The following is a 72089-nucleotide window of genomic DNA, read 5'->3' as shown; positions in this document are numbered from 1 at the left end:
TTTCTTTCTGTCTTATCCTTGCTCTCATTTTCCCGATGCTCATAATACTGAGCCATGCTCAGTATCGTGGAGGGCGTGGTGGTCGTCCAGGTACTCTCAGCTGCCTGTAACCGAGCCGATACCTCGGGTAGCAAATTTGTCACAAATCTATTAACAAATAAACGTACACCCCCTTCCGTTGCCAAGTCCTGTCCGCTGAAGTCAATGAACACTCCCTCAAACCTCGTGAAAAAATCAGAGACACTCTCGTCCTTCTTTTGCTTACAGGCCGTCAGCTTGTTCCAATCTACTTTCCTGGGTGGGATCAGCGAATGCATATAAGTTATTATTCTCTCAGGCAAGGCCAGTATCTCAGGTCGGGGCTTGTTCCCTGGTTTATGATCTCTATCCCAGTTTCTCAGTTGATCCCATGTCCCACCAAATTCCGTAACATGGTCCTGGTCATGTACCTGGCGCCAAATGTCCACCGGTACTAATAAAGCAAAGAATAATTCAATATCTGCCAACGTCATTACCGCTGACGAGGCGGCCTCGGTCAGTTCCTTGTAATACGCGGTGGGGTTCTTTCTAGGATCTGGCAACTGGCTTTTTAGGGATAGTACCTCACTCCGCTTCCAGGGGGTATGGACCCATTGTTCCTGGAACCGGGCGTCTACCCCGGGGCGGGTAACGACGCCGTGGGCATCTACCACTGCGGCAACTTCTGGATGAAAGATAGGGTGCACTTCCCGCATAGGGAACTGGGAGTATCCGGCGGGAGTGGTAGACTGCAAACGAGCTCTATAAGAGACCAAAGTCTGTACTTTCCCATACACCTCTTCCGGTGTCAACTGAGATTTATGGACCTGATCAAGAATATCATATAGTATAGCCGGAGCCTTCCCTTCCTGATGTACCTGTTCCCACACAGAAATAAGACGGGTGGCCATATGCTCCAGAGCATGCTGTTGCATTACCGGTTCATAGTCTCTCATAGTACTCCAAATATCAGCAAGCGTATAAATGGGATGTCGCATCCACTGGGATGCTTGTGTAGCTATAGTTTCCCTTTCTTCCGTTCCCAAGGCCGAACGAGTGAACAACTTCCTACCCTCAGTGAGACTGGCCGGACGTAGCGGAGTAGTTGCAGCTGTTACCGGCGTGGTACTGGCGGAGGAGGAGGGCAGAACAGAAGGGGAAGGCATTGACCCCAGCGACAGCTGAGGGGTCCCGGTTGCAGCTGCCGTCAATAAATTAGGCAGTATGGCCATAACTTCAGACACAGATGTCGGTAACCGGGAGAGGTTCGGCAGGGAGGGAGGGGTAGTGGTGGCCGGGGGAGCCGAAGCCGAGGCCCCCTGGGACATATCTGGAGCCGGGGCCGTGGCCCCTGATACCTCCGGATATATCCTCTGTGGCACATAAGGGGGTGGTGGTCTGGTGTCCAGTAAATCCTCTATCTCATCTTCTGCATTCGGGCGGATCACATAGCTCTTATCCACCTTCAGTCGAAATTCACGATTCATGCAATCCAATCCCTTTTCTACTCTGTCTCGGTCATAGGCCATAGCTTTCTGAGTAACATTCTGTCCTGCCTTGGCTCTGGCTACTTTCTCTTCCCTTATTCGCCGTTGTTTGGCCTCCTTCTGCCATGCAATGAGGGCGTCAAACATGGCCTGCCTACTTCGCCTAGAAAACAGCTGTTCCTGTCGGAACGCAATTTTCTTTTCATCAAATGAGCCTGTTTTGGGCCAGCGTAACTCCTCATTGCCCTTGGTATACTTATGCCACAGAGTGCAAAACAACAATGGAGAGATCCCATGTTTGACGTACATAAAATGGCTAGGACTGCCCTCCGGCGGGGCGGGTTGGCTCTCCGCTAGTCTAGAGTCACTTGCTCGACAGCAGCAGCCAAAACAATTCAATTTACTAAAACAGGACATTTTGGTTAGTTTTCAGACATGTATACACGAACAACAATCAACACAAATCATACACAACGTACAATCAGTATCAGAGAACCAAGCCCGTCGACTCTGGTTCACAGTCCAAACACCAAACTACACGCGGGATTCCGGCCACCCTCCTGGCTCACCACTAAGACCAGCCCCCAACAAGGACTTGCCCCGTCAGGAGTATGCCTTGTGGCTACCCAGTCTAGGTCGCGGGTCCTTCCACGTGCAATCCGTTTGTAATCCTTCGGCGCGCCGTTTTTACTCAAATCAAATGCAACCTGTACGTACTTCGAGTCAAACCACGGTAATGCTAACCTCGATCAAGCAAGACACCACCCTCCGGTGCGTGTCCTCAAATCAATGCACCGCTGTCCAGCGCGAGCTTCAAACAAATGCAATCCGTGTTCAAAATCAAAAACGCATCGTTCTCAACGAATGCTCTCAAATCAATCAAATAGCACACCGTCTTCAACGCGTGCCTTAACCAATAATGCACCGTTTACAACGCGTGCGTCAAAATCAAATCAATACTCACCGGGTGCACCCAGATACGAATGTTCGTTCTCCGCTGCCAACTCCTCCCGACCAAATCGATCCAGTTTCTGGGTTAAGCCCGTAGGACCCCGGTGAAGGGTAACTAGCAGCAGGGGACGTACCGAAAAGTCGTGCAGGGTGGGAGAAATCCTCAGGCTCCTCTCCTGCCAACCGGTCAGGACGCCCCCAACCCCACCACCCGAATACGGGGGGGGGAAGACCCTTTCACGGGGTCCCTTCGTGGTCGCCAACTGTTGTGTCCAAAATAATTATTCCAAGGGCCACACTTACCATTGGCCCGCAATGTTAGGTAAGAAGGAGCAGTTGGTAACGTGGAAGGTTCAAACGTTTATTAGCCATCACAGAACTCTATATAGAGGAGCCTCGTCGATCCTCACCCATCAGGTGCGCCGAGGAAGACTGCTGGCTCCTTGGCAGTAACACACTTTTATACATTATCAGTACAGCATACAAAACCATATATGTGGAAAAGTACCAGTTAGTCCTGGCGCCCCTAATGAGCTCATGCCCATTTCTAGTTTCAGTTGCACACACAAAGGGTTACTATCTTTACAGAGAAGGTCGAGAGGGTAACTCCCTTTTCGTCCCAGGCCTAGAGGAATTTGCCTGATACTCCCTTTTAGCAGATGTGACCTTGCTTCTCAGCAACTCAGCCTGTCTCCTAATTAAATGCAAGGAAAGGGGAAAGCAGAGGGTGTGCGGAAAGACCACGTGACTCCCAAGTGAGAGGGAGAACCATAATCCAAGATGGAGGCGGTTCGGTTTCTCGGCCCTTTTTGTCGTACTAAACATAATCGGGGATCTCGAGCCGTTTAATTCACCATAACGAGGTAAACTATCATTAGATATACTGCGCTAATCATATCGTAATATCTTGAATACCTCATACTGAACTAACACCTGACCTCGTAATGGCACTGCTAGACTTGACTCTCAACATACAAGCTCTAATTGCTGGCAGGTATTCTTGGCATTACTGCTGGGTAAGCGGGAGAGAGGCTACACTGGGGTAGCGCCCACCCACCTGCTGCCTCGGACTTGCTTGGGAGCATGAGCCATTGTGAGAGGGTGGGTGTTGATTATGCATGCCTCCAGACCCTCGCTTCGTGCCCTAAGGATATTTGGTTATCCTTTTGTGCCTGCCTATGGTTCTTGGAACCAGACATTGCTGAGTAAACGCTCGTTGTATATTCTAGCCTGCCCAATTCCTTATGTGAGGTGTTCACTTATGCTCATAGATTAATGCTTCTGTAGTCTTGAAACACACTTATACCTAGGATGATTAACTAATCATGGAATGTGTTCTATTTAACATGTTGGTGATGTGATTATGTTGTTTCCCCCCCTTCAGGATGATGTACAAACATCTTTGTTTGTTGTGAATTTGAAAAACTCAAAAAATAAATTTCTAAAAAAAGCGCTTAATTAAAAAAATGGCTCCATGATAGTTTCAATAATGTATTCCAAGAATCATTAGTAAAAAACAGACCGTGATCTTGTCTCTGGACACTATAGCATCAACTGACTCTTCAGTTCCACCATAGAATCTAGAAGCCAATGAAAAACCTAGCATTCTGATTGCAGCAGCAACCAACGATAGTAGGCATGACATAGGCATAACACATCTCCCTTTCATAACCACATAAACAGAGTTGGATAATAGTATGTTACATCAAAACTGAAACAATGGTTTACATAAAAAAGTAAAACAAACAGAATAACTTAAGTCAAGTGCATGAAGCTATCATAATCCTAATAATTATTTTACCACAAAATTGTTATGTAGTTACCTCATCACAAAGTCTTTGCCCCAAACCATTTTTCCCAGCGCACTCTCATAGATCTCCTAAAAGGAGAACCATCACAGTGAAAGAACTGTTTCCTTCCGGATTCTCCTTATGAGCTTCTACTGAATTGCTGTCACACTTTACCAATCATGATATTTTCCATACACCACCGAATCTAGAACTACTACATTTCTTTTTACCTTACTTATAATGAATGGGCCCATAAACCTGGATAACCCTTTCTTGATCATTCCTGGTTTTTCACTAACACAGCATCACCAGCCCTCCAAACTCTGCATTTCGCTGTGCTCTTATGATCATTTCTAGACTTGTACTTATTCTGATATGATTTCCATCAAAGAGCAGAAGTTCCCTCTTTATAATTGCCAAAATCACTCTTAATCTTTTACAAACGTAACCATGCAGGATTTAGTCTCATGCTTTTAGTGAAAAGAAATGAGAGTCTGAAGCAATGCACTTAGGCGTGCGGCAATGTGCCCATCAGTTTCCTCTCCGAGTTTCCTTAAGCAATGTTTTCGTGACACTTACCCTCTGGACACAAACCTTCACAATTCTATTCATCCACTCCGCATGACCATTGCTCATGGAATCTGATAGATAAACTTGCCAAAAACGTACACGTCATAGGAGACATATTGCACACCCCTGTTAATTGGGAAAATTGGAATACCTTAAAGAGAAAATTCTTCTTTAAGAAACTCATTCAAAGATCTCGTGTACACAGTGGCTACAAACTTGGTCACTTCCACTTTGGGGTATGATTAACTAACAAAAAAAATACTGTTCAATTTGTGAGAACAATTGTAATGGACCAGATGTTTCCAGCCCTAATTTAGCCCATGGCTCTGTAGAAGTATCTACTGGTGCAAGTAGAGCAGTATTAGGGGTGGGCGGAATTTGCGAAAGCGACTTTCGCAAATTATCGCGAAAATGTTTAAAATCTCCGCAAACACGCGGAAATATCGCGAAGATGCGGACGTTTTTTTCCCGCCCGTTCACGGTATTTTCTGCGTGTTCGCGGCCCGCCAACTTACCCATGCGGTTGCTTGCGGGCGCGGCCATCTTGTTTTCACTCTTCTCGCGGTGCATGATCGCGAGAAGAAAGACGTGATTGCGCGACGCATGACGTTACTGCGGGCGTGAACTGTCGCGAGACAGCGCAAATGGCTACCAACAATCCAACATCTCGTGGAGAACGCGACCGGATCGGGAAAACTTGTCGGCGAACGCGGGGACTCATGTAAGGTGATCGCGCGCGCGCGAGAATGTATTATTTTACAGCGAGAGCAAGAACCAAATTATCGCTAAGCTGCGGAATGCGGAAATTTTGACATTTTCGCTCTCTCCGCGGAACGCAAAAATGGCAAATTATCGCAATTTCCGCGAGCGGAACGGAAATTTAGCCCAGGCCTAAGCAGTATGTGTAGTTTTATTCTTATCAATATTTGCACATTGCCAACAATCTTTCACAACGTCATCAGTTTGGTAATCTATTCCAGCCCATCTGTACTAATCACAGCCTAAGCCTAGTCTAGCCTTAGTCAAATTCCTTCTCGTATGTTGTTTCAGCACAAAATTGATCATTTTGTCTCTCAAAATCAAATTATGAACAACAAAATTGCCCCATATTTCTTCCCTTCCATGATATAGAGCTCATCTCTTACATTTCAGCATCCTTTCACTACATCAGGAATTGTTATGGCATCCAGCCATCCATTGACCACCAAATCCTTCAAAATTGAATGACTCCTCATTAGCTATGGAATTGTGCCATTCTTCATCACCAACTGGCTCTCACACACTCACCCCACTATTGTAGGTTCTTCACTGTTACATTCTTTCTCAATAGAAAGATGTGGCAAACAATCCATCACACAATTTTTATAGTCTGGAATGTATTTAACACTAAAGTTGCATTCCATCAATCTTTCAACCCATCTCCTAATTCTAGGACATAAAATCTCATTGCTCGTACAAGTGAATCCCCTGTGAACAAGGGACAGTGATCAGATCTAATCTCAAATGGTATTTCCCACAAGAAACATTTTAAATTGAGAATTGCTTAATGCACAGCCAGTGCTTTTCATTCAATAACAGAATGTCGTTCTTCAGCTGCTCTCAATTGATGGGATATAAATGCAGTCACTCTTAGCTCACCATGAACAACTTGGGATAAAACTGCTCCCAAACCAGTAAGACTGGTATCTGTTGACAAATTAGTTTTCCTGCATGTATCAAAATGCCCAAGAGTTGGTAATGCCCGAGTACTTTTCATGATTGCACCAAATGCTGCACCACATTTGCTGGACCACTCAACTTTCACTGCTTTCTTGAGAAGAGACCTTAACGGTTAGAAACACACTGGAAAATTTTGCAATCAATTTAGAGTAAAACTCTGTAAAACATTGAAAAGAGTGCACTTGATCCCTGTTCGAAGAAGGTGCATCAATAATACTTTTGGCTAGGTCCAATTTGGGACACATTTCCCACTCAAAATGGTTTGCCCATGATACATGACAGACATCGCACAGATCTTGCACTTTCTCCGGTCTCCTTTTTTTGGTTGAGTACCAAACCCTGCAATCTCTTCAAAACAATCTTCAAAGTTCCATCATGTTGATCTCCATTCTTCCTATGTATCATGATCTCATCTTGAAAAAGTAAAACCCATTTCAAACCCTACAACACTTCAGCACCCTCTGAATGCATAGAGCGGCATCGCAAACCAGCAGGGCATGCATACAAAACTGTAAGCTCCCAGCAGTTTGACAAAGGACATCAAAAGCTTGGATTCAGATTGAAGGTGAAGTTGGTGATACGCTGAAGACATATCCGTCACGCTAAAAGGTTTAGCACAATTAGTCATTGCTGGAGTGTCCAAAATGTTTGATAAGGTTTGAAGATCAATCCAAATATGCGTTTTTATCCCCTTAAGTCGACACACATATTGACTTTCTTCCCTCCATCTTCAGGTGCCAAAACTATTGTGGACAACCACTCTGAGTTCTCTAGCTCCTCAATTTCCCCTAAGTTAAATAACTTCTGTAATGTTTCTTTGAGTGCATTCAGCCTCATATTAGAAACCCTCCTCACTTTGTTCACACACTGCACGACAGTCTTCTTTAAAATATTTTCTTTATTCAAAGTTCCTAAGCAAACATAAATCTGTCTCAAACAGTTTGGGAAACTCTAGTAAAATGTCAATTTCCAAATCAGCACTAGACAACAACAACACATGCTCAGATAAATTAGGATTGTGTTATGCCCATATCTCCTTGGTGTGGCCACACTAACAGATTGTCACTATGCTTAGCTGCATATACCTAACCCACTGATGAGGATAAAAAGTCTAGTTTGGAAAATTGATTCCTTAAAACTTACAGACAAAAAAACAATCATTAGAATACAATATTTTGAAATTGTTAAGACCATTTAATATCTCTTAAAATCCATCATAAAAACGCTTTAAAAATATAAAACACGTGCATGTGCAAAAGAAGCAACCAGCGCATGCAACCAGTTTTTCCTTTTCTAGAATTTGAGGCCTTTGGCTATCCTTATAAGCCCTGCCATTAATAGAAACTTACTTACAGCAATAAAAGTGTAAATGGATGTGTTACTACTCAAGATTCTTACTGCCTCCAGGTATCTCAGAAAGCCATAAAACTAGCACAGTGAGCTGGACTGAAAAATAGCACAAGGTGTATAGTTTCCTCTTTACAAAGTGCATACAGATGAATGAACATCACTCCTATCTGAGCTCCATAGTGCTGTGAATAACCCCAGTTCAATATATCGTAGCGAAATTTATATATAAGGTGTTTGCTCATTGTTATAGTGAGGGGTCACGAAAATATTCATAAGAGGGATGATGCTTAGTGAGCAGAAATTGGTCTGTCAGCCTACCGAGGGAGGAACTCCAAAGATACTGATTACAATACACTCCCAGTAAATTTTTTCTAGCTGCAGCTTAGAAGTAGCCACCAGCAAGGCAGGTTCTGACCTGAAGGATTCAAGGTCCAATCTTTTTAACATTGGCGGACATGTTTGAACCATCTGCCTTTGCTCAATAAAAATCACCATCTGGTCCCAATCCAAGATGGCCATTATGACGTGCCATGTTATGGGTGTAACATCACCAGACAATGCCAGTCTCCTCAGAAGCCATGTTCTTAAAGCTAACTTTGAACACTGCAGCCACCTCATGTACAAGATTTTTAATTTGTAGCAACCTTGCACACAACAATGTTGCACGAGATCTTCACTGGTGATATCTTCAATTACTGCGAGTCCCTCACGCACACGAGCGCACCATTAGCATTTCACATGCAATTCCTCCAATTGATTTTGGATCGTGCAAGCCAATACTGCCCAAATCACAAATTTACTCTCACCTGAGTATGACGTCATTTAGATTTCCAGTTGTACAAGAAACTTGCCCTCCACTCAGGGGTGTCATGAAGTTTCCAAATTGTGGGTTCCTTAGGAGTTGGTGGTCCTTGTTTACCTGACCCCAACAGGCACTCGTCACCAGTGTGAAGTACTTAATAAACCAAATTGTTCTGGGATAGGTTCAACAATTTATTACAAGAAACAGTAGTAGTGAACAGACCATCAACACAAGAACAACATCAACTGACTCCTCAGTTGCCCCAAAGAATCTAGAAACTCATGATATACCTAGCATTCTGATTGCAGCAGCAACCAACAAAGGCAGGCTTGATATAAGCCCTAACGATGCGTAGGTAGATATCAACTGTGATATCTCATTCCACAAATTGTAGAGTGTTTCTCTGGCTGCAAACAGATGAAATGAGCTTGTGATGTTTATTTCCTAAGTCTGCAATTAGTGTAGTTGGCACATTTTAATATGTTATGGCCGAGGTTGAACAGCAATGCCTCATTAAGACAATGGAGGTGAAAGGCGGGGAGGCTTAAGGCAGTTAAAACAATGCCATAAGACACAAGTGGTCTTGGGATAAGTAGGCCAACTATAAACTACAAGGTAATAAAGATGAATGACTAGAACAACTGCCTCACCTTGGTTCATTTATGCTCAATCTTACAGTACTGCTTTATTTCAGACAAGATTCATGATCATAGTGCTCCTAATAGCAGTGGCATTGCTTCCCAGGGTTGTCGGAGATTTCCCCCTTGTGTCCCTTCATCATAACTATCATTACCCTTATCCTCTGGTTTCTCAGGGATGGGTATATGCCACCTCACAGCTAATGCGTGGAGAATGGTAAAAAGAATTATGATACACACCCATTCTAAGGCTTGGAATACAAGTCTTCACCATAGTGGTGTAGATATCTGAACCTGCAAGCTTGATGTTGTTCCATGTGAGAATGCGAGCTTTGTTGTATAATTGCTCCTGCACAATCCCTGGTTCTCATAGTTAGGCCATCAGCTATAGTTTTAAGAATGAAATGACATCATCTATTGACGAAATACATATGAGTGTGAATGTTAATGGTGATGGCAAGTAGGAACATGCTCAATTCCTGGTGTCAATGTATCTAACAGAATGTAGACATTTGTGATGAAGTTCGGATAAGCAGGCATGAGGCAGCTATTTATGATGGCTAGGATCAACATAGAACTCCACGTCCTCACGAACATTGCCTGTCGTGCTTCTCATGATACTGCTATTCTCATGCTTTCAAGTCCCATATGTTTGATGTCTGGGAGCCTAGACTAAAACAACCATGATGTATTGTGTTGCCACATAGGCATACAGTACTATTTAAAGTGAGCAGAGTAAAGATTTTAATTCCGAATATTGTACTGGTAGACGGGAGAAGTGCATTTATCCCACTGAGAACATGTCAACAATAGCTTCTGTGCCACTTATCATATGAAAGAGGGCTTGCCATATACTCAGTGAATATAGCCATGTTCTCTGATGGTTTTTGGGCTGCATGATGTGTGAAATGCAGCTCCTGCACAGAGTAATCGATTTGTGCATCTGATGTCGATATCTGGAACAGCAGTGTGTGAAACTGAGACCAGCATTACATGCCATTTTGACATTTATGCTGTATTGAATCTTCCATTTTGGCGACACATAACTCCTGATTCTATGGGGCACGCCCATTCTCCATCCCCGGCAGATAGATCGTCGTCAGACCCAGCAGGTTGACTTCTGCCCAAGCCCTAATCTGCTCCACCAGGTAAGCCAAAAGTGGAGAATGAGTCCCCCCTAAATGATTCAAATAGGCTTGCACCACCTGATTGCCTATCCAGACCTGAACCCACATGTGAGACAAGGGGCAAAGTGTAGAAGAGCTTTGAACACTGCTGCCAGTTCTTTCCAATTTGAAGACATCCAGCTCTCTGCAGGTGTCCAAGGACCCTGAGAAGAAAGAGTTCCGAGGGTAGCCCCCCAACCCCAAGGGCTTGCATCGGTTGTTAGGGAACAGTGCACAGAAGAATCCCTTCACCAGGTTGTCCAGCAGCAACCACCAGTGCAGCTGGTGAGAAATGGCTGGAGTCACCAGAGCTGAAGCATCGGAATACTGGGACCTCAGATTCCAGTGAAACAGAAGGTGATACACCAGATAGAAGACATGCCTGCGAGACCAAGGAACTAAAAAAAGGGAAGCAGCCATGTCCCTCGGAATCTGCAACCGGTGCCTTGCGGAAGCCGATGGGGCAGACAGGAGGGACTCCAGACGAGACCTGAGCTGAAGCTGGCGAGCCGGTGGAAGAAACACCATCCCCAAACATGTATTGAAGAGAGCGCTGATGAACTGAAGCTCCTGAGGCGGGATGAGGTGGGATTTGCTGAGATTCACAAGGAACCCATTGCCCTCTAGGCAATTCTGCACCAACGCCACATCCTCCCGGGCCTTTAGGAAAGATGAGGAAGAAATTAGCCAGTCATCCAGGTCGGGGAACAAAAGCACCCCAGTGCATGCAACAGACCCACCATGGAAACCAGGACCTTCATGAACACCCGGAGTGCGGAGGTCAAGCCAAAGGGGAGGACACAACATTGGAAAATATGCCCCAGGGCAAAGAACCACAAATAACTCTGGAAGACAGGTTGCACAGGGATATGGAAATGAGCATCCAAAAGGTCCAAGGATATCAGGAAGGCCCCAGGAGAAATAAGGGGCAGGATCTTCTGCAAACTCAGTATCTTGAATTTCTAGTAAGGCACATAGCTATTCACGGTTTTGAGATCCAGGACAGGGCTGAGCTCCCAATGCTGTCTGAACCAGGAACAACCCTGGTCCAACTCACTCACCCGAACAAGAATAATGGCACCTTCTGGATAAGTTCTAAGGCCCCCTGCCTGATACCCTGTAGTATCAGAGGATCCCGAGGTGTTGGGGTCCGAACAGAAAGATCCGGAGGCTGAGAAGAGATGTCGATGGAATATCCTTCTACCACCAGGTGAAGAACCCAGAAATCGGTGACGTTTCTTCTTCAAGCTGAAGAATATTGTCCAATTTGGCTGCCCACACCGAGATAGTCATGATTTTTTGGAGTGGAATTGACAAGTGCAGCTCCTGCAGGCTGGTGCCGGGATTTATCAGAGTAGGGGGTGCCACGGCCACGTCCCCACCCACGAAAGGGCTGGGAGTGCTCCTTCCCAGCCGAGCGGAAATTCCCAAATGCCCGATAATAATCAAACCCTTGACCTCTAACAGCAGGCTGCAGAGGCTTCAGGAGCTTACGATCTTCCACAGACTTCTTCAATAGTTCCTTGAGTTGAGGGCCACACAATTTAGCATCATCAAAAGGCAAATGCGACAGGAAGGTCTACTGGAGGCCATCACCTTCCACAACCTCATCCAGATGTGCCGCCGGATTGAAACAATGGAACCTGAAAAGGCAGCAGCAGCGGACAGAGAGTCTAAGGTAATGTCAGACAAGAGCGTACTTGCAACTCCATGAGAGACAGACCGGATTTGACATCATCCCTTGCTGAAGTTTTCCTGAAAAGGCCTGAAACTCATGCAGGAGTGACTGAACTACATATGAGGCATACGCACCAGTCCTGATGGAAAAGGTAGCAGTGCTGAGCAGCGCCAACCACTTTTTTATCAACCGGGTCACCAGACAAGGCATCCTCCGAGATGATGAAAGCACTGGAAGCCAGACCTGCCATCAGAGAGTCCACCTTCACCTGAGGGAACTCGGCCAAGAAATTATGAAGAGGGTACTTCTTTGCGAGGAACAGTGGGAACCTAGCCTTCTCCATATCAGACCATTCCCTGGATAAAAGCCCCCTGGATGGCCTTACGATGGGAAGGGCATCAGGCTCCTTCCGGCACTACTGAGAGAAAAAATGACCATCCAGAGAAACCACAGTTGGAAAGGCCAAATTGTCCTTCGAGTGAGTCATCAACTCCTTTAATTTTGCACCATTAACAAAGCAACCCCACTGCTAATCATCTGAACCATCAGGGTCTGGGTCTGGGTCAGGCTGGCGAGAAACTCTGGGAAGTTTAGGCACCGGCCCCTCCTGTGCCACCAAAGCAGAATAAACCGCCTTATTGATCATGGCCTGAAGGACATCAAGATTCATGCCCACAGGCTGAAGGGAGGGAGCAAGCTCTGACTCAGAGCCAGAAGAATGATGCTTACACTTCTCAGAGCATTTACCCTACATGGCTCAACACAAAAACACAACTGCTGACATGAGGAAGAACTACTTCCTTAAATCCGGCGAGAGACACCGTTGCCAAGAAACCAACACTGACCCTGTGATGCGGCACACCGAAGACGGCAACCTGTGTCCATAAATTCCCCAGGGAAATCACCTCACGGGTGAGCTAGGTAGACACAAGCCCTAAACTTAGCTGAGATGACACCACTGCCCAGGTAAGCCAAAATAATGTGCGACAGCCAACACAAGCTGCATACCACATACTCGCTCCTCCAACCAACCCATAGCCCTTGGCCTGAGAGTGGAGGCACACACCGAAGCATTGACCGCTGCTCCTGACCGCTAAAGTGCAGGAGCATTGCAAAGAAGAAAAAACACACCACTGTCGCTCCCAGTCTCTCAGCGTCGGAGCAGCAGTCCAAAAATATTAAAACACACTGCCGCTTCCAATCACTCAGACCGGGAGTGAAGGTATCAGAAAAGAAAAATGGAAACCACTGTATCTATCGCCCAGTGCGGGAGCGGAGGTCCAGAAACAAAGATACACAAAAAAAGAACAATTGTAGACACAATAGCACAAAACAAAGAAAATGAAACATACTCACCTACGCATCCGAATGCCAGCAGTGCAATTTCTATGGGTGTTGCTGCCAGAACATAGAGAAAAAACAGGACATGGTCTGGGATTGCCCCACCCTATTGGTGAATGCTGTGTCCCAAACACATAGTGCTCCTGGGTGACTGTGACAAGGAAGACTACGACTCGAAGTAATGAAGATTACCTGTAGGTATCTGAGTCATTGGCTCCGGCATTAACCCCACAATCACTTTTTCTAACAGTCACTGACTTAAATGGGCATAAACTGCCAATGTGTTCCTGTCAAAGAAACTGACTCTGATTCACACAGGGAACAAATAAATGAAACCTTACTAATGATATTTGCATAATGTTTAATTAACAATAATCGACTCGACTTACTCAGGCAGTGATTGCCTCTCACAGTCCATCATTACTCTCACAGATGCTGGCAGGCAGAAACCTCCTCTCCAATCCTCTCAGAGTCACTCATGTTTAGTAACTCTTGCAGGCTTTGACTGGCATTTGCTATATGTCATAGCAATGTACTAATTAATGGAGGGAACAATTCAGTCATCCACTGAGTCTCACATCCATAAGTAAGTCCTGATGTTTTCTCACAGACAGTGACTGGCCACCTCTGATAGCAAATTCACTGAAGAAATGTCAGCTAATGAAAGACTGTCCCTCGCATGACAGTCAATGGCAGTTTATTAAAGCCACAGCAGCCACTTGCTACCTCCCACAGAGAGATTTGAGCATTGGCTAGAAGTGACCGCTTCGGTCAGCTAATGACTCACACAGACACTGGCTTCCTTTCACAACTTCCAAAAGCGACTCACCACTTCCAAAAACGTTTCTGACGTGGGTTGCATTTTACACGTACTTTCAACTTCTCACTACCTGAGCTGAGGACCTAAGGGTTGTATGAGACACTAACTGACTCACGCAGCGAAGGGCATATACTTACAGTCTGAGGCAGCCGTCTACTGACGTTCCCAGAAAGGTACTCACTCCAGCAGCCACTGGTGGTCTCTCACTATCAATGCCTTTTTAGAAAATATAAGTGAAAACGAGGCCTCCTAAGATATTTTTGGCACCTGCACCTTTTTTTTTTTAAAGTAAGCATTGTAAATGTTGTAGTAGAAATATTGTTTAACCTTGAGTAATACCCTTTCTTACCCATTTAGAATTGGACTGTGTCTGACTTTGAAACAAAAACCATTTCTACAATATTTTACGTATTTGAATTGTTGTGGTGCTACACGGTGGTGTTAGACTTGAAGATCTTTTTTAACAGGGGAATGGACTAATATTTTCAACACATCTCTCACACACTGAGTACGCTACAAGACTGACAACCACAACCATTTCTAAACATACGCTGCATATGCATTTGTCCAACTGGGAAATAATGTATGACAGAATTCCGCATGCGTTTTTCATGCTTGATTTAAAAACTCAGCCATTTGAAGTAATGCGTCTTTAGCACGCATTTGTTCTGTGCGCAACTAGTTTAAAGGATTTGCCTTAAGGGGCACTGGATATTGGAATAGTTTAATTTACTATTCCAACTCCAGTCAGCGCAACAGTAGGGAAGGTGTTGGACTTGAATTCCAACACCATTCCACCAATGCGCCCCCCTAATGCAAGTCATTGTAACGACTTGTGTGCAGAACGATTGTGTGCTAAAGACGAATTCATTCTGCTGCCGGTGCTGTGAAGGCACAGCGTGATTCTGTTATTTATATGTATGTGTGTATATATATACATATATATATTCACTGAAAAAAACATAGGTTTTAGGGGCGTTCTAGTTAGCTGGACTCTTCACTCGTACAAAACCATTGAAATCCCCCCGTTATAGTTAGTTCAGCTAACTATAACTCGTGCGCCTGCAATGCACTGCTGATGACGTCACATATTACATCACTCATGACATGGTCAGTGACATCACTCATGACATCACTGAGGCCATCTCAAATGACATCACTGATGACATCATCCTTGTGATAGAGTGGCAGACCTCCTCTCTCCCTAATATAACCTTTGATACACACATTCAAAAATAGAAACTAAAATTTTCAAAACAATGGACATACCAATATCAGTTACAACAACCTATTTAGTAATTCTAAGATCCACATGCACATCCACTCATTCACCAACAGTCCTATACAGTCACTCATACATGTACTCACTCATCATATGTACTCATACACCTATACATCCTGTTACACAACGCCACTCATCCATAGAGTTACTCACACACATAGTCACTCATGCTAATAAAGAATCAAACATCCATTTACTTGCATATACAGTTATACACACACCACCACACTTACTTCTACAGAAACTTACACATACTTAGTCTTTTAAACAATCACTTATAGAAACACATACTTATTCATACAGGAACTCTTTCAATCTCTCACTCTCACATATACTCACTTATATACACCAATAGTCACATATACTAGTTTAAAACATATGTAGTTACTCATAAAGACACTATTGAGACAGTCATTCACCCATACAGTCCTGCACACATGCTGTCTTCAACACATACAAACAGTGAGTCACTCATTCATGCACCTATGCACTACGTAATACCCCCCACCGAACCATACAGACACTGAGACACTCATACTGATACTCAAAAAACCAACTAGCAACCTATATAGACACTCATGTAGCTACTCACCAACCCATGCAGCCACTTATACACAAATTGAGAGACTGATACAGATATTTACATATTTAAACATTACTCACTAAACCATGTATTCACTAAGATACACTTAATCAGTCAGTTGTACAATCAATTTTTCAAAAACAAATCATCCATTTAGACACTTATATACCCATTTATTCTTCCATCGACCTTGAGATATACATATATAAAACATATGTAACATTCAGAAAAACAAAAAATTCACTGGATGATGTCATCAGTGATGTCATTTGAGATGTCATGAGTGATGTCATGAGTGATGTCACTGACCATGTCATGAGTGACGTCATATGAGACGTCATCAGCAGTGAATTGCGGGCGCACGAGTTATAGTTAGCTGAGCTAACTATAACGGGGGAATTTCAATGGTTTTGTACGAGTGAAAAGTCCAGCCAACTATAACGCCCCTGAAACCTACGGTTTTTTCAGTGAATTTCTAAGGTTTTTTAAATGCTAATTCCTAACTATAACGTGCCTGGAACCTATGGTTTTTTCAGTGAATGTATTAATTGCGGCCTATCCCGGGTCGTGGAGAGCCCTCCAGTGGATGTGCGGTTCCGGGCGTAGTTATTTTGACGGCACAACACGGAACGTGGTGTCTTCTGTCTAGGACATTACAAGTCTTGCAACAAACCTCATCTGTCACAGTAACCCACTGGGGTAAGAGGAATTTTCAATGGGGATTATGGCGGCCGCATTTATCAAAGGAACTGCAAATTTATGAACTCATTTTACCAGCATGCACCATGCAGAGATACGCCCATTACGGAACTGATAATGCTGGGTATAAGAGAAGCGGTATGCTGCCTGTCCTCATAGCCAGCACCTGTGAACAAGGGCGCCCAAAACACGTAAGGAACTGTTGGCGAGACAAATTCTGTACGCATGAAGACTGATTAGCAGGGCTGCCTTACAGAATAAAGAATGACTCAACGTAGGCTGGCTCTCCAAGTTGGGTGCTTTTGTTATATATATATATATATATATATATATATATATATATATACATATATATATACATTCACTTAAAAAACCATAGGTTTCACACATGTTATAGTTAGGTGGATATTTCACTCGTTATAGTTAGTTGAGATAACTATAACTCGCGCGCCCGCAATCCTCTGCTCATGACGTTACATATTACATCACTCATGACATGGTCAATGGCATCACTCATAACATCACTGATGACATCATCCTTGTGATAGAGTGGCGGTCGCGCGAGTTATAGTTATCTCAACTAACTATAACGGGGGAATTTCATTGGTTTTTTACGAGTGAAATATCCACCTAACTATAACATGTGTGAAACCTATGGTTTTTTAAGTGAATTTGCAAGGTTTTTTAAATGCTAATTCCTAACTATAACGTGTGTGAAACCTATGGTTTTTAAGTGAATTTGTATGGTTTTCTAAATGCTAAGTTATGTATGTATTATTATTTTTTTATATATTTTTTTTCCAATAAACTACGTATTAAAAATGTTTTTTTTTTTAATGGTTTTTATGGTTTTTCACCGTGCGCGCTCGGTGCGCGGCTATAGATATGTATGTGCTTTTTACTGCAATTTTCTCTGGAACTACTGAACAGATTGACTTCATATGTGCAAAAGGCACTTCCCTGACCCGAGGACTACCTCTTTGCCACCCCTGCGATTTAAAAAAATAAAAAACTAAATGCTTTTTTCTGCCTTCGGGGTCCTTCAGGGACCCCCTGACCAAGGCTAGGGGGTCAGGAACTCTCTACCCTGCCCCCTTTTCACGTTCGCCACCTTCCTTTTCCACTCTTGCACTGAAAACAAACAAAATGGCGGCCGACACTTCCTGATTTCAACCGATTCGAACGTTGACTGACATGTAACAACCAATCAGAATTACGCTTGCGCACGTTAGGGTGCGCGCACGGTGCGCGCACGGTGCGCGGCTATAGATATGTATGTGCGTTTTACTGCAATTTTCTCTGGAACTACTGAACAGATGATTGACTCCATATATGCAAAAGGCACTTCCCTGACCTGAGGACAACCTCTTTGCCAAATTTCAAGTAATTCTGTTCAGCCGTTCGGGCTGTACCTTCAACTAAAGGTCCTATGGGAAAATGCATTGGGAGAATGCGTTTTGGGACCCCCCTTTTTTCTCGGCCCCCGCTTGACGAATCCCCCCGAGACTTTCAGGGTAGGAGCTGAGCTGAGCGCCCCATAAGTTTTGAAAATTTCGCGAAGATTCGTCAACCGGCGCCAAAGTTATTCAAAATAGAATATTGAGCTTTCCTATGGAAACACGGTCCTAACTATAACTATCTACTGGCGACCGCCAGTAGATAATATATATATATATATATGAAAAACTGTATCGGAGCTGCACCACTTAACCAAAAAAGTCCAAATTACTAATAGTCATAAATACTCAACAGAGCAAGAGAATGGATGTGTGAAAAATGTGTTTTTTCTCTTCTTTATTGGTTCGTTCTTTAGAGATAGACAGCCAACACGTTTCGTCCTTACACACAGGACTTCTTCAGGGGAATGTAGATTCTGTTAGAACCAATAGATGTAAATCGATATGGCAGTAACCTCGAACATGTGATCATGTGATCAAGGCCACTTTGTGGCCGAAACGCGTAATGACGTGCTGTGTGGTTGCTGGTTCGGATTAAATTCTCCTGAAGCACGATTGGTGTCCGTGTGCTTTCTTCTTCGCCTGCCTGGAAGTGGGAGAATGTGCCTGGTGTTTGCATATATATATATATATATATATATATATATATATATATATATATATATATATATATATATATGAAAAACTGTTTCGGAGATGCACCACTTAACCAAAAAACACATATGTGGAAAGCAAAGGTAATGGTCATACCCATGCATAAAGCTCATCTATTAAGCACATGGATATTCCAAATTAATGAGAAGAGTACGGTGTCCAAAATGTAATCCAAATTGTCACATATATAAAGGATGAACAGTAGTTAGTATAATGCACGTGGTGTGATAGCCACAAGGATTTGCAGTGGAATCTTAATCGATGCTCACATGGCCTCATATCAGGCTGAACAAAAATACATGAAGACATGAATGTCCCCTCCATATCCAAAACCAGCCTCCGAGCAAGGGAGCCCCCGACCCTTCAGGGCAGCCTCTGTAAATGGGCATGGAGCAGCCCATCAAATAACCATCAGTTACACAGCACAAAGAGGCCCAATACTGGAGTTTGAGGCATTTAATCACAGGCTAAGCAGCGCAAAACATTCCCCATATCCTTACGCGTTTCGGCGTCGTTGGCCTTGATCACAGGTGGGGACCATTAGGTGCAGAGTGAATTCATTCACACCTTTGACTCAAGAGTCACATGACAGTCACTTAAAAAATACAATCCCCATGGTGCATTTCACTGGTAATCAAAACACATTGCACAGCATCTTAATGAATCCTTGTTCGTTTTCAATATTTAAAGTTACTTTTTCAGTACATGCATTCGATGTCACAGTGGGTTTCACACAGTCATGTGATAATATTCCTTGCATGGTGCTCACATACCTTTTCAGCCTTGTAATAATGCCCGGGCTCCAGCACGATCGGAGTGAGAGATTGTCCAACTCTGAATTCCACTTTTGCAATAGTAGCGTTTCCTTGTTTAGGCTTGTAATGGCGAGTGGGTCATGCTCACCGTTATTAAATCCAAAACCAGCCTCCGAGCAAGAGAGAGCCCCCGACCCTTCAGGGTGGCCTTTGTAAATGAGCACGGAGCAGCCCATCAAATAACCATCAGTTACACACCACAGAGAGGCCCAATACTGGATTTTGAGGCATTTAATCACAGGCTCAGCAGCGCAAAACATTCCCCATATCCTTACGCGTCTCGGTGTCGTTTGCCTTGATCACAGGTGGGGACCATTAGGTGCAGAGTGCATTCATGCGCGCCTTTTGACTCAAGAGTCACATGACAGTCACTTAAAAAATACAATCCCTGTGGTGCATTTTACTGGTAGTCAAAACTTATATATCTTATGGAAGCAAAGGCAAACCTAAGTTTGGGCAAGGTGAAGCTCGCAAAATGACTGTACAGTTTGCTACCTTGTATACCCATGAAAGGAATTCCCACGTCAAGAAGAATTCAGCTTTCATTGGGCTATTTTGTTTGGTTTTTTAATTGATTTTTCCTCAATCTTTTAGCAAGGTAAATCAGATCCTGGATTTGAAACATATCTTCATTTTTGTATACGAATTCATTTGTAATTGTTTGCACATCTTTTCAGTTTCACGAAAAAAACATGCGTCCTCCTACTTTGAAATGTAAAGATTATAGGGAAGATTTCGTATAAGAAGGACATGTGTCACTTGCAAACCGTGCTTACAACCCTATCACAACCTTCTGGGTCCCAGGTATAGAGCATCTGACCTGTGCCACATGGGTGAAAGATTTAAGGTGCTGTGCCTTTAAGAAGTAAGAGCACAGCCTCCTGGACCATAAGTGCATGGGGTAAATACTCGGCGATGAATGGCTTTATCATTCTATAATCCCATTTGTGATGAGAGGAATTCCTGGGGATTAATTTAAATTCTGTACATGAGCAGCAGCTCCGTGGGTTAAATCAGATAAAACTAGCTCTTATCAGATTATTAGTCACATTAACCAATTACATTCTTATCTCTTAGCATAATTTGAACAGTACCAGTGCTTATTTCTCCTCATTAGAAGGGGGGATAATGCCTGATTAAGATATTTTGCTCTCCGGGCAATAAGCTTCTATATTGGATCTTCTGCATAAATTAATAAATGCCTCAGGGAACAGGAGACAGATGCCCATTCCTTCAAGAAGTACCTCCTCAATGACCTTCAGATCAATTATTTAAGCGGGGCTCGAGCGTGGGTCTTTGATGTTGGAATTTAGAGACGTCATTTCTTTTGCTCTGTGGGAAGTCGTCCTGCCTTTCCCACATCACATTTTGCCCGGCCTCTAACAAATGAATACTGCTGGGCCCGTTTTATACAGAGTGACAGAGTCCAACCCCCTTCAAAACGGGACTGGGAGGCTTCAATCCCAAGGATTTCCTATTAATGGGGTCAACCTAATACTTTTGGAGAACATTTTCAAAAATATATCAGCCAAGAAGCAAGTGCTTTTACAGACAGTTCTGAAGAGACAGCAGTTAATAAAATATGAGGAGCCTTTGAATCTCTCAAATCTACACTAGAGATGAGACGAACTCGAAAAAGAAAGAATGGACCAAGAACTACCCAGATTTGTAATTAGCCAGAACCCGCCAATCGTGAAACAAATCGTGGCGGTTCGACTAACGTGGCCCTTACCTGCACCCGTCCAGCCCCGAACTGCGCCCACGACAGGGCTCGTCTGGCGAGTCCATCCAACCACATGCGGTGTGGAAATCAGACTTCAGCACTAACGCTGGCTCGCAACTTTATCACCTCAAAGTGACTTTGTTATGAGGTAAAATAAAAATTGCTTGAATCCGGCAATCGGAATGCAGATTTGACCTAACTTTTGAGGTATAAAGCGAAAAGCAAAACTGATCCGAAGTCGAAGTCGAAGCCGAAGTATTGAACATCTACACACAATCTACACAGGATTTCTAAATTGTCTTTTACATAGTTATTTCTATGACTTAAAATTGAGTGTGATGCCAGAAGAAAGGGAGCTCGCTCCTCCCCAAATATGCAAACTGGGCTTGGAAGCACGAAGGGTCAAACAGACCCAAGTGCACTTGAAACAAAGATGATCGTGTGAGTGCCAGTGCCACACACGCATAAGTAGAAAATGATCTACAAATGGACGTAAATCTTGCATTTTCTATGAGAACCAATATTGTAGATCTAAACCATTATGTGCCCCATGTGAAGTAACTGACTTTTGGGTTCTTTGGCCACTCCTAGTTTAGCATAGGCTCCAATGCACAGCCAAGCTGACACACCATCTTGTTTATGTACACTTTCAGAGTGAGCTTCTTCACCAGGCAACAGTGTTAGTGCACTACACAAATTCACAAAACCTAGGAAAATGTGTAAAATCCTTTAAAGAAAACAAGACCCTTTGACAGCACAGTAAACATTGGTCTTTTTTGGAAATCTATAAGAAAGTTCTTATCCGAATTGCATTCTCCTTCTGAGTGGTCATGTAAAATACAGAGAGATACAGGAAGGATTCTCTGCTTTGCTGATTTTGAAGTTACTTATTAAGGTTGCTGTGCTTAGGGACTAGCAACACTTGTTTATTTAGTTTGATGGCCACCTTCCCCATTAAGTTAAAGCATCATATATATAACCCGTTAGTCAAAACTTATAGAAGTGCGCCATTCGCGTCTTTGAGTTCCATCGCCTCTTGCCCGGGTCCTCATTACTAATCATTGTTTTTTAGACTGATTTTTGTGGCATGACGCATTCTCAGGGATCAAACACAGAGGTCGTGTCTGGATTCCTTCCAGATTACTTCACTCCCACTCATGAACCGGTTGTGAGATGTTTCCCTCTGAACCACCTCCTAGTGCAATTTTTGGGGCAGGGGCAAGACATATTTTAGGGCACTCTGTGACGAACACATTTGAAATCCCTGCCCTTTTTCAGGTTATTGGAGCTCTCATGATGACAAAGAATATTGAATCGGATGTAAAACATTTAGAAACCTGCACACACAAAACAGCAAAAATGGCCAAGCACTCGTCTGCCAGCTAAAGTAGTATCAGAAAGAATAGGACTCTTTATCCCGCACACTTTTACTCTGCGTACCATTATCCAGCAGTTTTTACACTGCAAAATCTTTTACAACGCAGGGCTTTACAACGCAATCCATTACAGCGAATTCCCCATTACAACGCAATTTACTATTCTAACTCCACAAGGGTGTTACTTTGGGGAATGCGTTGTAATAGTTTGCGGTGTAAAGCCCTGCGTTGTAAAAGACTTTGTGGTGTAAAAAATGCAGGGTAATGCCATGCGGAGTAACGCATGCGGAGTAAAGAATGTTTCTCGACTTGGTGAATGTCTAGTGGACTAGTGCACAATATCAAAGAAAGAGAAGAAGGGAGGTTAAGGAGAGAGAGGACGATTATTTTTGACATAATTGCCACCAACAGCCTGAGGTTGGACACAGCAGATATGTTCATCAATCATAATAAAAAAATAATTTGCTTTTCATATACCTCATAATTTTACCAGGGGGCTCCCTGGCAGGTGGGGGCACTCGGCAAGTACTCATTTTGCCTCATCAGGCTTTGAAATGGCTCTGCCGCCTAGCCGTTATAAATAAGTGAAACCGTCTTTGTCACTCCTTGTAGAAATATCCTCTGCACCCCTCACAAATTCTCAAAGATTGAACAGCCCCTAGACAAGTTGCAGTTATGTGCTTACCAAATGTTTCTTAGTTCCTTTGTTTGGTCATTCACTCATTCTTGGATTACTAATTTTGGGGCGTGGCAGAGCTGCAAGACACAATTTGGGAAAAAGGGGGTGGTGATGGACAGAGTTTCTGAATGATGCAGAATACTCTTACCAAGTCAAGAGATCATGGTTTTAATCCATCACCGTTTTTTAGCTCACTGCACCATCCCAGCTCAGAACCTGGCTACATGCAAATTAGTCTGTACCTGTCCCAGTGCATGATGGGAACAGGGCAAACCAAACTACCAAGCCAATTCTTATACTGGGAAGGAAACAAGCTTCCGGGGACCGGTTTCTGGCATCACAGCCTTCGTCAGCCCGGCTTGCCTGAATCCTGATGGTGCAATGAGCAAGGGACTCACGTCTGAGCATACCCTCCCACACTGAGTGTGGATAAAATCGATTTGGGAAAAAGGGGGTGGTGATGGACAGAGTTTCTGAATGATGCAGAATACTCTTACCAAGTCAAGAGATCATGGTTTTAATCCATTACCGTTTTGTAGCTGTAGAGCTGCAAGACACACCTTTGACCCCAGTGCCATCAACTGAAGTCAAATCCCCTTAATTATTTTTGGGCCCTGGAGTCACCCCCCTGCTCCTTTGTGCACCATATATCTTTACTGTAAATCCAGTAAGAAATAAGAGATCACCAGGTAGTACCATACATCCTGAAAGAAAAGCAATTTTTAGATCATTTCAACTCTAGTGCAGTTGCAGTGAGGTCATTTTAATCCTTTGTTTCTCCTAAAACGCAACTGTGAACTCCGAGGTGAGGAGATAACGGCATGTGCACCTAGAGCAATTACTATATGACATTAAATATTGCTGAGATTACATCATATATCAGCCCTGCTCCTCTGGTGTGACTTCAGAGTCTATGAAATAACTTCACGTATCATCATTGCAGCTCCTGCATTGGCATCATGTCCGAGAGGACAATGGGGGACTACCATTGGAAAACTATAGTAACTTCAGGGCCTGATAACACACCTATATATGCACTGCAACTTTGGTGTGGCATCACAACTCGCAGGGTAACCCCACCTATCACCTCTGAAATTTCAGTGTGGCATTAGACCATGGTAAAATGATGCCATCCATCTTCTTTGCAGCTTGTCTACCATTATACTACACTTGATAACACCAATTATCTAAAATTCAATTGTGACCTCAAGTTTGACTACAGAGTTTAAGAGATACCACCACACAACAATATGTGCATAGTCACTGCAACTTCAGTGTTGACTCAGAGTATAACTCACAGCCACTGACACTGCAATGATAAGCTTACATCAGAGCTCAGGGAGTGTCATAAGGTAAGAGAGTAATGACATGGATAAACAATGTGACAGAGCGTGGTTTTCTGTATCTCAATCTTTGAGTATAATAATTAAACAGGCCCGCCAGTGGTCATATGGCCCTTTGTTCGTTGACAAGGGGAAATAAAAAGGAGTAAACATCTACATCAATCTAATAACATGTTAATCATTAATGGCTTTTAATACAGTCAATAAAGAGAATTTGTGTTAGCTAAAGGATTTTATTTTCAGTGCTTTTATTAATTAATCAATCATTTATTCAGTAAGAATTAGTCTCTTAAGCATCAGTATTAAAATTAATATAATACAATAATTGGTATTTCAATATAAGGCAAAATAGAATATCAGTCAATATTATAGTAAACATGGTCATAATATAGTTCCATAAAGTAAGTTCCCTAATCTAGATATATTGGAATAAGGTAAAAATAAGGTGTCAATTCAGATACTTAATAAACAGTTCTGATGAGAGAATCAATGCATAAGCATAAACCTTTTGCAAGTCAAGCTGGACAGTTTCTCATCTATAAACAGCAGATATCAAAGAAAAAGGCTAAGCTATCTCCCATAAAGAGAGAGATATAAGAAATTCAGAGATGGGTTCAGAAGGAGCCGGGTTCCACATTCTAGATTTACTCTGGATCCCTAGGCCAATGTCTCTTTTTGTCTGCATGAAAGTGTGAAGGTGAGGAAAATCGTTAACAAATCAGTCATTTCTGTTCCAATGAACTTGACTCCAAAGAATAACAGACTCCCAACCAAGTTTAGTAAACTTTGTACAAAGCCAAGACCAATTGCACATGCAAGCACCTCAAGACAAGGGTGTAAAAATACATTGGAACAAATACAAAGCCAAACCTACGTGTGAAGTTAAGGTGGTACAGCATGCACAGGTTGACCAGCTCCAGAATCAGGATACACAATATGATGACTCCCACGCCCAAATTACCCTTCATTGGAGGTTCGTTGGTGAAAAGCATTAGTCTAACCCTACTCTACCACTAACATGACATCCCTACTTAGCATTTTCCAGACAAGTTCAGTAAAGGTATCAGCGCATGAATGCTTCCTCAGGTGTCCATTCACATTGGAATTGGTCAAGTAGAATAAAGCTACAGAGCTTGCTCTAAGATGCTATTTCTATCAAGGCAAGGCAGAAGTCCCCTGACTCTGTTCCTAACTTCAACACAAGAGCTTCAGGTGGTATCCAAGAATTCATTGCGGCATCACCCCATCCAAGAAAGCCACCTCCTCACAGGTGACTTTCCACGCGGCAACAATACTCCCAGGTCTCAGCTCGATGATCTTGATTCCCAGGCTCTCTCTGATGAGAAAGAACACTGTCCCTCATTATCAGTATCGCCATTCAATGTATTCTCTCTTCCCTAAGCCTAATTCCTAAAACAAAGACATTACTCTAACTAACAAGGAGGGATTTCTCCACCTGCAACAGAAACCTGAGAAAGAACAAATTCCACATGCATGTAAAATTCACTAGCGAGTCTAACACAAGAGATCTCAGGTAGAAATACAATTCAGGCCTACGGAAATCAGCCAGCATAAGAAATGGCACATAATGTTGCAAAACACACATATAAATTAATGTTATTACTGAACACAATCAAATTAACACATAAGCACATTAATTGCAAAAATATTTATCAGCTACATATATGAACCCTACACGTTTACGGTTTTCATCTAGCCACATGTAATCGCAACTTTGATTTCTTCACGTTCACACTGACATATACCTAGCACTTCTCTTTTCATGTTAGCACAATAAAGAATTATATGTGGGTGCGAACTACCCATGATTATAATGTACCCCTACAAATGAAAGAGCCAAAACGTGCTGTGACAGTCCCCCCTCTGATGACTAGTGTTAGTATACTCATTCTCAATCCCCTGTAGAAAGAACCGACCTAAACAGAAGTTGCAGCCAGCCTTCCCTGTCAAAACCTCTCGAGGTTCTTGAGATTCTCATAGCAACTGTCTTGCAGTCTCTCCAGTCCCCTCTCTCAACCTGTCTTGACCGATGCCATTTGTAACCTTTCACTGTTCCCATCAACAAGATGATACATACCATAACTATTACTATTGGTTTCAAGACAAAACCAAGAATTCCCTTTCCAAGCTATGTAAAGCAACTTCCAATTTTTCCGAATCCTTTACCAACGTTGCTCCAAATTCCGTCAGTTGCCAAATCATGTATTTCATGTTGTATCTTAGTGATGTTACTTATGTACTTCCTAAGATCTTTGCTGTGGTCTGGGATAAAAGTACAGCGCTGTTGAACCCTCAGCATTTTCCAGACTCCACCCTCTTTTGCTAACAACACATCTAAAGCGAGAAGGTTCGGCATCACCTTAGCTCTTATCGAGATTATCTCTCCATCTACGAGTAGTAATGACTGAGCTGTATTGACTGACAACTTATCCACTATAGTCGACAACCTTCTAATCTTATCATATAAGACCACTCCCAAAACTTAGTATCAGTGCTCTAAACACGTCTCCTACAATCTCTGCTGCACTTATACCATGTCTCTCTCTATGTGGTGACTTCCCTACCAAAGTCTTCAAATTCTCAGCATGATATATCTTAGGAAACACCATAGCCACATAACATGTGCCACACCAATTCAGTGGCTACTGAACATTCGCATTCCTCCCTCACACAAAATACACATTCGGCACCACTTGTAAGAACTTCTTTGCAGTGGCTTAAATCGTGAAAATATGATCACACACATTCTGTCCCACAAATATCTTGTCATAATAAGTCTGTACTTGTCTAATGCAAAGTTTTCCTTGCTGTTCCCAATCTAAAGCTAGTGGACCATAACTTCCCCTAGTCTTGCGAACAAACATAAGCTGTGTCTAATGTAACAGTAGGTATGAAATACTTTCACGTTCTTTCTTTTTGCTTGTAATAATCATATGTGTTCAGGTACCTGTAAGCTGGACCACTGATGGCTCCACATCATATTTGGAGAAATAGTACTCGTAATGACCTTTACCATAAAATATGCTAAGCAACACACTACAGGTAATACCATACGCCAGAGGCAGATGATGGTATCTGATACCCTCCGCAGCTGACACAGGTAACTGCATACACACATAGCAATCTCTCACATCCATCGTGTTAAGTACTCATGCATCAACTTCGCATGAGCAATCAACGTGTAATCACCTTTAGACAAATCTATGTGCAACAAGCGACTAGTCTGATCAATCATAGCATTGTCAGCTCCTAATGTACCCTATTTTTAGGCTTTCCTATTTTCAGTTTCTATTTTTGGTAAATTCTGGTGGGGTTTTTTCAGTGTTTTAAAGTGATTTCAATACCTGAAATAAGCAGTGGTTATCAGTGGTTACACATTTTCACACCATTAAAAACAACAGAAACAGTGTTTTGTCCGGTGTTTACGGAATGTTTTGCTTTTATTATTTCTTGCTTTCTGCACTGAAAGTGCATGGTATATAGACAGTGTATGTACAGTGTATACGAGGTCCAAATACATTTTTGCCAATCAAACTTATTGTAGTACACCATACAATACTTCTTCAGTGAGTCTTTGGTCATGTACGCTCGCTCTTTCCTTCCCATCTAAACTTTTTTCTGTGAAAAGGCCCTTTGAACACTGGCCCTTGAGACGGGCAACACCAAAACAGCCAGTACACAATTTGCTAACTCTGGCCACTGACAAAGTTTTCCATGCCAATACTGGTACACTTGAAGACTGTGATTATCTGGGCAGGTTCTGCAACATTCGCATTAAACTGGGCACTTATACCCTCAGAGTTATTGAAGCAGTCAAAAATGAAGCAGCATATTTGAAACTACGGAGAAACTTCCTTTTACTGAAGTGATCTAGAACTTGTAAAGAGTACCACAGTGAGGTTTCATTGACTTCAAATGCCATGGTTAGTGAAGGAACATTTCTATGCATCATTGCAATCCATTTCTCATACATTGTAAAATAGAAGTTCCTGAATTGCTCTTCAACATTGCTTTCTTACCAAGTGGCAAGTACTCTAACATGGAACATGTTGCAGTGCCAATTCAAGGTGTTGCCCAGCCGACTCTCAAGGAGATGTCTCACATCTACAGCAATTATGCTGCACATTTGGCAGACAAGGGTGTTTTCAGACTGCACTGCAAATACAAACAATATCACTCCAATCTTTGTTGAACGTGGAAAGAACCTTTTTGCAGCAGCATTTCAAGTGACACTGTGTTCCAAGTTTTACAAAAGTCTGGTGTTTTCACCACTATCCGAGATGCTTGGTGATAGCACTCTTTTCACATATTCTTGTCACAATACCTTGCATTGAATGTTTAAAGCCGGAGGTGTTGGCAATTCACCTACTACCAATACGGACTCACTAGAAACTGCGGTCTGCTGTATCGATGCTCTTTTCCCATTCTCTGTGCGTAATTGGGATGGCACATATTGGGAATGATTCTTATGAAACCAGCCATTTTACTTATCAGTGAAAGAATCAAACGCAGCCAAAATATCAAATATGATTTTGATATTTCCTGATTCTTTACAGTTTATAAAATAATTAGACAAGACCTAAAACATGCTTCTAAACCCGGCAACTTTAGACCACAGACCACAAAACTGAAAAAATCAAAAGGAAGAAGAAACAATATTTTTGTGACATCTCTAAACAGCGTAACTCAAGCAGAATAAAGTTAGCCCAGTCGTTAGCCCAGTCTTTCTTGTTGCTAGCTTGTATAACAAAGTTACATTGCAATGGCCCCTTCAGGAAGAAAAAAAGTGACTCTTTTACTCTCCTTTTCCTTTCTTTGAATGACATTTAGATTGTGGTTGTGCAGGTGTTTTTTCAGTGTTGATATATTTACACTGGTGAGGGCTATTTCCCTTTCGGTGGGGTTTATCAGTCATTATAGGTTTAAACTTAAAACCGGATTGCTACCTATTGTGTACTAGAAGTGGTAGGTGTTGACGTCCCATTTACTCCCAACCAATCAGCTTCAGCTTTGTTTAAACCTATTACTGACATAGTAATGACTACAGCTATGACTACAACTACTCCTACTATAAGTGTACCTATCATACATTTGTGTCTACGGTTTGAATTTCCAGACTCCATTTTCAACTGAGTTTGGATTGTAACTGTAAGAGGATCAATGCCAAGTCTCTTTCTCTGCCTCTCACTTGGAAATAGTTCTCTCAGTTCGTACCACAACTATTTACACAGGTTGAAGACATCCATAGCCCTCTTTCTTCCTCTACAGAAAAGTCCCTAGTTTTATTCTTCTTCCACTCAGGCTTAGGCTATCTTCTTTTGAGCAAAATATTTTTATTTACAGTTCACAGTTCAATTCACATCCCTTATGAGATCAGAGCCCATCTCCTCAATGACAACCTGCAAAAGTTCAATACCAAATGCTGCAATCTCCTGAGGTGGTGGCTTATACCCAAAACATTGGAAAAGTGAGATCTTCCAAAATCAAGCTCCTTAAATCACTCAGTCTGAGGATCTGGTGCAATCAGTGTCAGAGCTCCATTAGGTTCTACTCCAGGGACCAACAGTTCAATTAAAATTACCAATACTGATGTTCCTCGCCTCACTCATCCAACCTCACTCTCCTGGACCTCACACTCCCGGGCCTCACTGTTCCCAGCATCTGTGGCCAGGTAGGTCCACTCATGTGCAGCGTATCTCTGGCACGGTACTCCTGCCGTCCTCGATCTTCTCAAGCCCCCCTGGGCTTGTTCTGTGTCACTTTGATCTGATTCAGACGTTTCAGATATGGGAGCAAGATCTTTTTCCGGTCCAAGTCTCAGGTTCTGCCTTTTCTGTCTCACAGGTCAAGATTCCCTTGCGACCTCAGTCTTCTTCCACAGCACTTGACCACTTTCTACACCGGTCTCTTCAACTGAGTCAGACTCTATACCACTTGCAAAATTACCATATCCCTCAGAGTCTGTACCTGGGCCTTGTGTAGGGTGGCCCCCTCAGCTCGAATTGGTGGGTATCCAGCCTCTTCAGAAACCCCCACAGCTTGGCTTGCCCTCTCCGGTGGCCTTGCGACCACTGCTGGATTCTCTTCAAGGAGAGAAGCTGTTTCTTCTGAGGTCCAGAAACTGGGAGGCGTGAATCCAGTTCAGTAAGTCTCTACACTTCACAGCAGTGTTCGTCACCAAAATCACCTGGTAGGGACCTTGCTTCTAGACTAGGACCCAGTCCCTGGACACAGGTCATGACAAAGGTCCTTCAAGGTCGGTGCAGTTGCAGTTTTAACCTAGTGGGAAACAGAACAAACCACATGAGCCTATCCTTTGCAATAAACAAGGATCAAATCATCGGTGATGTTTATCAATGCTGTGGATGGCACCACAGTCAAGTGCATTACCCTCCCCATTAGAATCTCATGCGGGGACAGCCCAGTTCTCCTATTTGGAACACTGTGCAAACTCATCAGCACTAAAGGCAATGCATCAGGCCAATTCAGAGACATTGAAGGGCACACTTTTGACATTCTCATTTTTTTTTTTAAAACACTTTATTTTCAAATAAAGGAAATAATTCACAGTGCATTGCATAAAAAGTTGTCACATACAAGCCAAAACGTTCCTGACAGTTGTAGCGCAATAGTGGACATCATATCAATCAGTAAAAATAGTAACATCTCAGTCGACACTAACCCCCAAACCTCCCCTGTAACCCCCTCCCGCAACCCCCAATCCAAGTTGGCGCACTTAAGGCTGTCCATGTCTTGCAATCACACTGAGCACTACCCCACCCCTCTGTCCCGCAATGCCACATCCTATAGCTGTGTCTCCGGGCCTCACCTTCAGCCCACCTCCTCAGGCACAATACCACTGCCTGCCTGTGAGTTTGAAATCTGCTTGGCTGCATCCAGATGTGCCCTCAGTGGACCCCAGATGTCTCTGGGGCGGGATGTCGATGGCAGGAGGCTGGCATATATTTCTGCCTGAGTGTTGCAGCAAGTCAGGCTAGTCATCCAATCCTGCAGTTTAAGGGACGTCTTTCTGCCCCAATGAATAGTCACCTCCCTCTTTGCCAACAGCAGCCCAAGGGAGGCCAACTTCCTAACTTTCTTGGGAATCTGGATTGTATACCCCAAGAGGGCAATTTCAGGGAGGGGGACAAGTGGGATATCAATAATCTTCCCCAGGGTCTCATGCACTGCTGCCCAGTAGGTGTGTAGTCGAGGACAAGACCAGGCCAAATGCAGAAAGTCAGCATGCCGGGAAGCACATTTTAAACAAGTGTGTGGCTTGGAAGCATCAATCGTATGTGCCATGGCAGGTGTAAAATAGGCGCGACAAAGGAATTTAAAATTTAATAACTTATGCCGACTGTTGATGGAGATGTCCCTGGTAGCCTCACAGCACTTTGCCCATTGTTTATCTGAGATTGGCCCTCCCATGTCCGTTTCCCACTCCAGCCTAAGCTTGGAGTCATCTACAGGGAGCATCTGAGCACAAGTCCTGTACAATTTGGAAATTAGGCGTGGACTGCTTGTCCTTTCAAGGATCAAAGTAAGTGGGGGGAATGAATCAGGCTCCACCGGATACGTTGGAAACTTAGCGCGCAACGCGGATATCATTCTGGACATGTTGAAGGGGGTCAGGAAATTGCAATCAGAGAATCTGTCATCTTCGTCTAGGGAGAGAACATGACCCCCGGGGAACAGGTCACCCACCTTCACTATGTCCGAGGCAGCTAACGTATGCCGCATTGTGCCCTCTCCCGTAATTGGAAACCATCTACCATTGGGTAATGGTAATGCCGAGGAATTGAATGTCACTCCTGTCCGCGGAAAACCACCCGGCAGCACCTCACGCAGCTTATCAGGGAGAACTAGGTCAGCCCCCGGTTTCAAAAAAGGGATACGAGCATCAGGGTGGAACCAAGTGTGTGCATAACGGCACTGCACAACCAAATAGTACAATTGTAAATCTGGAACATTAAAGCCCCCTTTATCATATGGCAGGGTCAGAATGGACCAACGGACGTGGGGCCTTTTTCCACCCCAAACCAGTCAGATCACGAGTGAATGTAGATTGCGAAAAAAGGCGTCCGGCAGGGGCACAGGGATATTATTAAAAAGATATAAAAATTTGGGGAGAACCACCATTTTTAGGATAGCCACCCTGCCCGTCATCGATAATGGTAATTTCAGCCAGCTGGCCACTTGTTCCTCAAGTTTTTGGAAGGTCTGGCCATAGTTCAAACGGATCATCTGAGCAGTGTCCAAATGAATATGGATTCATAGGTATTTCACCGAGTCGTGACACCATTCTAGCGGGAATTCGCAATCCCATGGGACTGTGCTCGCTGTAAGCGGGAATATGATTGATTTGTGCCGGTTGATGCCCAGCCCCGAAAACCGGCAAAATCGGATAATCTCCCATATCAGGGGAGTTAGGTTCAAGTGTGGTTCCCGGACATACAGGATAGTGTCGTCCGCATATAGGGATACCAGTAATGGGCCCGTGTTAAACTGTAGGCCTCTATGCAGGTGGCGCTCTTGGAAGTGTCTGACTAGCGGTTCCATTGCCAGGATGAACAGTAGGGGAGACAGGGGGCATCCCTGTCTGGTCCCTCAATGTAAACGGAATGGCGCGGACAACGTGCCATTCAAGCAAAGCCGTGCCGACTGTCCGCTATATAGTAGGGAGACAATAGCAATGAAGTTGAAAGGTAGGCCCATTCGCTGTATCACTTCCACGAGAAATGACCACTCCAGGGAGTTGAACGCTTTTTCAGCATCAAGGAGCACCGCCGCGGCCGGCACCTCAGGTTGAATTCTATGCAATATGGTGAACAGCGTCCGGAGGTTCAAGGATGTTGAGCGTTTGGGGACAAAGCCAGACTGCACTGGGGAAATGATATATTCCATCAGTTGTGATAGCTTGTTAGCAAGCATCTTCGCCAAGATCTTGTAGTCAAAATTCAATAAGGACAGTGGCCAATAAGAGCCACATTGTTTGGGTTCCTTGCCTGGCTTTGGAAGCAGAACTATCACAGCCTCACACATTGTGGGTGGGAGGTGCTGCTTCTCCAGAGCCTCCGCATATACTTCAATTAAATGGGGGGCCAAAATGTCCTTGAACTCCTTATAAAAGTCCCCGGTAAAACCATCTAATCCCGGGGCGGTGGCACCCCTCAGGGTGTCGATAGCTAGTATAACATCATCGATGGATATTGGCTGTGCCATAAAATCTAACATGTGTTTTTTAAAAACACCAACGCGATCTTGTCCAGGTATGCGGTCTGGGCAGTGCCGTCAGGGTCCGCTCTAGACATGTAAAATGTAGTGTAAAACTCCAAGAACTCGTCCCGAATGTCGGCAGTGGAAGTGAGAGTGTTGCCGGCGGCCGATTGTAGCTCGGTAATATGATTTGTACTGTAAGGTGGTCGGAGCATGTGCGCCAGTACTCTGCCTGGCAGCTCACCCTCCCCATATCTCCTAGCTGTGTGGTACTTCCCCATGTACAGAATCTCCCGATCCGCAGTGTCCCTATATTCCGTCAGTAATGCTAGTCGCGCAGCCTGAGTCGCCGCATCAGGCGATTTCATCAATTGGGAGTTGTCGAAGGTCTTTAAGTACCCCCCTCTGTTTGGGGATGCAAACCCCCCATATAACTGCCTTAAATCCCTCCCATAGCACAGCTGCCGTGTCCACTGAGCCAGCGTTGAGTTCAAAATAATCTTCTATTGCCTCCCGAATTTCAGCCTTAACTAGATCGTCTTGAAGGGCCCTACCAGGAAAACACCACTGTCTTTCGTACCCTTCCGGACGTGGGAGGAGTAAATGCAATACTTCGTGCGAGTGATCACAATATGTGCAAGGGAGTGTAGTGGGGGAGTGGCACCAGTCCGCGACTATGGGAGAGATCAGCCAATAATCTATCCTGGCCCAGGTTCCGTGTGGGCCAGAATGATGGGTGTATTTGGTGAGGGTGGGATTGCGTCGTCGTTCAATGTCAATTAATGTATGGGGCTCACAAAGGTCCATCAAGGTGCGCCGAGCACGTTGCTTAGCGTCCGGAGCTTTACAAGGGCTGTCCAAAACAGGTGTATTAACAAGTTGAGGTCCCCTCCCAGAAGCAGGACCTGGGGGTCATGTGTGATGACCCGTGCATTCAAGTTGTGGAAAAATACCGGGTCGTCTATATTGGGGGCGTCGACATTTACTAAGGTGACTTTACGGCCATAAAGATTCCCCGTGACTATGACATATCTGCCCTCAGGGTCCCCGGTCGTGTCTGTGAGTGTGAAAGGGATTCTTTTGTGAACCAGAATGGCCGTGCCCCTAGCATAATTGCTATAGTTGGAGAAAAATCTGTGCGCCCCGCAGCTGGCACCAAACCTGGCAGAGTCTGTGGTGGGGAGGTGGGTCTCTTGCAAGTACGCTATATCGACCTTGTGTCTAATAAGATAATGGATCACCTGTTTTCTTTTTCGGGTGTTATTGAGCCCTCTGACATTCCAGGACATGAAGGAGATGGCAGATGGCCCATGAACATTACCTAAACGTAACATCCAACCAGTGCCCAAATCGTCGTCTGCCAGGAAGTGTGCGCCATGTCGATGTGAAGTGCAATGCAAGTACAAAGTGTGAATTGTAACAAAAACAACATATAGAACTGCCCCTCAACCCCCACACCCCACCCAGCCACCTTCTATCCCAGAGGTGGCCAACCCACATTGAAGATCCCCACCCGAAGGTCATAAAGACCGTCAGGACAACCATTGAGGACCAAGAAGAGGTCCCCAGAATGCAGTAAACCAAAACACCAGGGATATACCCAGGGGCATGGCAGCTCGCAATCAGTCAGGCCAAGTGATGAATCAGATATCAACGATAAACATCACGAAACCCCCAGAACCAATTATTAATGCAGTCTAACATAGTCTGACCATCACCCAGTTCCGGAATTCGAAAAAAGGTCAGCGCTGGCATCAGATCCGCTGTGTGGCGGGGAGGCAAGCGCTCCCCTCCCGGTGGAGCGCACATTCTGAGTCTTATATGTGCGGCAGAATTCTTGGGCCTCTGTGGGAGTGTCAAAGATTCTGGACCGACCGTCGAAGTCCACTTTCAGTCTCGCAGGATATAGCATCCCATATTTGAGCCCAAGATTACGAAGTGTGGCCTTCATCCCTTGAAATATCCTTCGAGCCTCCTGGACCATCGGAGTGAAATCTGTATAGAAGGATAGTTTGGAACCCTGCCACTCAATCACTCCACGCTCTCTAGCCAACCTAAGCGCTGTGTCGCGATCTCGAAAGTTCAAAAGTCTTGCGATGATAAGTCTCGGAGGGTGGCCCGGGTTTGGTCTGGGGCCGAGTGACCGATAAACTCTCTCTACCACAAAACCAGGGGTGAAGGATTCGCTGCCAAACAAGTCTGTGAGTAGCTTCTCCACAAAGAGATCCATGCAGCCAGTCGATGTTGTCTCCGGAATTCCCGTGATGCGGACGTTGTTGCGTCGCCCACGTGCCTCCAAGTCCTCGTTCTTGATGGCGACCTCTTTGAGCAGGCGTTCAGTCTGTTCTAACCTTTTCAGGGATTGGGCAGTCCCATCCTCCAAGTCCGACACCCGAGCCTCCACTACGTCCAATCGTCGGTCATGGGCCTGGACTTTGGCACCCAATGATGCGATGGTTTAATCCAGAGTGTCGAAGCGGAAGTCCAGTGCCTTGAAGCCAGCCCGCATCTCAAGCAACAGTGACGCAACCAAGGCATCAGAAGGCACTGGCGCCTCCGCAGTGGGCGCCTTCTCCGCCATCGCAGGGGGAAGAGATGAAGTACTTTCAGACGCTTTCCCAAATGGCAGAGTGCTCTGTTTTGGGTCCCTACGACCCATGCCTCTGGGGTTGTGCCGAGTGTCCAGTGGGTCTTGCTGCGTAAGCGTGCTCAAGGTGGTGCGCAGATCAAGTAGGCCCGCGCGGCGCCCCTGTCACTTGCGATATCACTCCCAGCGAAGGGCACCCGCCGCGCAGATCCAGCAGTGCTCGCAACAAGGGGAGAGAGCAGATGTCCAAGTAAGCAGACTTGTGGACTTTACAGCTGAAAGCTGCCTCAGAATCCACGTCCGGATTCGAGTGTGGTCCGCCTCATGGTCCGAGCGGCGCTGGCGTCCAGCCGACAGCGTGGGGAGTCCAGCGGTCCCCTGTAGCGCGTCTCCTGCTCAGTGCGATGGTAAAGCGTTAAAGGCGAGGCCGCGGGGCCCACCGCAGGAGTGCAGCGATGGCGTCGCTGTAGGTAGTGGGTGGGCGCACCACCGCCCCCCCCACTGTGCCCGTCCACAGCCCCAACCAGGCGCCCCAGCTCCGATTTCACTGGCGCACAGGCCCTGTCCCCACAGCGCCGGATCCGATGTTCTATGGGCGCGGGGCAGGGCAACCATTGCAGGCGCAAACCGAGCACCGGTAATGGGGGGGAAAGGGGGGCACAGGCAATCCGCCCGACTCACCCGATGTTGCGCCGGTGGCGGCTCCAGCTCCGATGAGCGACCGCGGACAGCCGCTCGGTGCGGGCCCACCCAGGCGCCCACAAGGTCCCCGGGTCAATCGAGGGCAGGAGCACTGCAATCAGGGCCACAGCACTAGCGCCGCTTCCGCTGTCTGCGGTGGTGGTTACGGTGTAAGTTGTGAGGCTGGTTCCATGGAGAAATCGTCGCTGGGCCAGGCTGATGTTACGAGCCTTTCTAGCAAGCGGCCATCTTCGCCGCCAGCTTGGCCACGCCCCGACATTCTCATCTTTAGAGTCCAGTTGATTTGCTCCACACTGCATGATGCCTCCGGCCTGTAGCTACAGTGCAATCTATGATTAACATGTAAGGCAGTGCACAACAGCTTCATGATCTCGCTATGGAAGTGAATTCCTCTGACTCCAATGAAGTTGGAAACCCGAACCGAGGAATGAGCTCCCTCATTAATAACTTGGCTACTGTAACTCTAATACACCTTCTGGTCATATAGGCTTCCAACCACCGTGACAAGACAAACACTACAAATAGAATGTACCTCAGCAGATTGCACCTATTCATCTCGATGAAATCCAGTTGAGTTTGGTTAAAAGGACCCCAACTTTCCAATGTGACTCATAGCAGCCACAGTTTCCTTCCAACATTAATCCGTTTACACCTAACACATCGTTTACACACTCCTTCAGGAAATGCATGAAATCTTGGGTTGAACTATGTCTGCCTAAACACTCGCACCATTGCATCTCTCCCAATTTGAACTGCTCCATGAATCTGTCTCGCCATAGGACTCAGTAAACAATCTGGTAACACTGCCCTACCGTCTGTTGAAACCCAAAGGCAATCATCTCTCTTTTCACAACCTGCTTTGATCCAACCAGCTTCTTCTTGGTCTGACGCTTCTCCCTGCAGACGTCTGACCTCATCCCAGGTATCTGCTATGGCTAGCATCATGCTGAGCTCGGTTGTCTCTCTGATCCCACCTGTATAGTCCTTGTTAAAAATGCAAGCATGAATATCACAAAAGTTGGCAACTTCTTCCGCAGCCTCTTTTCCCACAGTCACAAAATCCCCCTCTTCCCATGGGCAGTGCACTTCACAACAGTCACTTTTTTCAGTCGCTGTAAGGCTTCCAATAGTTGTCTCACATACTCTCCATTTCTGATAGGAGACACTGATGATGTTAAGAACCCCCTCTGTGACCATAGCTGTCTGAAGTCATGAACCCCACAGAAACTGTAGGCTATCCGTATAGATGGTGACTCAAATTTGATCAGAAACAAGGCATGCACATGTCAAAGCAATGATCTTGGCTACTTGTGCGGAGTATAATCCCTGTAGACAAGCAGCTTCCACAACATCAAGGTTCATTGAAAATGTCGGGTCTAGGTTTGGTACAGAGTTCAGTCACATCCAGACAGCCATATTGCTCACAATCTTCTCCTTCCACATTAGGAACTGGCATCATAGTAGCAGGAATTACCACAGAACATCTCTTTAATGTGACATTTTCAAAATCTGCTCATACCTAGTGAGCCTGTTGTTGGTCATGTGCTGTGTTTTGGTTCTCGTCATCAGGAGCTCAACTGAATGTGGAACATAAACAGTAAGAGGATGACCCATCACAAACCTTTTACATCTCTCAATGCTGACACCTGTTGAGGCAATGGATTTGAGACATCTGGGCAATGCTGAAGCTACAGGATCTGATGTAACTAAAAATTAGGCCACTGGTCCGCGGACACCCTCATGTACCTGGGTATGTACAAATAGAGCACAACCCTCCCACTCGCAGGAAACAAATGAAAACGCTTTGTTCTAATCTGGCATTCCTAGTTTTGTGGCACTACACAAGCTTTCTCTCAACCCCTAGAAGGCAAACAAGCAGTCATTATCTCATGGTACCAGATCACTCACATCTTTGTGTGTCAGTCTCTGTAAGGGCTTCGTCTTCTTTGAGAAGTTTGGGTTCCATTGTTGGCAGTAGCCAACCATTCCCAAAAACATCTGAACTTCTTTTTGCGTGGTAGGCAGATTCCTTTTCATAATCACCTCAATGCGTCTGGTGATACCTTTCTCTTGCCTTTCTCAATGCTATGACCCAAATACTGAACTTCAGGCAAGCAGCACCGAAGTTTGCTCAGGGACACCTTGTGTGCATTCTCTGCTAAGTTATTCAATAGAGCAATGGTATCCTCCCTACAAGCCTCCTCGGTCTCTGAAGCAATCAGGAAGTTATCAATATACCGCACAAGCACTGAACTTTGTGGCAGAACCAGGCTCTCAAGGTTCTTTTTCAGGATCTGTTTAAAGATGGATGGACTCTCAGTATACCCCTGTGGAACACAACACCATGTTAACACATGGTTCTCCAGCTGGAAAGCAAATACAAATTGGCTTTAATCATGTAAGGGTATCGAAAAGAATGCTTGGCATAAGTCAATCACAGTGAACCATTCAGCCTCACAAGGAATTTGAAGTAGGATCACCAATGGATGAAGCACCATGGGACAACATGGAATCACAATTGAATTTACCTTCCTTAAGTCTTCGACAATGCAGTACTTACCGCTCAGTTTCTACAATCCCTTTTTGGGTGAATTGCACAGACTTCGTATTATTTCCTTCAGGATGCCCTTTGCGATCATGGACTCAATCACAGGTGCATTCCCTGCCACCCTTTCTGGGGTCAGGTTGTACTGAGGCATTCTTGGAAATTCAGCATTTGGCTTGATCTGTATGCAGACTAGCTCAACTCCTCGAATTTGTCATATTTCTTCCCCTTTGAAGTCCCACACCACAGGTGAGACAGCGTCTCTCAAGTCACATGGCATGTCTTCTACTGTGAGCACGAGAAACATGTCCACACAGTGATTCTGGTTCACCAGTTTGAATGCAATATCATCATCATTAGTCAGCAGTTCTACCCCCCTGGGCATACAAGAGATGGTAAAATTTAGTTTGCACAAGAGATCTCGTCCTAGTAAACAGACTGAGCTTGAATTGCACACCAAAAATCTATGTTGATCCTGGAATGTTCCTATTTTCACAGGTATTTCTTCTGTCAACAGATTTGTCATTCTCCAACTGGCAACTCCTACAACTTGGATCGATTGTCACAAAAGAGGCAGGTTTGCAGTTCTCACAGTAGAACGGGTAGCACCTGAATCAATCAAGAATGTAATGGGTGACCATCTACGTCTACCTCCACATACAGTCCACTCTGATCTACCTCTAAGACTGCTCCAAGGGTACAGTCATTCTAACCCCTCAGACACCGTCATTGTGACAGATCCAGATCGAATCCATCCAGAGTTTCCATAAAGGGCATTTGGTGATACGGTCGGTTACCCTGTGAGATTCTCAGAGGTTAGGGTACTTGCACTAGCTGTTTTCCTCCATTAAAGGATCTAGGTCTTGTCACAGTGTTTATAACATCAGGTACTGGTCCAATCTCGTCTTCCTGTAATTGATTAGCTGGATTTGCTCAACACTCGCGCTTCCAATGGCAGATTTTGTGACAATAATGACAAGCAGTGTTTTTCTTTAATGCATCGATGTCTACACCTGGCTTGGGATCAGTCCCTTTCCCTGTCCTATATTGTCCGATGCATTCTGAATCCCTCCTTGATTGTTCCCATGATTCTGACCTAAAGTTCCAGCAGTCATCTGTGCCTGTTCTACTCTGCTCGCAATTCTCCTCTGAACCAACAATAACTTGTCCTTCATTCTCCTATGCTTGGAATCCACTTCATCACTACATTATCTGGCATACCATAGGATTTTGTCTACGGACTTGCTTTGCCTGCAGATCAGATGCTGTTGAATCATGACACTAATCTCTGGTGTCAATCATAGTACAAATTTGGAAACAAACTGTCCCATATCCTTAGGGTCTAGAGTACATAACCTGCTGTACAGTATGAAGGCTTGCAAAAGCTGTTCATAGTAGGCATGTACTGATTCCTTAGGCCCTTGGGTGGTTTGATCTATCTTGACCCAATCAATATCTTATGGGGCAATTTTAGACTGTAACCATGTAATTACCTGTTCGATTTTTTTTCATGACTAAAGGTGAAGCACCATGAGTTATGGGGTCTTTATCTGGTTCAGTAGAAGGCCAATCAATAGCAATTTTACAAGCAGACCATAAGTTGCTACGACTCAAACAATGTGTTCAAATCAATCCACAACAGTTTTGAAATCTTTACAAAGCGATCGACTTGCCTATTCCATTCAGCAGGTTTTTACCTCACCCAAGGAAAATCATTTGAGAACGCTGCCAAATCACCCCTGCTCCAAGGCACATGCACATATCCTCCACTTGGTACCTCTCGCAGTGGGTAAGCCTAAACTCCTGTTATGCCCCCTCCTTGAGACGGCGTTTCTCCCGTCACCTTCCTCACACTCTTTTTCTTTGACCATCTTTCCTCCCATTTGTCAAGCATGCTCTATGCATGCATTCCTATGACCAGCTCCCGAATGTGCATTTTCAAGCCTGTGACTCTCTTCTCTTCTAATTATGAATCACTATAATTTAACCTGTGTTTTCCCTGTAGCATTTTTGCTTTGGACGAATCTACATCATATCTTTGAGCCAATTCTGTCAATTCCTCATGGGCTCACTTTGCTTAACGAGTGACATCCTTTGCCACTAATAATAATTTGTTTGATTCATACAGTTCTATCCTTTCCAAAGGCAAAATCCCACTGACAAATTCATCCACATCCACTTTTATTCTCACTAGGTTTAGCAATTTTGCCTTTACTGCAGCCATGATTGTGCCCTGACTCGACATGCTACTCTGTCCTTCTCCTTCACTGTTCTGAATCCTCTGTCAATTTTCTGATGCTAGGTTTTGCAAGACATGCTGATTTCCAGGAGTTCCCTGATGTGTGCCTATCTCTGGTGTCCTTCCCATGGGTCCCCTGACTGGAGCTTCCCACATTCTCAAATCTTAATTCGAATTTTCCAGTGACACAGATCATATTGTATTAGACCCAACACGTACTCCCAAGGGATCTGCAGTTGCTGGCAATGGGGTACTAGCTTCTATAGGTACCAAGAATGGACTGTTCCCATTTATTGTCACATTCCTTCCTGAATTGACTGTTTCTCCCAACCCTGGCTCCTGTTGACTAGCTTTTTCCACTAGACTCGGATCAGGCACAGAGACTACAGGTCTGATGGTGACCCATACTGTAAGGGCTTCCGGTAAAAGTTTAGCAGCGTTGACTCCACTTGATTCTGCACCTCCAAGTACTGGTATCCCTGTCCATTCTCCTCCTGCTGAAATCTTCCCAACTTCCCCTGTGCTAGGGCCTGTCTGTGACGTTACCATCCTTTCCATACTTGCTGCATTCACCAGTTCTCACCTTCCTTCTTCTGAACGTGGATTATATGGTAGAGGATGCTCTGTTAAGAGTCTCTCCAACAAACTGTCATTGGTATCACTTCCATCACCTCCTTCTCCATTCCTACTCCGAGCATCTGCCTCTTTCACCCTTAGTGTATACAATCTCTCTCCCTCAATGGTGTCTACTCTCCACCTTTTCAATTGTGCATCCCAGCATGCATCCTGATATGCATTCATTGCCTTCCTCATCTTCCCTTGACATCTTTCCCTGTTCTTTGCCTGAGCTGCTCGCATCAAAGCATTAAATGCCTCAAACTGTGTTGGTCTAGGTGGAGGCCATAATGAAGACATCACTCCCTTCAACTGATATAACACATCCAATCGGGATGACCCATAACATGCAAAAGCCAAATTTCTCTCTTTTTCAGTGATTTTGTACCAATGTTGGAACAAACTATAGTATGGAGTCCTACATTTGTTGCCATGTGGGTATCCTCTGGTGGTGCTTCCTCGCCCACTAGAGTTACCACTCCCCTGTCTTCACTGCAGAGATCACATAATACCTTAAAACATTGCATGGTTAAATAGAATTTTCCCTTCAACCGACAAGATTTCCTCGCTTCAACTTCCTGATGATCACCAACCAACCCCACCGCGACGTTACACCAACTGACCTATCACAGCGCGGCACACTCTGGCATCACCTTTCCCTCCTCGTAGTGTCACGTGGTTTTAGGCCACTCCCTATTTTAAGTGCTAAGTTAGCTCAATCACGTTAGCTGTTGGAAAAACATCTTGTTGCTTTTGCTGCCTTTGCACCCGACACTGTTGTTACATGTTATTCATTTGAGAAATGCAGACTCGCTCTTGTCTCAAGTGAATGTTATTTATACATCCTTAACAGTTGCTAGTGCCCTTGGTCTGTACATCGAGTAAAGAACTGTTCTAGGACACTAGACGGTGCCGGCTGATTATGTTCAGGGTGACCGTACCACTGTTTAGTCACAACATGCACGCAGCTGCAAATACCAGAATGTCGTGGGCTTTAATATCACAGCGCAGCATATTGTTAGGGCATTCGATAGAAGAGCTGTTGCAGAGAACACTGATCTGATCCTGTGATGTGATACACCAAAGCTGATCTATACGGTATGGGGTCCCCTATGCAAGCCTATGAGACCTTCTAATAGTCTAATAATATTTTATTAGTTGCTAGAGAAAGGAGGGTGGTTGTTTTCCACTGTCATTAGTAATATGATCGCTCCTTTCATTTTCTATGGTATTGTAACAATGCTAATGGTAATGATCTTAACCATTTGTCTACTTATGTTAGCCAAAGTACTGTATAACAGGACTCGAGGTTTATGAATAAATTCTTTAAACTTTACTGTGTCTTAATTATTCTGTTGTGGACTAATATATATGTGCAAACGGGTATTTCGGGTTCCCACCATTCCTGAGAATAACTAAGTCGCATGTTCTGGGTTGTCTATACATTGGGACCGCCGAGCTAAATCTCGGATAACGAATGTGACACTAAGCTAGTCGGATAAGGGGTTCTTAGTTCTGAGGGGAGTTTCTGGTACACCACAATTCTCTAAGGTTCTGGTTTCCTGCGCATAGTTCTGTGCATACGCAGAATCCCTACAACATGGCGCCCAACGTGGGGCCGAGGCTTGGCTCCGCAGTTCCTTGAGAAATGCACACTCCTTCGTATCCCTACGACACTGAAACAACTACAATCATTGCTGGGCTTTCTGAATTTCGGTCGTACCTACATTCCTGAATATGCCCAGCGTATCAAGACACTATATGCCTTGGTGCAACCTACTTTTACCGAATCTTGCTGGCTGCCAGAACATTCGGCTGCATTGCACTCTTTGCAGTCTGACCTTCTTACTGCGAAATATTTACAAACTCGTGATAACCACACAAACCTGGTCATAAGAATTGTACCGGGTGTGGAGGGGTTCACGTACTTAACATACAATGAAGGAGACACTGTCCCCATTGCTTACAAATCTCATTTATATACTTCGGCTGAAATGCGTTTCTCCACTGTCGAAAAAGTTTTGACAGCAGTTCAGATGGCAATCCTGAAAGAACGAGCGCTATCACAGGGGAAGCGCATGATGGTGGTAACACCATTTCCTGCCTTTGAGGCAGTCACTAAAGCGAGTGTGCCGAATTCTAAAGCTTTGCATCCAAGGTGGATACAATGGGCGACCTCCTTAGCCTCGCCTGATGTCGAATACATCTTTGACGCAGGACTTCAGACTCAGGAGAGTTTGGAGTATGAATTAGTTCATCCAGCTCCACTTACATTGCGCCCGTTGGAGGAGTTCCATTGTGTCATATACACTGATGGGTCCGCGCAGCCCGCAACTGGATCAAGGCACGCTTATTCAGCGGCTTGCGCAATTGTTGTTGGTACTTTCGTGAATGGAGAATTCATACAGGATGCGGTGCATACGCAGACTTTGGGTGATTGTACCGCACAATTGGCGGAGCTTAGAGCTCTGGTGCTTGCACTGGAGTTTGCTGATTACAGAGTCACAACTCTTATAGTGAGTGATTCTTACTATTGTGTACAATCTTACAACGACAATCTGATGTTTTGGATCGCGAATGGATTTCGTGATTCAAAAGGTAGCACAGTGAAGCATAAAACGCTTTGGGCTAGGGTGGCTGAACTAAAATGCAGTCGACCCCTTGTGAATGTTATTCACACTCTTGGTCACCAACGAGTTGGCGTCCATGCTGTCGGTAACAGTTTGGCTGACGAGGCAGCGAAAACAGCAGTGGCAACATACTTAGTAGCAGCAGTTACAAGATCCAAAAGTAAGATCGATGATGACATCTTGGCAGCTATTGCTGCATCAGAGACTGGGACGAACTTCCCTAGAGGTTTCCCTTCTCGATACCATTATCACTTAAGTCCTGATAACGTCCCGTTAGTGAGGATTAATGATGTTGGGGATAGGGTTATTCCCAATTCGGACTGCAGGCCTGCATTGGTACAAGCTGCGCACGAGGGTGTTGCGTCTGCGCACGCCGGAGTGTCCGCAACTGTGTCACTGTTGCAACAGCGTTATTGGTGGTACGGTTTGTACAAACATACACGGACTTATGTCCTCAATTGTGGGATTTGCCAACAAATAAAGCCATCTACGGTGGCGCGTCCACCACAAACGCAGCTTCATATATCTAATCAACCACTAGCGTGTGTTTATTTAGATCACTGCGGTCCTTTTTCCTCGGACACTGCGTACAAGTATATCTTGGTTGCAGTAGATTCGTGCACACGTTTTCTTTGGGTGTGGCCACACAGGAGTGCTGATGCCAGGACTGTCATCAAAGCATTGCGTGTCTTTATAGGGAGTTTTGCATGTGGCACCCTTCACTCTGATCAGGGCCCTGCGTTCGCCTCTAAGGCTTACAAAGAAGCTATGAGAAGCTTGGGGGTCCAAGTCAAATTTTCGTCTCAATACCGGCCTGAGGGCAATAGTGTTGTGGAACGAATGAACCGTGACCTAAAGCAATCATTGACAGCCAGGGTGTTAGGTACTGGCAAAAACTGGCTAGCCCATTTGTATGACGTCCAACGTGCACTTAATAATCTCCCTAGAAGGTCTCTGGGTGGGAGGCCCCGTACATGATGCTCTTCGGAGTTCGAATGTTTGTCCCTGACCTTGAGGGTCTCGACATGGCGGCGGCAGCCGCGCCTTTTGACTTAGATGACCACTGTACTGTCTTACAGAATCTTCAAGAAACAAGAGACACTCTAGCAAAAGAGCACATATCCTCTGCGACCGAAGCTGGACTTCAGATTCCGGTAGTCGGCTGGCTACCCAGAGTTGGTGATCTGGTCCGTGAGAAGGTGGAGAAGAAGAAGGAGTTTGGCCCCTCTTATTGTGCACCAGTGCCGGTGCTTGGAGTTGAGGGTACCCGCACAATTGTTTTGCCTCCACTTCCTGGTCACAGAGACAACAGGTACATTTCAGTTGACAATGTCAAGCTACACAGGGTGGCCGATACTCCATAGTCTGACACCTTCAGTTTCTTGCCCTTCAATGATGCGCAGTTCTGTTGTGGTTCCACCATCTGACATCGTGCCTGAGGTTGCCATTGAAATGCAAGTACTTTCTGATTCTGCTGTTTCACCTGCGGATGGTGCTTTGCCTGATGATGCTGAGTATTCTTATCCTGCTGATGTCCCTTTGTCCCTTTTGCATTCAACTGACATTGTCCAGTCTATTTCTTCCTTTGGAACTGAATCATTGACTTCCACTGCCCCTTCCAAATTTTCAAAATTTTTTGCCTGGTTCAAGAGACAATTTTTGGTTCCCCCCTGGATTTACATTTGGCTGGTGCTCATTTGCATTTTTTTGTTCATGTCGATTGGTTTTGTGGTAGTGTTTTTTAGGCTGATAAATGGACACTACCTGAATGAACGTTCTACAATTAGATTAATTAATGGAACTTTGGCCCCACATTCATCGTCGCACATCATGAAGAGGGACCAGACTTTTGTAAATATCACCGCCTGGCCTGTCCGTGATGGAATAGCATGGGATGCAGATAAATTTCAAATTCATGGGCCCACGGAAGTGATTAATGTGCCATCTGTATATCGTGTTTCTATGGGTGATGTGGTGAAGCAAGACATTCGATCTGATGATTGGGATGTTAAAACTATAGAGACACTGTTTTCTGATTTGAAATACTATGCCGCATTTGATGCTGAGGATTTGTATTTGAATAATGAAAACTATGCAGAACAGTTTTGTTATCAACATTATGGCACACATTTTCTTCATAGGGCGAACACATTTCGTAGTTTAGTCAACTTTACGCAGTGGGAACATTGCCCAGCCCCGAAGATTGGTAGTTCAAAAACATTGATCGAAAATTTTTCGTATTTTTCGGATTTCAGTGTATCCAATAATGCATCTTTTTATTTTAAGCTTAGAGACGAACCTATTTCAAAGGTGCGTTTGACCCACACTAAATTGTTGTTTTCTAAGTACTTCATGGACGATTTGGCAATTGGAGGGTATGACGTTTGGAAACATACTATTGATCTCAAATCGGTTTGGGGAACTAAATCTTGGCAAGTACAAGGTACAGAAGCTTTACATCGTGCCTGCCTCATCCCAAACCACATGTTATTTTTAAATTCTACAATTTTTCAGACAACCTGTTTTGGATTAGCTCTTTCTAAAAAATTAAATTCCCCCTCGATCCCGGATCTGAGAGCTTATCCTGGTTGGGAGAATCACACAGATCTGTCCCTTACTATGTTGCAGTCTTTTATATCCAATTCCACCTTCAATATATATGTGCAAACGGGTATTTCGGGTTCCCACCATTCCTGAGAATATCTAAGTCGCATGTTCTGGGTTGTCTATACATTGGGACCGCCGAGCTAAATCTCGGATAACGAATGTGACACTAAGCTAGTCGGATAAGGGGTTCTTAGTTCTGAGGGGAGTTTCTGGTACACCACAATTCTCTAAGGTTCTGGTTTCCTGCGCATAGTTCTGTGCATACGCAGAATCCCTACAACACCCACCTTGACAATTTCTCCATAAACGTTCACTCACTAATGAAGATGGGCAAGGCAGCTGTGTTGAGTGAGGTAAAGTGGGAACAAAAGCTATTCCACTAAAAGGGCAAACACTCAGAGACACACAGAAGTATGCAGCACATAAAGAGAACCTGGTATTTGGTCATGCAAGGCTGGTGGTGATAATCTGGGGAAACCAGGGGCCTTTTAGAGTTTAGCAGACAGTATGCTCTGACATAAATATGGTGGATATCCCTTCTGCTGTCATATAGTGCATTATAGCCTATGGCTTTTGTAATGTGGGGTACTAGATATTAGGCATGTTTTTACATAGTATTTTGTTAGGCCAGACTCTAAATAAGGCCAATTTGTTTAGAATTTCCTTGCTTTGTGTGCCCATGCCCCTCCTATTTTGCTCCACAGCCTCTGCCAAGTTTTTCATTTTTTTATGCGTGAACTCATTGCTAACCTACCCACCACCAACCAAGACGGCCACCTGACTGAGTGGAAAATCCTCACCTGAAACAAGACAGCGATAATCATGTGGACCATCCACTCAGGGACCCTAACTGACCCATGCTCCCACCACATCTACAAACTGGGAACATCACTAATCAGCACCATCCGGACCCACATCATCAATACCCCCATCACGTTTGCCACTTTCCTACATGAATGGAAACTTACAGATATCAGCACCCTCCTCAAGAAACCCACAGCCCACATGAATCATCTGAGCATCTTTCGACCCACCTCCCTGCTCCCCTATCCAGCCAAAGTGATTGAGAAGCCCATCAACAATCAACTCACAACCTACTTTGAACCCTGCCATCTTTTAGACAACACTCAATCGGGATTCGGAAGAACCACACCACCAAAACAGCACTCATCGCAGCCACCAACAACATTTGAATCATCCTGGACTGATGAGAAACAGCAGCCCTCATCCTGCTTAACTTCTCCATGGCCTTTGACACTGTCTCCAATAACACCCTAAACAGAAGACTCCATGAGATTGGTATTCAAAGATCCACTCTCAAATAGTTCTGTTCCTTCCTCACAGGAAGAACCCAAAGGGTCAGGCTGCCACCCTCCACATCAGAGACCAAGCAACCGATATGCGGAGTCCTACAGGGTTCCTCAGCCCCACAGTTTTCAACAGATATTTGACACTGCTCACCAACATCATCTGATCACAAGATATCACTGTCATCTCGTACTCTGATGCTACCCAATGCATCCTCTCTCTGACAGACAAGTCGACTATAACCAGAGCAAACATCACCAACTGCATGACCATGGTAGCAGACTGGATGCAAACCAACTGCCAGAAGCTCAACTCCTACAAGACAGAAATAGTGGTCTTCAGCAACAAGACTTTCACATGGGACTCCAACTGGTGGCCATCGAAGCTAGGGCCAACACCCACAACCATAGACCATGCAAGATATCTAGGGATCATCCTAGATGATAAGCTCAACATGACAGCTCAAGTTAACGTGGTATGTACCTCCTGCCTCCACATCCCACGCATGCTGCAAAACATCTTCAAATGGTTGCCTCAGAACACCAGACAGACCATCACACAAGCACTCATGACTAACAGGCTGGATTCTGACAGCACTTTCTATGCCAGAATCTTCAAGCACCTCCCACACAGACTCCAGACCATCCAGAATACTGCTGCAAGGTTCATACTGGACCTCCTATCCCACAATTACATAACACCACACCTCAGGAAGTTTCACTGGCTCGCCATTCACAAGCGCAGCCAATTCAAACTTTTCACACACATATACAAAGCCATACACAACACAGGACCAGAATACCTGAACAGCCAAATACACTTTCCCTTTTTTTGTTCAAAAGGTTGTTATTAGGTTTTCAAAAACAAAACAAAACAAGGTAAAACAAAGGAAGGGAAAACAATTGCCATACAGAATAGTAGCAAGAAACCTAATGTTCAGACAACAAGTGCAGTGTCCGATGACCCTCTATATATTCTCTCATGAGAAGGAAACAAACAGAATGCAAAGCAAAAACAATAAAGAATATACAAAGTACTGCAAATATACAAAAGAAACCAAAAGGAAATTATAAAGTGGTTCACTGAAGGACCTCTTGCCATCCAATAGTAGGAACGGTTTCCAACGGTCAAGTATAGGGGGATTACAACCAGAGAATAACACATTTACCGGTGACAAACATGTGTAGGCGCCTGACTGGCCTATCTTTGAAGAATATAAGGTTACACAGATATAAAGTGGGCACACAGTTATGGGAATGTCAGGGTAGAAAGTTAATCCAGCGTCCAAAATCAGGAGACCACACCTGCCCAGAGAACGAGGGAGGGGGTAGACCATGATCTATGGGGGTTTAGGGAGGTTTTGTCATAGAGAAGTAAGTGTCCAGAGATGACCATACCCTGTTATATCGACGTTTCCACTGGTAATTCTGAAGAGAGATATTATCTGCACCTATTAAAAAAGAAAGAGATCCAGGCCTTAAAGGAGGAGGTTGCTGTGTTTTTCCAGTTGGCTAGTATCGACTTACATGCCAATGTCAGTAATATGTCCACTAGGAGTCTATCATTCTGTGTTTGGATTTGAGGATCTAGAAATCCTTGAATTAGTGATAGAAAACCCTTGTTAAGGTGGACCCCACAGATAGCGTAGATAAAGTCAAACACATTGTCCCAAAAGGAGGAAACCTTACTGCAGTAAAATAGAACATGACAGAGGTCTCCTGTAGCAGCATTGCAGTTCCAACATAGAGGGTTATCTTTAAGAAATATTTTGTGAAGCCTTGAAGGAGTCCAAAAGGATCTATGCAGAAGCGAATGTTTAGTTTGTGAGAGCGCAGGGAAGATCTTCTAGGTAACGACTGAGTTCGAAATAGGTTCCTAGTTACCCGGAGGGATGGTTCTATGGCTATTCCATTTTTCTAATACAGCTTTCATGGAGGATGTGGATTTAGGGAATAAGAGGTGATAGAACGTAGAGGCTTGGTGGCCTGATTTGTTAAAGCCCATTATTGTCTTTATGATGGAGGGATCTTTATCAGGAGGTTTTAATTTGGACAGGCTTGCTTTGAGTTTAAGAAAGTAAAAAAAAAGTCTATGTCTGAGAGGTTGTAGTGCTGTTAAAATTTTCTGAAGGAGAGAGGGGCACTCAAGGAGTACAGATGTCTTGGGAAGTGGATGCCTTTCGATGCCCACGATTTCCAGAATATGGTTTTCCCTTTTATTTTGATCTTTGTAGCCAAATACACTTTCACCAACCCATCAGACACCTATGCTCTGTCTCACTCTCACACGCACACATTCCCTGCATCCACAAAAGCAAACCTGGAGGTCGTTTATTCTCCTACATCGCACTGAAGATGTGAAACAACCTCCTACAACACATCAGAGCCTCCTCCTCACTGCTTGAGTTCCCCAAAAAGCTGAAGACAGGGATCTCGCGTTATAAGTGTGCTATACAAACCAACATAACATAATTTCATACTTGGAATGCTCTTTTGTGTGGCATTTTTATGCCTTATGTGTGTGCTACTGGAACGTTTGCAGTGCCTTAAATATATAAAGTTGGTAAATGCAGGAAAATATGCTACAGCCGATAGAAATGAGGAAAGGTAATTGGCCTCACAGGAGCCAATTAGAAGCCAGGAAAGAGAGGAGGCTGGATGTAAGTCCCTTTTAAGTTTATATGAAAAACAATAGATTTCTCAAGCACAGTGCAAGCGCTGTGCATGCAAAACCTAAAAACGGATGGATAAAAAGCCTAAATTAATTTCAGTGGCAGCTAACTGCATACATTGTATGTTTTTTACCACTGTGTGAGGTTAATTAAAGCATTCTGCCTTTCTCTTTTTGGGTTTCTTTGTACAAAAACAAGGTGCTTCCATAGGAGTTTGGAAATATGGATCCACAGCAAACGTTGGGGCAGATCAATATTGGAGATGCGCCACTTTTACGCCGCCGTTGCGCCATATTTACATCGTGACGCATCTATGGAGATGCGTCACGATGTAAAGCCCTGCGTCAGGTTTCATGTGGGCGTGTCGACAGAGGGGGGGGCGTTCCGTCGCAGGAACGCCCCTGAAAAGTGACTCAGTCAAATCTATAAGATTTGACTGAGTCACTTTCCCAACGCTGATGCGCCAAAACCCTGCGCCTGCTTGAAGCAGGCGTAAGGCTTGACGCACCATGTTAGGGACAGGGTAGGTTGGAACAGTGCTGGAGTTGCGTCGCGCTTGCGACGCAACTGAAGCACTGTGCCAACCTTACGCCATCGGATGCGTCACGCATCTGTTTATTCCTGCGCCATGATGCGTCGCATTGTAAATGCGGCGCATCATGTGTGGCGCAAGGGTAAACTTGCGTGACGCATCATTCCTGGCGCATCCTTGCTGATTTGCAGGGATGCGCCAGGAAACATAAATCTGCCCCGTTGTTTCTAAGTAAGTGCAGGACCCAGTGGCTACCCTCTAGTACACAGAGGGTGACTGGACACTGGGTGGACACTGGTTAGGATATCTGCAAGAAAGAAAACTGCACATGGCCATGCACTTGTACGTAAATAACCACAAATAATTATCCAGAACAAAGCAATATTAACTCGTGAATAAATACTCATAGCACTTGAATATAAAGAGCTGACAGTGGTTGAGCTACCAAGTTGAGAGAGGAGATTTTGCCTAATGTATAATCTACCAACTTCGGGTCTGTAGAACCTGGGTTCCAATCCCACCTTTAGCACTTGACTGAAAATAGTGTGATTCTGGGCAAATCACTTAAAGCATAAAACTGAGCGGTACATCAGTGACTTGTAGATTTGGGCTGGATATTGAAGTTATGGAAGTGTGCGAAATCTTATGATTTGAAATCGTTTTGAATGCATCAAGGCGTCGTATACAGGTTAAATTCCGTAGAACTGACAGGAACTACAAGATTTTGCCACCACTGTATGTTAACATGTATTTGTTGACAAGCAGTAGGACTATAAAGGAAGTCCATGTATTTTTGGCTCCAAAATGTGTTAGATTTGTTCACATTGTAACATTGCACCTACCTCAGACATGATTTGATGGATTTAATAGGAGAAGGGAGGTTGAGAAAAAACCGGTACCAATGCAAAAAGAGGTGGTATAACTAAATTCAGTTTAAAGCGTGAATTCGCAAAATAGAAAAAAATAACGAAAAAGGAAATCATCTTGTTGATGGGTTTAAAAAACATTGCCGGAGTAAATTGAGAACAAACGTCTCCTGCAGCCTTGTAATAGTAATTTTTAAACCTGAGATTTGGATTTCTTCCTGGATTGAAAGGGTTACATAATATTTATTATGGTGTATGTATTTACTAATAAGTCAAAGATACAAGAGAAGGGAAAAATTATTTGAAAAAAAAAAGATTCTGACTACTGAAATTAAAATAGTAGAACGTGACTATCGAGATGAGAAGATATTTAGTTTCTCAAAAAATTACAGTACCATGGACAAAGACAAAATAGTAAACTAGTCAAGGAATAAAAGTACTAGCTCATCAACAAGCCCTATTTATATATCCAGTATAGAGAATAATCTCTTCGTTTTTTTGAGAAAGTGAAAAAAAAAGCCCCTTTCAGAGGGCCACGGTTGGCTAATAGGGGTTACTGGGCCCAGCCGTCGGGGTTGAGGTCTTTTCACCCCTGATTTCCGGGGGCCCCTCCCGACTATTGGTTCTGAGTAACAGGGCAAGGTACTCCTTCAACACATGTCTCTCAGGGTTACCTTCGTCTGAGAAGTGTACGGTCTTCTTTTGGCAGGTGGGTGGTTGGGAGTTAGAAACAGGGAATGAGCACATGCTCATAACTCAAACTACACTCAGCACCCTCAATAAATTATTGTGCAGCCAAATACTCACTTTCATGAAAAAAGAGAAGAATGTAATTTGTACCGCTACCAAAACAAACGTAAAATACAACATTCACACACACCTGCACACTCCCCCTGAGGTCAGGGCTCTAGCATTTTGTCAACAGTTCCCTGTGCTCCACTCCCTCCTCGCCTCGCTCTAGCAATCATGGTTATTCCCCATTCACTTTAGACAACATACATGGTTAACCCCCCTTTAACCCTAGTCTCAAGAGTTCACTTGGGGCCAACTAGGCACCAATTAAAAATCTTACCTGCATATAGAAGCATCCAGAGTTCCTTGGTGTGCCCTCTCTGTGGGTACAGGAGTGGCAGTGCTTGGTTCATGTGAGTGCACTGCAGGTGGCCCAAACTGGCTGCAATTGGTGATCCCTGTGTTCATCCTATGCAGTTATGCTCGCGTAGCAGGGTAAGTCTATCAACCTATCCCTCGATAGAGAGAGGTTGATGTGAGGTTCCTGATGCTGGTCCTGCAACCTAATGTAGGTGCATCCAGGATTCCCATGATGGCCTTACTCTTCAGGGGACTTTCCTGGTCAGGTTACACTTCTTGCTAGTTTCCATAACCCCCCTCTGGCATACGGGGTCATCACAGCTCTGCTATACGTGGGCACTGACCCGATCTGCACAGCAGATGAATCCACAGACGCCACTCTAGCATATGGGGTCACCGGCTTCTCATTGCTTTAGGGCTATGGCCCACTCCACATGGCAGTCCATCCACACAGGCCCCTCCTGGCATAAGGGGTCATCGACTCCTCACTGCACAGGGCTTCAGCCCAATATGCACAGCAATAAGGCTAGTACACTTTGTGGTGACCCCTCCTGACATGGACATATAGGATCGCCAATGCCTCACTGCACATGGTCTCCTGCCTGATCGGCACAGCAATATCCAGGGCTCACTTCATGGCAGCCCTTTCCTGGCATCAAAGGGTCACTGACATTGTCCTGTGCATGGGCAATGGCCCAATCAGTGCAGCAGCCATTCCTCACAACTGGCACAAGGAATACATTCAACAGTATTCCCCACTGGACCTCGATCCCTTCAGCACCCTCCTCTTCCTTGTAGGGCACGCTAGTCTTTTGAACCAGGCAGGCTCTGGTGCTCCAGGGCAGTTGTTCTTAGATTTCCTAGGTTGGTCTTGGATTCCCCGCTCACTCCATAGACAGACTAACAGTCCTTGCCCCCCTGTTCTGGCCATAGGCAGAAGTCTTGTAGAGCTTCTACTCCTCCTCCTCGCACAGTGCGACTGGCTACTTGACAGTTACAATCTTTTTGGGTCTCAAGCTCCCATTCTTATAGTCCATTTCCAGACACCAAATGTGATTTAGAGTCTGAGTCTTTCTAGTTTATGTTTGGGGTCAGCTTCTTTTTGAAGTGTCAACTCCTTTACCCTCGCTTCCTCTTGAAGGTAGTCTATCACAGCAGGAGCAACTCTAGAGCTGATAGCCTCACAACACTGGCGTGGGTGTGACTAGAGTTCACATCTGAATGTCAGCCACAGTGGTGTGTATATCAAAAGGATAGCCCAGGGCCTCAACCCTACTCTTTATGTTTCCTTTAAGCCCCATCTCAATCTCTTAGATATGCCCACGCCCCTTCTTTGAGACCTCTCTCTGATTCAAAGAGCACCCTTCGAAGTGTACTGAGGTAGCCTGGCTCTCCCCTCTCCTGTGAGTCCCACTCAGGTTACAGGAACGCAGCAATACACAAATCTGTCTGAATTCCTCTACCTCCTTATGTTTGACCATGCAGGCCTACGTCTCCAAAAAAGGGACTTGTGGTTTGCCATCTATTGTGCCATTCACAGGCACACATACAGCCAGTACATGTATTTCATATACAAGTATACTGTATGATCCCTGTACTGTACCATTTACAGGCACACACCCAGCACATACATTTACCATGTATGTACTGCATAGCACTATACCCTTCATGTATTGTACCACTCACAAGCACACCTATATCCAGCACATGTGTGTGCGATGCACACACTGTACAGCACTACATCATTCATGTATTCTACTACTCACAGGTACACATACACCCAGTACATGCATCCACCACACATGCACTACACACTACTGCAATCCCTGTATTGTACCCTTATCAGGCAGACATGCACCAAATGCTTATACACCATTCCTGCATTGTGCAGCATTTCACAGAAATCCAATGTATGCTAAGGGGTGAACTAAGCACATAGCAACAAACTTTGATTGAGTGAGCCTGTAGGCCGCACTCCAGTGACACAGGTAAACAAGGACCTGTTCCTTCCCACTGTTGACTACATGGTATGCTGCCACTACCATGCTTGCGCTGCTTAACTCCTGATAAAGTCAATATTCTTTCACCACTATGAGGGTGGCACTTTGGGCACTCCTCCTAGTCCAACAAAACCACAAACTGTGTGACATGCCTATGTCATCGCACACACGCATAATCCATGCTTACCTATGACAGAAAAATCAGCATTGGGGATCCAGACATCAGTACCGTTGGGGCACTAAGGGCAAGGCTTCACATCCATTACCAAATAGAGGACTTTTCCGCCACAACAATAACATATAGGAAACCGTACAAACAGTAATAAAGACCAGGATTAGAAGGGGAAAACAGAACAAAAATAGTAAAGGAGTTAAATATAAGACAGGAGTCCAGGTGAGATCTCAAGGGAAATATAAAAGTTAAATGAGAATATCAATGCAGGAAGGGGTGGGAGCACACTGCGTCACCTCCCAGCACAGTTCCCCCTTAGCATTATGGTAAATGCAGTTCTTAATACATGCTTCCTTGAGATTTTACTGGAGTGTTCCACCAAAGTTGGTACAGGTTAGTGCTGTACATCTCTAGACACGTGTTTCTGGATTTCATCCGTCATCAGTAGAGATAAAAACACATTTTATATGGGGTTGCTGAGCAGGCTAAATGGGGGCCAATCCAGCACTACCTCTAAGTTCCGAATAACTTACGCTCCGCTATTATCCGATAAATGACTGTTTTTGTTATGTACATTTTAACATTGTGCGTGCATTGCTTATCTTATGCCTGCCAAGCACGGAGAATAATCAAAGTGAGGGCCAGGTAGTAACTCACCTGGACATAAGCAAGCACTTCTAACATGATATACAACAGTTTATATCAGTGCTCAAACACATTTAATACATTTTTCACGAAATGTTCTAATTATGAACTAATTGCTTAAATCAAATTTTCATCACATAGAAACTGACATATCACTTTTTAACTTTTTCAATGTTCAAACATTTTTGCATTAATAAAATATAAGTTTATCACAAACAAAATTTATTCAAACAAAAGTTCCGAATTATATGAACTTTATATTCTTCGCCCAATGCATTTTGGGACGAACCAAGTCCCTTTGTCAGGGGCAATGTCTGTAGAAAAAACATATATTTACATAGTGTCAACCATGTGAGCTTTCATGTGTTCAGTATACACAGCAGTATTCAAGTCAGTCATGAAATTACTACAATCTAATAGTGAGTCATATTCCGTAAGTATGTATATCACCATTTAACTATTCAAGTTTCACCATGTCCCAGTGCCAATCACCTAAACATCACTAAACGCACTTACGTCAACAAACGTAGAACAGTCTCTGTGATTAAATTTAGGTTTGCCAGTATTCAGCCTGTACATGAATGGGAATTACAGTTTATTAGATTCCTATGTTATCATGATACTGACTAGAATCTCTTGTTTGTTTAGAAAAGCCTCATACCTTTATATGTCGAAAATCAAGCTTCGTGTGAATCAACTTTTCAACAAGGCCATCTGTCATCCAACTCCTTCATGGAGCTCATGGCGCTTGCAACTGCTGAATTCATTAAACAGCCCACGTTTCTGTAAAACGTAAATCACACTATTTGCCAAACTGAACCTCCGTGTACAGTTATACCGTGCGCTCTCAATTCAAGCCTCGCTTACCGATATTGCGTTATCACCTTCCCCCACAGAGAATGATGAATTAGTGTGACAAATGCTTCCGGAGTTTAGACTAAATAACTCCCACCGCAAGTTCACGTGAGAGGACGCGACCATCAATACAACCTCCAATACAGTTGAGTTCAACGTAATCACCATCTTTGAATGGCACATAAAGGATATAATAACGTAATATGTATTCTCACTCCTGCCAATACCCGTCTTAAAAGAAATCTAAAATATCTCAGTCAGTCAAAAAAATGTCGAATCACAGTAGCATGACAACAAGGACCTGTAAATCATGGCTCTTTCAAGTTTCTTTGCACAAAAATTGTTCATAAACGTGAACATATTATTGTTATGCAATTGCCAACCTGTTCATATTCAGTTCAATCTATAAAAAACAAGATATCTCAAATGTATCATTAAACCCTATCGGTGATAGAGAGTTCAGCCTTTTTATCCAAAAAGCTTCTCGTTGTAAGAGTCTTTTTGGGTTGTCTACACCTTCCTGTTTTTGTGTTTGTTCGATAATTTGAGATTTCAATTGGGCTATGCTATGTCTTTGTTCTTCCCAGTGTCTAGCTACACTGGAATTTAGATTTTAATTCCTGATGGTACTTTTATGTTCTGATTATCTGATTTTTAGTTTTCTTTCGGTTTTGTCTACATATAGTAGTCCGCAGGGGCATTGAATGGTGTATACTATGTTACAGGAGTTACAATTAGTAGAGTGTCCTAATTTGTTGCGTTCTCCAGCCAGTGGATGTGTAAGTATATCTCCTGGTATGATGTTATTACAGTGAATGCAATTATGACACTTTGTTGTTCCTTTGAATTCTATCTGTGTTTTAGGTTTCTTTTTGGTCAGAATTTCTTAAAAATTTTGATCTTGTGAATGCGAATAGCGGTTTTCGGCGAAATAGACCATGAAAATCTTCTTCTTCCTCTAGCAATTCCCAGCATTTCAAAATCAATTTTTTTATTTCTCTTGATACTGTGGAATATTTTGATATAAATACAATTTCATTCCCTCCTGTGGTTGATTGGTTGATGAGTAAATCTTCTCTTGGTTTTGATAATGCTCTTGTTTTATGTGTTGATAACAATTCTATTGGGTATTCTCTCTCCATGAAGTTTCTTATTTGCATTTCCATTGTTGCTTCACATGTATAATTATCTGTTGTGATTCGTTTTGTTTTCAGGAATTGTGAATACGGGAGATTCCTCACTAATGTAGGTGGGTGAAAGCTTTCAAACAGTACCCCACTGTTGCGGTCTGTAGATTTTTTGAATAATCTTGTGCTCAATTGGTTCTCTCTCATCTCAATCCAAACGTCCAAAAATGATATACCACTCTTTACTACGGTGTGAGTAAATTGGATTCTGTCATCTTGTTAATTTAGTTCTCTTATTTTCTTCAATAAAGAACATTCTGTATCACGCCAAATTAAAAAAATATCATCAATGAAACGACAGAAGAACACCAATCCGTCTGTCCATGCTTGATTTGTTAGTATGTGGTCATTTTCAAATTTCGCCATAAAGGTATTGGCATATACTGGGGCTCCCGGAAACCCCATAGAAGTTCCGTTCAATTTTATATAAAATTGTTGGTTCCATTCAAAGTAACTCTGTTTTAGGCAAAATTGCAGTAATTCCAGTAAGAAATATTTTGGAATCTTATCGTCATTTTCTCTTAATAATGCCCATTCTACTGCTTCTATGCCAAGTGAGTGGGGAATGGATGTATATAATGCAACTACATCTATAGTGCATAATATCCAATTTTCACGTGCCTCATGTGGAAGTAGTTGTAATTTCCTTAAGAAATCCGTGGCATCCTCAATATAAGTTGACCATTTCTTCACTCTGGGTTGTAGAAGTGCATCAATATACCTGCCAGAACTTTAAAAAACAGACCCACACCCACAGCCAGCCACTAAAGTTGGTGCAGGTTAGTGCTGTACATCTTTAGACACGTGTTTCTGGAGTTCATCCGTCATCAGCAGGAACAAATTTTATGTGAGGTTGCTGAGCAGACTGCCACAATCCTTACAGGTCTCAGTACCTCTCACAGGCGCACAGGTGCATCTCCACAAGCTCGTCAGCTCAATGGCTCAAGGGAGCCTTTTCAAACAGAAAGGGATGGGAGCACACTGCTTCACCTCCCAGCACAGCTCCCCCCTTAGCATTATGGTAAATGCAGTTCCTAATACATGCTTACTTGAGATTTTACCGGAGTGCTCCACTAAAGTTGGTGCAGGTTAGTGCTGTACATCTCTAGACACGTGTTTCTGGCTTTCATCTGTCATCAGTAGAGATAAAAACACATTTTATATGGGGTTGCTGAGCAGGCTGCCACAATCCTTACAGGTCTCAGTACATCTCGCAGGCGCACAGGTGCTGGGACTGTGAGGCAGTGTGCTCCCAACACCCATTCTGAGAATATTAGTGAGCAAAGAGATATAATGAATATGAAATTGTGGAAAATATCAAAATTGTGAATTTATTAGGTATAGTTTTCAGTGACTTTAAAATAAAGATTTTGAACTAAGGGAGGGATTTTTGTCCTACTTCTTTTTACAACTAGGCAAATGCTTATATAGATTTAATTAACTTTTATAGAAAATTGAAATTAAAGAACTTCCATAGAATTACAGTTGAGTGATAAGACTATTGAGAACATTGAAGACATAGGCACTTTAGTATCATTAAATGAGGTTGAGGATCCAAATTTCCAACAAATATTGACAGTCCTAGATATTTAAAATCATTGGACTTGCATCCCTGCCATGCACAGTGTTCATCAATGATGTAATTTCAGATGCCAAATTGATGTTATCAATGATGTCATAAAACTTGTAATGAGTGATTTTTTTTTCACACATACTTTGTTTGTTTTCAAGTTGTGTATATATGCCATACATAATTTGATTTTATGAGTACAATTTCAAAATTACGAGCAATTGGTTTTACATGTTCATTTCTGCAGCTCACACAGATATGTCTTGGAAAGAAACATGCTGGGCTTGAAAGGTCTCTATTTGCTGGCGCATTTGCTGGATTTGTTCATCATGCTCTCTCATCTTTGGTACCACAGTGCCCAGCGTCTGTTCAGAGGCCTTGACCTTATCAAACAATTTTCTGTAATCGTCTTTCAGCAAATTAAGCTCCGCAGAAATAGTACCCAGTTTCTGCACAATTGCTGACCTGGATTCCTGGATTTCCTGCAATATCATGTCCAGTTTGTCGGGGGGGGCTTGGGCCCCACCCTCTTCCCGTCAAGAGTGCACGGAGGAAGCTTCAGGGGCGGTGATCGGACCCGGCCCTCCCCGACATCGCTGCAGTTTTTGCTTTTGCACAACCCATTCTTGTTGGTTCAGTGATCGTTATATAAAAAAAAGGGGGGAGATAAACAGGCCGTGAATCCATCCTTATGTTTGCCTAGGACTTGTAGACTTGTTATGGATCTTCCGTCCTTCCATCGTGTGGTTCACGCAACTGGCAACGGGGGGTACCTATAATGGGCACCATCCAACCATCTGTCTTGAAAACTGTGCACACAGGTGGGGGCCTCTTCAAAACAGTCCCACACTCAGTATTGCCAGACCTTAGACTGCCTAAAAGTGCTCCAACTATGGCAGCTTGGGTAGTGTCCAATCCATCCCCCTGTTTATTCCTTGGCCCTGGTCTCTGGAGGGGGGGAGAGAGAAAACAGACCCAGAGGGGCTCCAAGAGCGCATGGGATGACCCCAGCAGGCACTTGCCTGGTCTCCGTAGTTCCCCGCAGTCGCTGACCGGCTCTCAGGATGGGAGTCAGCGGCACTCTGCGTTGGGGGCCCGCGAGCCTGGAGCTGCGGTATTGCCTTGGTACATCAAGGTGCTCCCAGGGCGTTCCAGCTGGAGTTATCCGATTGTGCACGCTGGTACTTGCGGATTCATACGTGACCCTCCATGCAACCGATTCCGCTTCACCTTGTTAGTGTCACCATCTGTAGTTGAGAGGGGGAGACTGTTACCGCACCAGGATCGCCCGGGCCTCAGTGCCTGCTCCACAGGCTGCAGCTTCTCATCGTTCCACCAGGCAAATGTCCGGGATGCTCCCGTGGTCTTCTGTGCCCAGAGGGGAGGCACCCCGGCATAGGGTGCAAAGCGGGCTCGCGGAGCTGCAGGCCTCACCAGTAGCAGCAGGCCCAGCACTTGTTGGGAGAGGTCTGCGCTCACCGCTGCCCTCAGTTTGGTTGCACGCCACTCATTTATGCCCAGTCCGGCATCTGGAGCAATCCAGCACCCTGTCAGGCTTCCAGGATGTCAGGGATCGCGGAGAAGTGCACGGATTTACATCTTGAGCCCTGGGCATGTCGCTTATGCAACCTCCATCTTGGGCTGCTAGCCACGAGTCATGATGTGAAGTCATAAGCAGTGCATGGTGAGTGCTGCAGTTATAGTTACTTCAATTAACAATAATTGGTGAATTTCCGTGTTTTCCTGAGTTTACAATCAGATGTTTTATTTAACATTTTCACCTAATTTTAACTCACTTTAACCATTGATTTGTTTCTGTGAATTTCTGAGGGATTTTTAACGGAAAATAATATTTTATTACCATATCTAACTAGGCCTATTCCTCTCCATGCAGTGCTTTGAACCATGTCCATCAGGAGGTTGTCAGCAGGTCCTGGCCTGTGGCTAGGCCCTGTGCCTTGTCCCCCCTGCTGGTGTTCAATACCCCATTCCTGGCCAATACCCATGGTCTTGCACCACCCCAAGGTCTGACGTTTCTTTAGCTTGTGCCACCACTGTTCCACAGCAAATTTACTTGGAGGGCCATGCTCTGCACCATGGTAGTTCAGCGGTAATGCCACGCAATAAAATAAAAAGTCCAAGGGGGTCCCTCTGGGGCAACTCCACATTGGCAAAGGTTTCATGGTACCCTCTGTCTTACCCCCTTATTCCTTTCCTTTCATTGTTTTTAGGAATCTTGGACTGAGTCCTGGAGTTGTAAAATGACAGCCACAACATTCGCAAATCACATCGCATGGTATGCGCTTACACTACTGAAGTAGTCCACGGTAGTACTATATCACAAGATAGCTATACATTTTGGAGCAGATATACAAGAAAGTGCCACCCCAAGGTCTGATGATTCACAAAAGGCATTTAGTAGTAGTAAAGTTAGGTTTCCTAACTTTACTACTGCTAAATGCCTTTTGTGAATACCGAAAGTCGTAAAGTTAGTAGTTTGTCTCAGTTTAGTAGTAGTAAAGTTAGGAGTCCTAACTTTACCACTACTAAATGCATTCTGTGAATACCAAAAGTAGTAAGTTTAGGATTTTATTTCAGATTAATTCTGTGAATCAGCCTCAAAGTGAGCAAGGGACCCACGTCTGGGCATACCCTGCCAACTTAGGGCGAACAAAGCAAGTGCAAGGAGAGGTAAACAACGTTTACCCCAAAACTTTTTCAACGCAGGGAATCACAACGCTGTTGTTACAATGACCGCGTTGTGATCCCGCATACCATTACTCCGCAAGTCAGAAGAACGACTTGTGGAGGGGGGGAGATGTTGGATTTAAAATCCAACACCTTCCCTAGTGTCCACACAGACTGGAGTTGGAATAGTAAATTATGCTATTCCAACATCCAGCGCCCCCCTCCCCTCCGCAAGTCGTTGTTCCGACTTTCAGGGTAATGGTATGCGGAATCACAACACGGTCGTTGTAACGACCGCGTTGTGATTCCCTGCGGGGAAAAAGGCTGTGGAATAACGTTGTAGATTCGCAAGGAGATGATGGACAAAGTGCTGACACTTTTCAGACACTCACCCCCAGTCACAGAGCTGGGTTGAATCCATCATTGTTCTTTAGTTCACTTCACCACCCCAGTTCAGACACAGCTATATGCAAATCAGTCTTGCCCCTGTGCCTCATGGGAACAGTCCAGCCCAACTGCCAAGTCATGTCTTCCCTGTACTGGAAACAAGCATCCTGGGACCAGTTTATCAGCCAGTATAGCTTGAATCCAGTGGCAAAGTGAGCAAGGGACCCACGTCCGGGCATATTACTGGGGCTGAGTGTCAGAAAAGTTTCAGCGCTCCGTCCATCATCTCTTTGTGTTTGCTTTGTTCACCCTAAGTTGGCAGGGTATGTGGGTAGGGCGATGACATTTGACTGTCACTGAACTGAGACTTTGTACGCACCCTGCAAACTCACAAGACCCTAAACATAAGGCGGGATGTTAACAATGGGTCAGCTGGCCAAGATTTCTGAGACCCACAGCTGCAGTAGGTGCACACCCATCGCTACTGGGTTTTTGTAAAAAAACTTTTACACTATTCAAATTTTGAAATGGTGCAATGTTCTGACCTCTGATTAGTTTTATTGCAATGATGGAATGTGATGTTAGGGCCACAGAATGACAAACGCTAAAATAATGGTGCCTTTGAACCTGTCTCTAACCCTGACTTCAGATGTCAGAGCCTATAAAAACGAATCAGTTATCAAAACATACCAAAGACCAATTTAAGGTGGAGGGCAAGGCCACGACAGTATTTGGGCCCACAAATCCTTTTGGGCCTGGTAATGGGAACTGCTATCTTATCGGAATTATACGTCTTGGTTCTTTTACACACATATTTCACATATAGAAAACAAAAAGGAGCAACATGTCTTACAATATTTTGTTGCTTTGTTCTGGTTTTCGCATTAAAAAGTCTGATCTCACTTTCCGTGAAAGCACATTCTGTTTTGTGGGACTGGAAACAAAGAGGTTTGCGATACAGTTGCCTCATAACTTCGAAGGCGAAAGAAGTATTTCTTGAAAATTGCAAGGAAAAATAACAAAGAAACATTTTTATCGAAAAACAGTCAAAATTACTTAACTTTTTTTTAAAAAACAGCGTGTGTACGAAAAGTGTGGAGCACTGGAGAAATCTGAACTAAGATGTGTGACGATATTTCGAACAAGCAAACCTGGGGGCAAATTATCAAGGACGGCGTTAAAATTATCGCCGGTTTAGCGGCAGAAAACTGTCACTAAAGCGGCGATAATGGGCTTGATAATATGCCGCAGACAATTCCCATAGAAGCCCATGTTGACACCAGAACATGGGCTTCTATGGGAATTCTCTGCGGCATATTATCAAGCCCATTATCGCCGCTTTAGCGGCCGTTTTCCGCCGCTAAAGCAGCGATAATTTTAACGCCGTTTCTTGATAATATGCCCCTTGGTTTCTTTGCAACATGACAGACATAAGGCACTGGCAATGCCAGCAGGTCTGGTTTTAATGTGCTAACACATACAGCATAAGCACATTAAAGCCAGACAACGAACACAAGGCCTGAATTGAAAGCTCCCTTGCCTTCAGTCAAATCCTGTTTTGGATTGAATTTCAAGTGAAGAGGTCTATAATAGTTGTAAGATTCTCTGCATGTTCCTAAACTAAAAAAAACGTGCTTGCCTCTTGCTCTGTTGGACAGTCGACTTATTGAGGTTTCATAGCACCATGTCTGCATATTCACCCTCATTGATTGAGGTGGAAAAAATCTACTCAAGTAACAGCATACAATTGGGGTTAAGGTGACAACAAAAGGGGGTGGAATCACGAGAGGCAGAGTCATGAGAACAGACAGACAACTTATACATTTATTTTGTAAAAACGCTGCCACAAAGAAATTGGCAACAAGGAGAAATGCGACAGTAAATCTGCTCTGGCTTAATTGGTTGCAAAGTCTACATTAAAAAATATCTTTTGTGATTAAGGCACCTGCTGCCGAGAGCTTTGTCTCCTTGTGAGAGGCTGGCCTGGTATATGATGTCCACTAATGTAAGTGGGCACCTTTCACCAGTCCTGAATAACCCTTATGGTGATTTAGGAGGTCTCAGACAACCTTAGAAAGCTATCCACCCAAGTGGTGGCTGTAGAGAGCAGCCTTCAGGCTTAGTCTTGAAGGAGTGTAAAGAAGCGTGTTTTAACAGAATGCAATCATATAGTATAGATTAAATGAAAAGGAACCACACAAAGTATGTGTAAAAATATGTATTTATTATATAACACTCTCTAGTATGTTATAGTATTTCCTACATAGAGATAAACACAAAGCACACAATACTTTAGCAAAGAAAGCACAGTAAATAGTAGTAATACACAGTGGGCCCCCGGTGTGGGGACCAAACCATATACTGAGAAAGTTGTATAAGAGCCATGACTCGAGTCAGGACAATATCGAGAGGACGTAGAATTGTGGGGGAACCACAGAACCACCCAAGGTAAATAGTTTGGGACCCCACGGAGAGCTTGTGCAGTGTGTGAACACGACCGTGTGCTCTGTACAAGTCTATGTGCAAGTCGCGGTTGGAATTTGAAAAATTAGGGACGTTTCGCAGTGGACCCTGAAGAAACCCCGTGGGAGACAGAAGGTTGGAGAGCCAACCCACCTGTGTATACCGTGGTACCCAAGCTACCTATCCCAGGGGAGCCGGGTGCATAGATGTAAATTGGAATCGGAAACCGCTGTCGAACCCAATGGAGGACTTCAGTAAAAGTGCCGCTGCTGGAAGAGGAGAAAGTGTCCAGAGCAATCCAAATGTGGATTCTTGACGAGCAGTACCTGAAAGCAGAGGGGACAGAGTCTATGTCATTCAGGGGTGACCTGGAGACTAGAAGACGAATGCCCTCCAATGTCAGGTGCTTCAGGAAGGATGACAGTGACCTTGACTCTGCAGCTGTGAGGACCAGGCGATGCTGAGGATGACCAGGACCCAGCTACAAGCTGTCCCAGGAAGGATGTCGAATACTGAGGGCTTGATGTCCAGCAGGAGCACCTACAAGCCTTGGCAAATGCAAACCATGCAGGAAATCATAAAGGTGCACGGTTGGGACCAGCGAGGTCCAGGAGACTCGCCACAAGCAGGGGAGTCAGGGCAGGCCCCAAGCAATTAGGGGAGCCCAAAAGAAACAAGTGTGACCCTCAATTGGACCCACAGGCCATGGGCACAGGAGTCGCAAGAGGACCTCAAGCAGCTCACCAAAAGTTGTAGACCATGATGCACACCATGCAGTGTGGCCAAAGATTCTGGTCACTGGAGATGTTCGAGGTTGGGGCTACTTGGAGCCTGAAGATCTTTTTGCAAAGATGTCAACAAGCCTTTGCAACTGCAAAGGGACACGGTACCCAGGGGTTCAGTTATTGCAACCCCCACAAGGTCTACTGGCCTCAAACTTGGTGAAAGGGTAGAGCAGGCCTCAGGAGCTGAGGAAAACCAGAGCCCACGGAATCCGGAGGAGTTCAGGATCTGCAGACCGCATCTTCATTGCTGTGCCTGCAAATGCAGGGAGTGTCTCTTTCACTCCAATGGAGATTACTTCGGTTGTCCTTGATGCTTCACAGGCCTTGGAAGTTTCCTGTATAATGCACAGGCATAGACAATGCAGCAGACTGGAAGGGAGACGAAGTCAGGCCCAAACGAAGTCCAGTGAAGTTCAGAGTGACCAGAGGGTAGAAGTGAAGTGGTTTTAGTTCTGAATCTTACCCCACGATGAATCTAGGGACCTATACCCTGGTAACCCCTTAAGTACCCTAAGGAAGGGGTTGGGAAGATTCAGGGGAAACTCCCAGGGGAGGGTCTGAACAGAGGGGAGCTTTCTCCCATGTCCTTTGCCCAGTTTTGTGCCAGAGCAAAAGCCAGCGGCTCCCAGGAATGGTTTGAACTGGACTATGCACCATGACACCAAATTTGCCCCTCATGTAGACTTTCAGGTGTTGGCAAGCGCACCCACCCTGCCCTAATACACTAAATCCTGTCTGGGAGGTGGTCACACCTCTGTGTGACAGAATGCCTATTGTTCTGCCTTCCCCTGCTCGAGCTTGGCTCAGCAGCAGGAGGGCAGAAATGTGTCTCTGGTTGGCAGGAACCCATTTGTGCTGTCCGGGACTAGAAGGCTGGTCCTGGGAACACTGAGAGCCTAAAGGAGGGCTCTCCAGTTGCTTGGAATCGTGCCTCTCACTCCGTTTATGGTGTGAAGGTATGATTCTAACATGTTTGATACCAAACATGATATGATTCGTTGCAGCCGTTTTCGAGATGGTCATCATGTGATTACGTTATGCCACTCTATGTAGTACATGGCTGCTTCACTGACAACCCAGGAGAATGGACTCCTTAGGCTGCAGGGGCACTCTCTCACTAAGAACAAAGTATCTTGCCCTCAGGATTGTAAAGGCCTGCTATAGGGGTGACTTATAGGTTTTAAGTGCAGTGACCCTTAGATATAGTAAACCTATACCTTTAGTAAGTGGTGCATGCACCAACTTACACAGGCTGCAGAGGCAGGCCTGTAGTTCCATTTTGAATGGTCTCTAATGGGTGGCATAATTCATGCTGCAGCCCACAGTAGACCTCTGGGGTACCTATGCCCTGGTTACATGGGTACCATATACTAGGGACTGACCAGGGTACCCCAGTACCCAATCTGGGATGTACCTAAGTACTGAAAAAAACTATTTAGGGAGAAAGCAGATAGACTGGGATCCTGATTAGCAGGATCCCAGTCAGACTTGTTAAAAACCAGCATAGCACCAGGCATAGAGTGGGGTAACTAAGCAGAAGGATCCTACCTTCCTACACTCCTGCAAAGCACATTGTGTAATATGTGTAGTGTTGTGTGAGTTAGCAATGAGGGAACCCTTGTGGCTCCTGATGAACGCCATAAAACTGTGACATACACGTTAGAGCACAGTGAAGGGAATGCAGGTTTAGAATGAGTTGATGGTTACACAGAGACAAATGAAGACATAATTTACTAAGCTCAGTCTGTGGCGAGTACCCAGGCTGAGAAGGACGCTTCAACTGGTGACAAGACGGGACAAGTAACCTGAAGATTGACAATGTTTTCCCAGAGAGTTTGATGTGGTCTAGCAAACTGCTCTTGCGTGCCAGGTGTGCCTCAGTCAAAGTGCAGAATCAACATTTGGCATATGTGGAGTCAAATCAAAACTCCGGCCAGTGTAAAGCATTTGAAGATAACTGAAGCTTAACTGAGAAGTCTACACGACGATTGCCAAGAACCCGCTGATGAGGCTGTAAAGAGAGGTACTGTGCTACTACGCAATCTAAAGCTACACATCACATGGAGTGATAATGCTAAAGGAGGATGCAACCAGGTTTTTTAAAGAGCAGAACATTGCAACACAGTGCTGGGAACAGAAGTGCTGCTGGGCAGAGATCAACTAGGCGTCAGAACTAAGTGCCATCATACCACAGAGCTGGGTGGAGTGGCCCCAGAGGTTATGCTCGCTGAGCCATCCGTAAAAGAAGCAGAGCACCACCAAAGCTGCCGAGTGAGGCTGAGAACAACTCTAGAGGTCTCGAAGATCAGAAAGCCAAGAGCGGTGATTGGACTAGTGAAAGATTGTTTTTTCAATGGAGACTAAGAAAAAGGCCAAGTTTCCTGTAATTATCAAAGGTGACCCATAGGCCAGCACAACACAATGCCTTAGAGATGGTTTGCACAAACAAGATTACCATGCAGCATCAGAAAGAACACTATTTTCCACATCATTTAGTTCCACTAACGGTAACAGTGCCGCTGCCTTCCTGAAACCACCACTATCATTTGACAGCATCAAAAAGCAAAATATTGGTGACCATTGACTGCTACGAAAGAAGCATTTGATGATTTCAATGAAGCAATAGAAGAAGCAGATAACATGAAGATTATCAAATATCTTAAGAATCTTGTTGGTGAAGGTGTAAAAGAAGTAATACAGAAAATACAGAGAGCTGACGAAATTACATACTGTCAAATCAAAGCAGCCTTGAATCTCAAGTTCAATCCAATCCCAGATGTAGATTACAAAAGGTAAATTTTCAGTCATGAACGACAGAAGGTTGGTGAAACCATCTACGAATTTGTTGAGAGACTGGATACGCTCATAAAACACTGTAAGTTCAATGAATTTCATGATGAGGAAGCTATACATCTCAGAGTTATTGACGGATGCCTGTCGGTTTCATTCAGACACTGAATGCTGAGACAAACTGTCAGTCTGGAGTGAGTTCTCATGGCTGCCAGAGCTGAAGAGCTTGGTGATCGAGGACTTGCTGACATGGAGGCCGGAGGTCACCCAGAGTGAGTCAGTGATTAATGTAAAAAGTAAACCAAAACACAAGCAGAGAGACAAAGAGTTATGCCTTCACGGAAATAGGTTGTGGTTTCATTTTCACACTAAGGTAAATGTCCCACCTGTGGACAGATCTGCAAAGGCTGTGGGAGGGAGGACCATCTTGCAATGGTCTGCAAGGCGAAGGAAAAGGTAAGGATGTCACGGCGCAAAGAGAAAATGGTGACCCAAAAGTTCAAGAGGCGATTCTGGACGCATGCCCACCAGGCCAAGTGACAACACCAGCTGAGGCAAATCGAAACCAAATGAAGTCGATTGTCATCTAAGCCATTGTCCAAAGGCTCTTCAGTATCGATATCAGGTGAAATTGAAGAAGATGGATACGCCATGTCGATGCTTACCTCAGGGAAACATGCACATGTCCCACTGGCCATATGTGAGGAAAACTATAGGTCAAAGAAAAATCGACATGACAAAGTACCAAAGTCATTCAAGCATTGCCTGAAGTTTACACTAAAAGTGAATGGTTGCTCAATACCTATTATTATCAACTGTGGTGCATCGATAAACATTATGCCTGAGGAGAAATACTATGAACTATCTCCATTACCGCGACTTATGCTATTGAAAACTAAAGTGTATACATGGGCTGCATCGACGCCCTTAAATAGTTGAGGTTCAGTTGTAGCAGTGATTGACCACAAGAAAACAAAAGTACAAGCACCCATTCATGTACTTCAAGGTGCTCAGAAAGTTCCTGTTTACTCACAGCTGGTGATATGGAACTGATATTAGTGAACTATAACATGAATGCTCATCACGAAATGGTAAGTCAATTACCTTTGATGTTTCATGGGTTGGGAAAACTCAAGACTATGAAAGTGCATTAATGAGGACGTCTGTTCTATTTCTTAAAGACACAGATGAATAGCATTTAATTGACAGGAAGCTGTTGAAAACTAGCTTGAATCATTACTCAAACATTATATTATTGACTGTTCCACTGGTCCAACGCCATAGGTTTCTCCCATAGTGGTAGTACCGAAAAAGGACAGTGAAGGAGCTGTATGCATCTGTGTGGATATGCTTCAAACAAACAAGGCAATTGAAAGAGAACAACATTCAGATCCGCTCTTTACTGACATGAGAACACAATTTAATGGTGCCAAGGTATTCTCTCACCTTGATTTGGATGAAGGATATCATCAGTTGAAGCTCGTGGAGAATTGCAGGTACATTACAAACTTTTCTAAACATATCGGTCTGTCCTGTTATAAAAGAGCAAGTTTCAGTGTGTCATCAGCTGCGGAGATTTTTTAAGATATCATTTGACATATCATACAGCCTGTCATGCTGTAAATTATAGTGATGACATTGTTTTTTGCAGGAACACAATAAAGTTTTCACACAAGTGTATTGTTTGCTCGCCGACACAGATTTGACTTTGAATGCAAGAAATGTGTTTTCCAGCTAAACTGCAAGCGTTGTCAACTGCCAGTTTCCCACAAGATGTTTCCATGTTATGTTTATTCCATGCTATAGCCAGCTACTGTTCCAGATATATACAATGCTTTGCCACTGTAAGTGCCCCGTTAAGAGAAGTGATGAAAAATAAGTTTAATTTCATTGGTCCAATGAATGTGGGAAAAGCTTCAGGAAAATAAAACAAGCTAATGAGAACACTACTTAAATGGCATGCTTTGATACA

Source organism: Triturus cristatus, chromosome 3_1, assembly GCF_964204655.1.
Source record: "Triturus cristatus chromosome 3_1, aTriCri1.1, whole genome shotgun sequence".
Lineage (NCBI taxonomy): Eukaryota > Metazoa > Chordata > Amphibia > Caudata > Salamandridae > Triturus > Triturus cristatus.
This window is presented reverse-complemented; position numbering follows the sequence as displayed.